Source organism: Pituophis catenifer, unplaced genomic scaffold (assembly GCF_029215685.1).
Source record: "Pituophis catenifer annectens isolate HBS135680 unplaced genomic scaffold, rPitCat1.0.hap2 SCAF_11, whole genome shotgun sequence".
Taxonomy (NCBI): domain Eukaryota; kingdom Metazoa; phylum Chordata; class Lepidosauria; order Squamata; family Colubridae; genus Pituophis; species Pituophis catenifer.
Window position 1 is genome coordinate 13,566,912 of NW_027256891.1, and position 72,089 is coordinate 13,639,000.

At 44.4% G+C, this 72,089-nt stretch overlaps 1 protein-coding gene across 1 annotated transcript; it reads left to right on the top strand.

Moving 5' to 3' along the window:
- The first annotated feature begins 4,832 nt into the window (after positions 1-4,832).
- Positions 4,833-6,035, top strand: POU3F4 (POU class 3 homeobox 4). The gene has a single exon (XM_070951896.1). The coding sequence runs from the start codon at positions 4,833-4,835 to the stop codon at positions 6,033-6,035; it is 1,203 nt and encodes a 400-aa protein (XP_070807997.1).
- The last annotated feature ends 66,054 nt before the right edge of the window (positions 6,036-72,089 follow it).

The window sequence follows — 72,089 nt, forward strand, 5'->3', positions numbered from 1 at the left end:
ATCTCTCTGTATCTCTTTCTCTCTGTATCTCTCTCTCTCTGTGTATCTTTTTCTCTCAACTCTTTCTTTCTCTCCCACTCTCTCTGTATCTCTTTCTCTCAACTCTTTCTTTCTCTCCCTCTCTCTCTCTCTCTAATCTCTCACTGTATCTCTCTCTTTTTCCCTCTCTCTCTTTCCCTCTCCTCTCCCCCCCCCTTCTCTCTTCTCTCGCCTTGAGACGGGGTCGGCCTATTGAATGAGGTCCTTTTATTCCGCATGGGGCAACGCATTCGCGATTCTGGCCTCCCTTTTATGCCCCTCTCTATGGAAACCCGGATCAGGGGGCGAACTATGCGAGGCTGAATAGAAGAGACCCGCAGAAAAGGGCGCCCGAGTACAGCATCTGTTACACTCGGGAAGTTAGACTGACAGGGTAAAGCTAAAGAGACCCACTCGAGCAGCTTTAGATGCAAAGGGGGGAAAAGAAAAAAAAGAAGAAGAAAAAAAAACGGGGAGGGAGAATTCAGCTCCAGGCAGATAGGGTGGGCGTGTGTGCGTGCCTGTGTGTGTGTGTGCGCGCGCGTGTGGGCATGGGTGTGTGTGTGTTGAAATCTGGGGAACTGAAAGTAGGAAAGGGCAAAGAACACACATACAGAGAGACAAATAAATCGCCTAGAGATTTTGCGCCTAGGTTTGAAAAAAGAAGATAGGGTGGCGATTTGGCTTGGGGGGGGGAAATGGGATTATCGGGGGGGGGGGGTGCTTGCCTTTGCTTGAATACTCAAGGCCTCTTCTGGAGAGCAGGGCCCGATTCTTACTATTTGCACCCAAGCCCATCAGCTCGTTCCGAGCGGATTTGAGACTTGGAAGATTAAGGCGGCTTCGGTTGTCGCTGCTTCTTGGGCCGAGAGACAATCTAAAGGGACGAAAGTCCACTCCGAAGTTCTAAGGAAGAGCTTCTCCCTCTCCTCCCCTCTCTCTATTCTCTCTCACCCCTGCGATCCTTCAACCCTTCCAAGCGACCCGTCGGACAGGCCTCGGGGCGCGCGGGCCGTTTGAGCCGAAACGAAGCGCCCAATCCCGGTCGGTCACCGGGGGATCGGGACTCGGGAGGCTGATTTGGGCCAAGCCCGGGTAACTTCGAGCCGGGGAGGGTATAGTGGGGGAAGGATAGCGAGAACGACCCGCGCCGTCTTTGCGCTCGATCCGTGGAGGGCAAGGTCGGCTTTTTAAGACCCTGTAGATTTCTGTTTTTAACAACTTTGCGACTGGAGGAGGAGTGGGGGGGGGACCCTGGGGGCCGAAGGGCTCTCGAGGAGCTACGCTCCTATTTCTAAGCAGGGCGACGGCTTGGTTCCTGCCTGAGCCCGACCTTCGGCGGAAATGGTTGGGAAGAGAGCGGGGCTCCATTGGCAATGCCAGGCCGGATAGGATCCCTTTCAGTCTTCCTGTCGGCTTTCTCACCCACCCCCCAAAAAACCTCCATTCTTGGATAGGCGCGTTTTCCTCCCACCCCAAAGGAAAGGCAGCCCTATTTTGGGAAGGTGGATCCCCACCACCACACGCGCGGACACCAACCACTTCAGCCGGTTTTCTCTGCCCACCTCCCCCTTTTACGGATTCTAGTGGGGCCGTGGGAACGTAGAACAGGATTTTTCCCCACGTCTGCCGTGAAAAAGCCTCGCGTGCAACAGCTGCAGGTGGATCCCGAATGCAAACCCACGACCGCGTTAGTGCGAATTGACCAAAGCAAAAAATCAAGTTTGGCCAAAGCGAAATCTATCTATCTATCTATCTATCTATCTATCTATCTATCTATCTATCTATCTATCTATCTATCTATCGCCCGTCTATCACCCATCTGTCTATCCTTCTATTCGTCTATATCGCCTGTCGGTCTAATGTCCTTTTACTGCAAACTTCGAATCCAAACTAAAATCAACCACCTGCCTTTTTATCTCCAGAAACACCTGTCCGCTGACCTCGTCTCTGAAACGTGGCCAAGAAATTGTATTAGTCTGTTATTTTGCCCCAAGTTTAAAACAATAAACCAATAGGGAACGAAAAGAGAGCGTTCAGATTAAACACATACACAAACACACAAAGGGGGGGGGGGAGAGAAAGGAGGATTGGGGGGGCAAAAGAAGCTCACCTTGTTTAGGGCGATATTTTCATTTTCTCGAATTTTACTCCAGATCTGTCTTCCTGGAGAACTTACTGCCTTAATGACTTTGGGGTAGCTGCTAGCCTTCTTTTATTTCTGCTAAATATATGAAAATGTATGCAAATTTAAATCAAGCTTAACCTGGGAGCTCCTGTAATATATTTAATGGAATTTCAAACCAATAAGAGAACTGTGATGCAGCGTTCTGTAAGTGCAAATATAATTACGCAGCAAGGTTACCTCGGAATTATGCAATGAAAGGTCATTCAAAATAATAATACCAAAAAAAAAAAAAAGTCAGAGATTTCTTTAGCTTCTCTTTCTCCCCCCTCCCCCCCCCTTACCTCCCTCCTCACAAAGCATTAAGGTTTAATTTTTCTCAGCTGGAGCACCGCAACAGATCGCAATTTCTGTTCCTTTGCAGAATGTTTGAATGGGGGGAAAACACAAGGCACAATGTCATTTTTATTATTTTATTATATTTGTTAATCGCACTGTCAGCCAGATGTTTAGACTGTTTTTTTTTTTTTTTTGGCATTTTTATCCACCTACCGAGTCCTTGCCAAGGACCTGGGATAGGCAGACGTTTTTCCGGATGGTAGGTGGAGGATGTAAGCTGTTGCAGGGAAAACTGCCCTTTTGCAATTGACTGGTGGTAATTTTGTCAAGGCCGGTGGTATTCAAGTGATGTTCCAGATGTTTTAGAATTGTACCCAGAGCTGCTGCTATTACTATTACTATTATTATTATTATTATTATTATTATTATTATTATTATTATTATTATTATTATTATTATTATTATTATTATTATACCTTTAGTGAGATTCACAGCCTTTGAGGCTGGTTAATAGATTATTATTATTAGTAGTAGTAGTAGTAGTAGTAGTAGTAGTAGTAGTAGTAGTGTTACTACTAAGATTACTACCGGTAATCTTCTTCTGCCTTTTTTTTTTTTTTTTTTGCAGATTTTGTTCCTGACCTTTCGACTTATGCAAAATTGGACATTTGGTGCAAAGCCACATTTGGAGAGCAGAAAAGAACGGAAGATCGCAGGTTTTTCGGTCGAAGTTGGAAAGGAATCCGGTGAGTGGCTACTTTTCGGACGGTTTCCATTGGCCAGTTCCTCCGTGCGCAGGGCGGGCGGGCGCGCAGGGGGTTGCGCCGTATTTGGAATGACCCCGACAAAACAAAAAGGCGCGATAACCGCTCGCGTGTAATCCTAGACCGGGGGTGAGGGGGGGGGACTCTCGGTGCGCGCAAAGCAATCTTGCGCCGGCCGCTTTTCCCAGATAGGTGGGCTTTTTCTTTGAAAGTTGGAAAAAGGTGTGGGGCGGCGGGGGAGAGGGGTAGGAAAGCTCGCTGCCCCACTTGAAGCGGGGTGGTGGGTGGGTGGAGGCGGGATGGAGAGGACCCAGCTTCCATCGGGAGCAAACTTTTATCTCCCCTTGTCACCCCCACCCCCCCAAAAAATGAAAGAAACGGTTTGTATTTGAAGCAGAGGGAGAAGTTGGCTCCGGATTACTCAGCCAACCCTTCTCAACTACTGTCTTTGGTGCCTTTTCCCTCCCTTGGCAGGAGTGGGCAACGCACTCCGATTCCCACGAGCTAGGAATCTGTGTAAGGCACGCAAGGCTCTCCCACCCCCCCCCTCTCTCCTCCTTCTCTCCTCCTCCTTTCTTGGTAAGGCACAACTTTGCAAACTTCCTGAGTGCCTGGTTATTCGGGGACGCGTTTTTTCTTTTTTTTTAAAAAATCTTTGCTAGACCACCAGCCCACCCACCCCCCATTTTTTCACCCAACCTGTTGGCTTTGCAAGAGTAAATCCCGCCCCGTAGAGTAAACCCACCGGGGGTCTATCCTTTGCTGACACCCCCACCCCTGCCTAGACCTAGACTTCAAGCCATTGAGAAGGGTCTCCCTTTCAGCTTGGCAAAGGAGGCGCTGGCGCTCTCGGGAGCAGGTATTTAACCTCTCCACGCGCCCCCTCCCCACCCAGCCCAGCACGTCCCGGGGAAGGAGAGGCAGGGAGGGGAGAGAAGACCCCCGCGCGCCTTTTTTTTTTTTTTTGCCCTGACTCAATGGCTGCGAATTCAAACCGGGCTCCGAGCCCTCCTCTCCTCTCCTTCCTCCACTCCCACTCCCCTCTTTCCAAGAAGAGCCAGCTGGCCAAGCAAGGGTTAACCCCACCGACGACCCTCGGGCAGCCCTCGGGCGCCAGCCAATGAAGAGGCCGGACGGAGGCACTTCCTGCCGGTCGACTCCCTCGTTTTAACCCTTCGCCCGCCAGTGCTCCTTCGGGTCCCCCCTCCTTTTTTCCCCCTCCTCTTTCTTTCTTTCTTTTTTCTTTTTTTTTTCCCTGGGAGGCGGGCGGAGGAGGAGGGAAGGGGGGGGAGCCTGGCGTGGAGCCAACCTCTTCGGCGCTCCATCATTGGCCACGGCTTCCCTTTCCCGGCGGGAAGAGCCTGTCGGATTGGGCGCCGGTAACGCCGGTCAGAGAGCGCTGGCTGAGTCGGCTTTCTCTTTCGGCTGGGTAAACTGTCAAAGGCTCGAGCGAGCGGCCGCTTCGCCACATCCTAGGCGGGGAGGGGGAGGGGGGGAGAGAGAGACCCGGAGCCAGCCTAGCCTAGCCTAGCCTAGCCAAAGCCTGAAGCCCGAAGCCACGCAAAACGAAGCGCGAGAGCCCAAGGATGGCTACGGCGGCCACCAACCCTTACAGCATCCTCAACTCCGGCGCTTTGGTCCATGCGGATTCGGTGGCGATGCAGCAAGGCGGCCCGTTCCGCAACCCGCAGAAACTTCTGCAAAGTGACTATTTGCAAGGGGTGGCCGGCAACGGGCATCCGCTGGGCCATCACTGGGTCACCAGCTTGAGCGACGCGGGGCCCTGGGCGGCGGCTCTGAGCGGCGGTGGCGGCGGAGGAGGTGGTGGTGGTGGAGGAGGAGGAGGAGGTGGTGGTGGTGGAAGCTCCCTGGACCAGCCCGACGTGAAACCCGGGCGAGAAGACTTGCAGCTGGGCGCCATCCTGCACCACCGCTCGCCCCATCACGTCAGCCATCACTCCCCGCACCATGCCAGCCACCCCAACGCTTGGGGTGCCACCCCGGCTCACGGTTCGGCTTTACCGGTCAGCGGAGGCCAACCCCCGCCGCCTCCGCCGCCGCTCAACGTTTACTCGCAGGCCGGCTTCACCGTCAGCGGCATGCTGGACCACGGCGGGGGTTTAACGCCTCCACCCGCCGCTGCGCCTCCTCCTCCTCCTCCTCCTCTTCCTCCTCCGGGGCTTCACCCGGTGCTGCGGGACTCCCCGGCGGAGCCCACCGAGTTGGCTTCCCATCACTGCCCGGAGCATTCGGACGAAGAGACGCCCACCTCGGACGAGCTGGAGCAGTTCGCCAAGCAGTTTAAGCAACGCCGGATCAAGCTGGGCTTCACCCAGGCCGACGTGGGGCTGGCGCTGGGCACCCTCTACGGCAACGTCTTCTCCCAGACCACCATCTGCCGGTTCGAGGCCCTCCAGCTGAGCTTCAAGAACATGTGCAAGCTGAAGCCGCTGCTGAACAAGTGGCTGGAGGAGGCCGACTCGTCCACCGGCAGCCCCACCAGCATCGACAAGATCGCGGCGCAGGGCCGCAAGCGCAAGAAGCGGACTTCCATCGAGGTCAGCGTCAAGGGGGTCTTGGAGACCCACTTCTTGAAATGCCCCAAGCCGGCCGCTCAGGAGATCTCCTCGCTGGCCGACAGCCTGCAGCTGGAGAAGGAGGTGGTGCGCGTCTGGTTCTGCAACCGGCGGCAGAAAGAGAAGCGCATGACGCCGCCGGGCGAGCCGCCGCAACCCCACGAAGTCTACGCGCACGGCGGCAAAACGGACGCCTCGTGTCACGACCTTTGACTATGACCCACCCGCTCAGGACCCGGGGAACGGCGCACCCAGCCGGACGGGCGCGCGGGCGGGCGGGCGGGGGTTGACCTCACGGCGTTGTCCCTTCCCTTCCCTTCCCTTCCCTTCCCTTCCCTTCCTTCCTTCCTCACTCGCTCACTCCCTTCTATTCTTCCTTCCTTCCTTCCTTCCCTCCTTTCTATTCTTCTTTCCTTCCTTCCTCACTCACTCACTCACTCCCTTCTGTTCTTCCTTCCTTTCCTCCTTTCTATTCTTCCTTCCTTCCCTCATTCACGCTTTCTGTTTTTCCTTTCTGTTTTTCCTTCCTTTCCTCCTTTCTATTTCTTTCTTCCTTCCCTCCTTTCTATTCTTCCTTCCTTCCCTCCTTTCTCTTCTTCTTCCTTCTTTCCCTCCATTCCTCCCTTCTTTCTATTTTTCCTTTCTGTTTTTCCTTCCTTTCCTCCTTGCTATTAATTCCTTCCCTCCTTTCTATTCTTCCTTCCCTCCCTCCTTTCTATTCTTCCTTCCCTCCCTCCTTTCTGTTTTTCCTTCCTTTCCTCCGTTCTGTTTCTTCCTTCCCTCCTTTCTCTTCTTCCTTCCTTCCCTCTTTTCTATTCTTCCTTCCCTCCCTCCTTTCTATTTTTCCTTTCTGTTTTTCCTTCCTTTCCTCATTTCTATTTCTTCCTTCCCTCCTTTCTACAATTCCTTCCTCCTTTCTATTTTTCCTTCTTTCCTTCCTTCCTTCCTTCCTTCCTTCCTTCCTTCCTATTCTTCCGTCCTTCCTTTCTATTCTTCCTTCCCTCCTTTCTATTCTTCCCTCCTTCCCTCCTTTCTATTTTTCTTTCCTTCCTTCCTTCCTTCCTTTCTATTCCTTCCCTCCTTCCCGCCAGGATTTTCAGCAGCATCTTCCACGATATAGACTACACCACCACCTCCTGAAGAAAGGAAGAAAAAAAAAGAGACACTGTTCTTCTTTCTTGCCGTCGCATCTTCACAAGCCCAGCAACAGAAAAGCGGTAGGAAAAGGGGGGGGAGGGCGTGGGAAGCCAGCGAGCTCTCCCCCACCCACCCACCGGTCTTTCCCCCACCCCCACCCCGCTATAATGTAATTTTTTGCCCCTCTCCCAGCGCCGATTATCTGTGCTTAAATGGCAAAGCTTCCCCCCTCGCCCCATCGCCGATAGAAAAGGGGAAATCGTGATCTCTATATCCGAGAAAGAAAGAAAGAAAGAAAGAAAGAAAGAAAGAAAGAAAGAAAGAAAGAAAGAAAGAAAGAAAGAAAGAAAGAGACAAGACAAGACGTGCCTACGAATAACCTTTCAGAGCCTTGGTCCGATCCGGTGTATTTCAGGTGACGAATCTCGTTTTAAGACAGACTTTTTTTTAAGAAAAAAAAAAGCTTGGCTGGACTTTGCTCGTTGCTAAAAAAAAAATGACCCTTCGCTCTGGCGGCCTTCTGAAGGTCCGCGAAGGGTGTCCTCCATCTAGGATCCCGCGTTTGCTTCCCATTGACCGGCCTTTCCTTTCTCCTCCGCCCCGCTTCCCCCCCCACCCCCACAGATCCCTCCCCGTGGAGAAAAAGTGGAGTCCGGAATTTCCCCATTCCTCAGCAGGAGGAAAACCAAACTGGAGCTCTTGTGGATTTTTTTTTTTTAATTATTATAATATATATATTTTTTACCCCAAAGACCGAAACGCGAAGCGACTCCGGCGTGTTTTGTTGCCTTTCCCTTCTGGCTGAGCCACGTTCCGAATTGTACAATGTCAAAACGGACATTTTCTAAAGGGAGGGGGAAACCCTCCTCCTCCTCCCTCGGCTTCGCTCGCAGTCTCCTTTTCTGCTTTTGGCCCTCTCGACACAGATTTATTTAATAATAATAATAATTCCAAAAGGCCAGGATCCTCCTAAGATGGAAAGCCAGCTTTTCTTGGTCTTTTTTTTTTTTTTTTAATGGCTCTTCGACTGGATCCCTCCCTGACCGGCACCTGAAGCTTACGGTCTGTACTTTAAACCCTTTTCCCGTTCTCCAATTCGGATCTTTCGCTTCGGAATAACTCCTTGTTGCCTGCTTTGCATTTCGGGAGCCGGAGGGAATACGGCTGGGGTTGAAAATTATGGAAATAAAGATGAGCCAGAGACGGAAAGTCCAAGAGAATCAGGAAAAAATTGGGGCGTGGGGGAAGGGGGGAAATAGATTCCCCAATCCGGGATCGTTTGATTAACTGTTGGGGAGGGGGGAAATGTCTTATGTGATCCAAAAGGATTTTGTTCAATTGTTAGGGTTAAAATCCTGGGCCTCCCCGAGGAAAGGAATTGAGCAGAGATCGTTTGGCTGAGAAATGTCTTTCTTTAAAGAAAAGAATGAATCTGGGTTCTGCGGGATTGGTCGATATAATTTTATGGGTGCGTTTACAAAAGCGTGGTTAGGAGAGTTTGCATGCACATCCTCAGACCTCTGGTGTATTGTCTGCCGTCTCTACCTACACGGAACCACCAGATGTGTGTGTGTGCAGGTGCGTGTAAGAGATAGACACACACATATCCCTTGTTACCGGCAAAGCAGAACCACACAGAGGTTTGAATCTCCCGTGTATTGTTTTTCCACGTGCATGGCAAAGTAGACGAGAGACGCGCTGCCAGTCTGGGAATCTGGGAGCGATCCTAAAATCCAGAAAATGCTCCCCCCCCCTTCCGCGCCCCTCGGATGGGCCTTTTTAAATTTAATTTTTTTTTAAAAAAAGTTCCCCCGACCTTAATTTCCCTTTTTAGAAATCCATTCCTCACAAGGATGGATTGTCCAAATTCATTTTTCCCACTTTTTCTGTGCGCGAGGCTATTTTATTTTTATTTTCTTTATATTGTGTCTCCTCTCACGACCCACAGAAATGCTCCACGGGAATTCTGAATATGCTTTTAAAGACTCAGCAGGGAAGAAATCCCTGCTATCTTTCTGCCAACTTTATATTAAATAATTATTAAAAAGAACAAAAAAAAAAACCACCCTTGTACAGTTTTGTATATTCTAAACGTTTTTTGGGAAGTTATTAATTTAAAAGGGAAAAAAAATCATTTAGATTATTCATTTAGTAACTGAGGTATAATAAACGCTATTTTCATTAAAGGTTGCTTTTTCAACTATTTTATTCCAAATTGCCTATTGCAATTGCCGACAATTATTTATTTTCAATAAATTCCACATTATGTTTAAAAAAAAGTAATAAAAATCAATAAAAAAAAATAAGAATACCCCGAAGCGATTGTCTGTCGTGGAGGGAAGGAAGGCTTAAAACAAAATAAATTCAACAACAGCAACAACAAAAAGAGAGATTCGCTTGTGATGTTTGATTGTCAACCACTTTTAGTCAAGGGGTTTATATTGATGCAATATTTTATTGTTGTAAAGACATACACACACACAAAAAAAGATACAAATAAAAACATTTTTACAAAGTAACCAAAAAAGTTGCATAATTTTTTTTTGTGCGGAGGCCAAATCCAGCATCTTTCACCATAGTCTTTTATTAGTAGTATTGCAATCTACAATTCCATTCCCAGTCTAAGGCGGGTAGAGGCCTAATAATTCACGTCCTAACCAAGGATCTGAGAATTATTAAGGTAGAATTGTGGTTACAATTAGGGGAAAGCTTGTTTTTGCTTGGTTTTTAAATGGAGGTGTCTGCTGGTATGAAATTTCTCAAACCCTTTGTTTTTTTTTCTTATTATATTCAACCGAATATAATACAAAAGCAAATATGTATGTATGTATGTATGTATGTATATATATATACACACACACACATAAAAGCATATATATATATATATAAAAGCATATATGCCTGTCAAAAAAATCCTCTGTTTCCCCCCCCTCCCCTTTAAATCACCTGTCCAGAGAGAAGAACTGAATCTCTTCAAAGTAAAAAAGATTCCGGTTAAGGAAAACTAAATTTCTGAAGGGGTTTATGGTTTGAAGGTGTTTGTGGTTTATATATATATTTCTTGTTGTTGCTGCTGGAGGAAATCAAATAAAGAAAGGAAGAGAGGACTGTTCTGGGCTGTTCTGGGTTGTTTTCTCGAGTTTTTCCCTAGACAATTTCATAGATAGGAAGGAGAAAATTATATATGAATTATATGTAAATACAAATTGTATACTGTATATGTATTATATGTAAATACAAATTGTATATGTATATGTATTATATGTAAATACATACGATGCACATACATATTCAAAATATGAATCTGCACCATGTGTGTGTGTGTGTGTGTGTGTGTGTGTGTGTGTGTGTGTGTATAAAATCTGTCTTCTTAAGTTTTCGCGGATGTGTATATGCAAAAAATTTAAACACCCGAGATTTTAATTTTTTGCATACATACATATATATATATATATATATGCAAAATACATATACATACATATATACATACATACATACATACACACACACACACATATACCGGTATATCTATATACAGTATATGTATATATAAAATTATACGCATGCAGCAGAATTAGGCTAGGTGAAGAGAGAGGCTGGTTTTAAACACCAACCTGGCCAGAACATCTGCTGGGAAGGCGAATCCGCGCCTCTCTCGCCCAGCTCTGAAGAGTCGCCCCCTCCCCTCGATTTCTTTTTCGACCACCCGTTCGCAGTTGACAAAGCAAGGAGGAACGCGAAAGCTTTACTTTTCTTTCTTTTCTTTTCTTTCTTTCTTTTTTTTTTTATCGTCCGGCTGGCTGGCTGGGTATTTTCTGCGCGCGCTCGGGCGCCCCCCCCCTCCCCAATCTTCTCCTCCCCTCCCCCCCCTTTCTCTCTCATTCTTTTTTCTCTGTCTCCCGCGCGCGCGCGCGCGCTCGTGTGCGGGGAGGCTATTCCCTGCCCCGCACTCTGCCTTGCAAAGAGATATAATTCAAAACAGGGGAGCAGTCTGGAAAGGCAAGGGAGGGGATGGGGGGGGGAGGTGGGAGGTGGGGGTGAAAAGGCTGAAGCCGCGGCGTCGCCTTTGTGAAGGCAGAGAGGCATGCATCGGTTTGGGTTGTGTTAGGTTGCACGTGTATGGTTTGCGGATTGGTGTTTTTTTTATATTATTATTATTATTATTATTATTATTATTATTATTATTATTATTATTATTATTATTATTATTATTATTTAATCTTTAGTGAGATTCACAGCCTTTGAGGCTGGTTAATAGCTCAGCAGCTCAAGTCTAACCAAGGACCTAGGAACTGTTGTTGTTGTTATTATTATTATTATTATTATTATTATTATTATTATTGGTTAATCTTTAGTGAGATTCACAGCCTTTGAGGCTGGTTAATAGCTCAGCAGCTCAAGTCTAACCAAGGACCTAGGAACTGTTGTTGTTATTATTATTATTATTATTATTATTATTATTATTATTGGTTAATCTTTAGTGAGATTCACAGCCTTTGAGGCTGGTTAATAGCTCAGCAGCTCAAGTCTAACCAAGGACCTAGGAACTGTTGTTGTTGTTATTATTATTATTATTATTATTATTATTATTATTATTATTATTATTATTATTATTATTAGGTGGGGGGCGATGGGAAGGTTGCGTAGGATTTGTAAGTGGGGTGATGGAGAAGGAGAAAGGATATTCTGCAAAAAAGCCGGGTCGAGTGAATTGCAAAGGATCCCGGGGACTCTTGGTGTGGTCCTTGTGCTTGGCTGACCTGCAAAGCAGCACATCCCAATGCGCAAAGTAACTCTCTCGGGGCCTTTGTTGTTTTTCTCCTCCATCCAGCCAATGGATCGGTGGGGCAGAGGAGGTGGCCTGGAAGGGAAAGGAGCTGGGCCTAAGGCAGAGAGACAGAGAGGGAGGGAGGGAGAGGGAGAGGGAGAGGGAGGGAGGGAGGGAGGGAGAGGGAGAGAGTGGCGTTGAGTCAGGCCTGGTGTGCAGCAGATCGCTCCCCCTCCTCTTCCCATTGGCTCCCCTTGTTCTAGAAAGTTCACCCCACTCGCTCTGGATCCCTGGAAATCCCTCACCTCTTTTCCCTTACTGTTCCCCAAACTCAAGATCTCTAAGAGATAATGCCCTGGAGATAATTTGGGGAAGGGACCCACCTCCTGTCATCTTCCCATCTCCTTGCCTTCTCAGGTGCTGGCCTTGGCCTCTGGCTGGTGCAAACCTCAACTCTTACCCCTTCCTCTTTTAACTGAAATGCCCACCCCCACCCCCAATAGCTCTTGAATTGCTAGATCGGAAGCTGTAAGGTGTAGTTGTTTGCTTGTTGTTGTTGACTTTGGTGGCAGCCAGGTCTGTCTCTATCCCAGCCCAGCTACATTCCAGAGTGCTTCCTGATTTTGATTTCAGGGAAGCATTAAAATATGGATGGAGGCAGCAGTTCTGAGAGAGAGAGAGAGAGAGAGAGAGAGAGAGAGAGAGAGAGAGAGAGAGAGAGAGGGAGAGAGAGGGAGGGAGAGCGAGAAATACACAGAGAGAAAAAGAGAGAGAGAGAAAGAGAAAAACAGAGAGAGAGAAAAACAGAGAGAGAGAAATAGAAAGAAAAAAACAGAGAGAGAGAAAGAGAGAGAAAAAAAACAGAGAGAAAAACAAAAAGAGAAAAACAGAGAGAGAGAGAGAGAAACAGAAACAGAGAGAGAGAAAAACACACAGAGAGAAATAGAAAGAAAAAAACACAGAGAGAGAAAAACAGAGAGAGAAAAACACAGAGAGAGAAATAGAAAGAAAAAAACAGAGAGAAAAACACACAGAGAAAAACACACAGAGAAATAGAAAGAAAAAAACAGAGAGAAAGAGAGAGAGAGAGAAAAAAACAGAGAGAAAGAGAAAAACAGAGAGAGAGAAAGAGAGAGAGAAAACACACAGAGAGAAATAGAAAGAAAAAAACAGAGAGAGAGAAAGAGAGAGAGAGAAAAACAGAGAGAGAAAAACACACAGAGAAATAGAAAGAAAAAAACGAGAGAGAGAAAGAGAGAGAGAGAAAGAGAGAGAAAAACACAGAGAGAGAAAAACACACAGAGAGAAATAGAAAGAAAAAAAGATAGAGAGAAAGAGAGAGAGAGAGAGAGAGAGAGAGAGAGAGAGAGGGAGAGGGAGAGAGACTGCAGAAAAACAACAGTTAATCATATGTAATGGGATTCAATACAGCCCCAGTTCCTCCTCCTTTTCTTCCTGAGCCAGAGATGTTTGTGCTTGGAGGAGAAAAATAAACCTCACAGACAGCGAACTAAGCCAGAATATAAGATCATCCATCCATGAGCTCAAAAAAATTAATCTAGACAGAAGCGAAGGGGGGAGGGGGCGAGAGGGGAAGCCTTGCTGAATATTTATTTTAATAGCAAGATAAATGATCTGTGGGCATGCATGTGCTCCTTGCTGGCTCCTCAAGGTTCTTTATATATTATTTAAAGAGAGAGATTCCTATAAAAGCATCTTTTTAAAAAAAGGAAAAGAAAGAAGGTGGGGGGGAGAAATATGACAGAGAATTAGAAGGAGAATGTAGATGGTGTACCTGCAGGGAAAGGCTTGTCGTGAATATTAGGCTGAGTGCAATGTTTTGTTTTATTTTTTAATGCTTAATAATCATATTCTTCGGTTATAATGTGAATAAGCTTTAAATAATGAACAAAAGCTAAGAGCATAGTTGCTTTATTGGGCCATCTTGTTATCAAAGCGTGTTTATTTTTCACATAGGCATCCTAAGCTTTGACTGTTGTCTCCAGCCAACTTGGAAGGAAAAAAGGAAGGCTGATGAACCAGAGATGCTTTGCGGCTTCAAAAATTAGGAATATGGCTGGGTTCACCCACATTTTCATGTCGGGTTTGCTGGGTTGGGTAAATCCAGCCATCGTGGTTTGCCAACCTGGTTTCTGGTGGGCATCATGCAAAATCAGCCAAGCAAGCGTGGTTCACTGAGCTAGCCCTGGCTGAGTAAATCTGGCTTAATATAAGGTATGAAACCAACCAAGAGATAATAGATTGGGGAGCTTTCCATACGGCAGGGTGTGGGCCATCTGCGTGGCCAAACTTTTTCGGAAAGTCCCAAATTCTTTCCCTTGCTTGTTCTCCAATTGTCCTCCACTTACGACTAGGGGTGGGCTACTGCCAGTTCGGTGTGCCCAGAACCGAAAATGTGAGCGCACGCATGGCATCGATAAACCGGCGATTATATAGGACATGATAGCACCAGGGCAGGTGGGAGTAGCCAGCCCTGGTTAGAACTACCCGTTTTCCCGAACCGGTCTGAGCCGGCTGTAGCCCACCACTGCTTATGACCACAACTGAACCCAAAATTTTTTTGTTGCTAGGAGAGAAATTTGTTAAGTGAATGTTGGCCTTTCTTGCCACCGTTGTTCAGTGAATCGCTGCGGTTGTTAAGTTAGTAACCCGGTTGTTAAGTGAATCTGGCTTCCCTGTAGACTTGGCTTGTCAGAAGGAGATCAAGATGCTGCAACCATCATAAGCCAGTTGCCAAGCGTCTGAATTTTAATCACGTGACCACGGGGAATGCTGCAGTGGTCGTAAGTGTGGAAAATGGTCATAAGTCACTTTTTTTCAGTGCCATTGTAACTTTGCATGGTCACTAAATGAACTGTTCTATGTTGAGGACTGCTTGTAAAAAATCTCAGGTGAAAGGAAAGATCATTTTCCTCTGACCTGAAGAATCAGCCGGCATCAGTCTGGATGGACACCTCACCTGGCCAAGGTAGGTCAGGATGATAACTATACCAACATGTAAACCACATATGATTCATATTCATATCAAACTGCATATGACTCTGCTTGAGCACCAGGTTGGAAGAGAAGACCTCCAAGGTCCCTTCCAGATCTATTCCGATTGATTGATTGATTGATTGATTGATTGATTGATTGATTGATATCAGATTAAAGATTGAGGGAACCTGTCTGGACAGATTGCTTTAGATACTCCAAAAACTTATTTTCCAATCAGCTCTTCTTGTTTTACTTTGTTGTGTTCAGAATTGGAGGCTGGTATTTGGTAATTGATATTATTGGAGAATGGCTGCATGAATCTATAGTAGCCCAAACAGAGAAAAAAATCTGATAACACCTTTCCAAACTAACACATTTTATTAAAAGGTATAAGATCTCGTGAGCTAAATCTGTAGCTCATGAGAATTTACGTCTTCTAATCAAATGCCTTGGTCAGAAAAAAAAAATCTTACAGGAATCCATTAATATTTTATAGAAAATATAATTCCAAAGCTTTCGTCAAGGTATCCCATGGATTATGAATGTCTGCACTGATGATCTTCAGGAAGTTTTGTATTTCATAATCCTAGAATCATAGTTCTATACCAACATTCTCAACTTTTGTCACTGCTAAGATGTTTGGACTTCAGCTCCCAGAATTCCCCAAACAGCATCCTGGCTGGGGAATTCTGGGAGTAGAAGTCCAAACATCTTAGCATTGTCAAGGCTAAGAAATATTGTTCTATGCCGTGGAAAAGTGGCAGGCAAGGGAAGGATCATTTAATGGGAACTATCTAGTTATAGCAGCCAGCTCATCCTGGCTGCAGAATCTGGCTTGGCAAGTTCAATTTTCAAAAGCTTAAATGGACTATTTAAACTAGCTGATTGGTTTTCTCTTAATATATGCAGATGATATGTATGGAAAATTAATTAATTATACACACACACACACACACACACACACACACACACACACACAGAGGTAACTTGCGCACAATATCAGAGAAAAGTTATCGTGGGGCTTTTATGGATACTCTATTCTTAAAACTTGCATTTTATGAGGGATTCTTTTTTTGCTCTGGGATGACTTCTTAGAGTTTCAGATTATTCTCCCCTTCCCTGAGTTTGTTCTTCTGTATGTCTAGATAAGAAAGATAGAGGGATTTGTTTGTTTGTTTGTTTATTACTTTTTTTTGCCACCCATCTCACTCCGAAGGGATCTCTGGGCAGCTTACAATATTAAAAAGCCTAAAGCAACACAACAATATGTATACAATAAGAGTAAAACTCTGCGGTAAGATGAGTGGCCCATACATCTTATAAATAAAATAAATGTATTTTAAAAAGTATAAATAAATAAATTTTGTACTTAATATTTGTAAATATTTTATATTTGCATTTTATAAATACATTTTATACATAAATTAAAATATGAATTATCAGCGACAACTAAAAGATGGAGAGGGAGGGAATAGGATGAGTAAGGAAGGAAGTGGGCTCTATCTATCTATCTATCTGTCTGTCTGTCTGTCTGTCTGTCTGTCTGTCTGTCTGCCTGCCTGCCTGCCTGCCTACCTACCTACCTACCTACCTACCTACCTACCATGTTTCCCCGAAAATAAGACCTTGTCTTATATTTTTTTGAACGCTTATTTTTTTGAAATAAGCACTTGGCATTATTGCCATGTGCTCAAAAGCACGATTGGGTTTATTATCAGGGGATGTCTTATTTTGAGGGAAACAGGGGATCTATCTATATCTATCTATCTATCTATCTATCTATCTATCTATCTATCTATCTATCTATCTATCCATCCATCCATCCATCTATCATGCAGCAAGTTAAGCCATAATGTACCATAATTGTGTGGCTTTGCCTTAGTGTACTATCTGAATTCAGCCCTTGTGGTTTATAAACCATGGTTTATGGCTTACTGATTCCAACTAACCATGGCCCATTGCTTCATGAAATGTGAAATCCAACATATTTGAGTGGTGCGGTTTGTTAGACTCCGTTTTCAGTGTTTATCTGTTAATTGGACCTATCCTCATAATTGTAGAAGCATTGTTCGCACGAAGGGGTGGTGGGGGAAGCACAATTAGGATCTCTCGCTCCCTCCGTGTGTACATACACACATGCACACACTTAAAGCCATCAGTGTAATTAAAGTATTGTAACATGAGGGAGAAATTAATACCATCTAGATAGGTCACATAGGGGCATTTACTTTCTATCAATTATGCTATTATTGAATCTCTATGTGAAAAATTGAAATTCTCGTTCCCGTTCATTCATATTAACGGCAACTAGAATAGGAGTTCTTTTCATGGATGAAATATTTCCTTTTGGTGTCGTTTTGAGACTCTGCCAGTCCTATTTTTTGCACAACTGTGCAAATTTTCCTTTTGTTCATCCCCAACCACCAGCACCTTGAATTTAATTCAGCTGCAGCAAGATAAGCAATAAAATGCAGATGTAAACAAAAGAGGTTTGAAAGAACTTTTTAAAGGAACAAGAGCGGCTAGGAAATCCCATTTTAAACCCATTTAAAGAAACAAAACAACACAACAACAACAACAAAAAGAAATCTTTTGCATTGTAGATATTAAAATTTGGTCTCGGTCTAACCAACGGAAACTCTTTCCTGCCATCTAATGTTAAATATTGTTCACTGTCAGCTTCTCTGCACCAGTTTTGTTCAGACATGTTCATAACACAGGGACTGGCTTAAGACAATGATTTATGCTTGAAGGAGACAAGGAGAAGTAAAGTAGTCTAGGTGGAAGGTCCAGATTGGTTCTGGTTTTAGTATTTTCTCCCCACCAATTTCCACAGTCCACTTCTCCTTCCCATTAAGAGGGATTGCTTGATAAAAAATGTTCCAATGCTGAATCGTCATCATTATTTATATGACAGATTAACAGAGTTGGAAGGGACCTTGTAGGTCATCTAGTCTGACCCCCCACCCACGCAGGAGACCCTACACCATTTCTGACGGATGGCAGTCTAGTCTCTTCTTGAAAGCTTCCAATGATGAAGCTCCCACAACTTTTGAAGGCAACTTGTGTTCCATGGGTTGATTGTTCCCATTGTCAGAAAGTTCCTCCTTATTTCTAGGTTGAATCTCTCCTCGGTCAATTTCCATCCATTATTCCTTGTCTAGCCTTCGGGTGCCTTGGAGAATAGTTTGACCCCCTCCTCTCTGTGGCAGCCCCTCAAATATTGGAAGACTGCTATCATGTCTCCCCTGGTCCTTGTCCTCATTTGACTAGCCATGCCCAGTTCCTGCAACAGTTCATCGTATGTTTTAGCCTCCAGTCCCCTCATCATCCTGGTTGCTCTTCTCTGCACTTTTTCTAGAGTCTCAACATCTTTTTTATAGTGTGGTGACCAAAACTGGATGCGGTATCATCATCATCATCATTATCATCATCATCATGAGAGAGCCACACCTTGCACGCAGAAAGTGGAAAGAAATGGAAGGATTTTCATTGGTATCGAATGCACCATTGAGCAACAATGAAACCAGAGTTTGAAATCATTGGTTAAAGGGTGGCTGATTTCTGCCCACACAGGCAGCGTCTGAAAATGAGAGGAGCAATGATCTTGCTTCAGAAAGACTTGCGTTCATCTACATTGAAGTTTGGTCAGAAGATTAATTAGTCAAGCTATTAATCTGATTGATCAATTAATGTCTCTTTAATCAGGTGGCAGCCCCAAGGTGTATATATTAAGAGGAAAAGCTCTCTCCGTATGGAATCAGCCAACAAACCAGCTTTGGAACATCTCAGTCTGCATCGGTGGCCCTACATATGTGTGAATTCTACCAACCTGACTTAGGTCATAGTGATACAATGAACAGAGTTTATATTTTAAGGCAATTTTAAGGCAAAGATTTTAAGAGGAGATTAGACAGCCATTTGTCTAGAATTGTACAGGTTCTCCTGCAGGGGGTTGGACTAGAAGACCTCCAAAGTCCCTTCCAACTCTGTTATTCTGTAAGATGCTGAATGTGAAAAGACACAGAAAAAGGTATGGAATACTGGATGTTAAGTGGAATCTGGACAAGGAACTGGGTTCAAATCAGTATTCAGGGCAAGTATGTAGGCATCTACAGCTCTTCTGTTTATTTGTTTAAGTGTATCAGATCTATGCAGATCAAAAACCATAGCGTGTGGGAACCAGGCATCCTAAACCTCCTCCTAGCCTGTTGTTTACAAAAATTCCACCCCTTCTATGGATGTGGATGTTTAAAATAACTCTATGAGTATGTTTATAAAAACTCTACTCACCTCCCGCTGGGCACATGAAATAAGAATAAAAGATCCATTGGTATCAATCAAGGCATAAGAAATGGAGATGAGATTTTAATAAATAGTTCAGCTGGAGGGAGAGGAATTAGGGTGCTCCCTCCTTGACACGATGGTTCCAGTTAGCATAAGCCATGGTCTGCTTAAAGAGTGAGTTACGATACTCGGCTATCCTTGGGTACTAATAGTAGTCATTGGTTACTTTATACGTTTTGTTGTTCAGTGTTGGGCTGAATCCCTCGTTTATAGCAACTCAGATGGGGAATTCTATTGATTGAGTGGGTATGTAAGCATGTATGTATGTATGTATGTATGTATGTATGTATGCAGTGGTGAAATCTAAAATTTGTTATTACTGGTTCTGTGGGCGTGGCTTGGTGTGGGGGGTAATGTGTCTGGGTTGACGTGGCCAATTTTTTTTTTTTTTACTTTTAAAACCATTTTTTCTACAACCTCTTCGCCGAAGAGGTTGTAAAAAATGCTTTCAAAAGGCTCTGATGATCCCAGCTGAGTTGCCTGATTGGCAGAGGCTTTTTTTCTTTTAAAAGCCTCTGACGATCCAAGCTGACTTGCCTGATCGGCAGAGGCTTTTAAAAGAAAAAAAGCCTCTGCCGATCAGGCAACTCAGCTGGGATCATCAGAGCCTTTCTGAAGAGGTTGCAGAAAAAAATGCTTTGAAAAGCCTCTGACCATCCCAGCTGAGCCGCGCGATCATCAGAGGCTTTTAAAAAAACTTTTAAAAGCATTTTTTCAGCCGAAGAGATTGTAGAAATCATGCTTTTAAAAGTAATAAAAAAAGCCTCTGATGATTGTGCGGCTCGGCTGGGCATGGGCGGGGGGGGGGCAGGGATTTTTGCTACCGGTTCTCCGAACCACCCACCTCCATTGCTACCAGATCGGGCGATCCGGTCCGAAACGGGAGCATTTCACCTATGTATGTATGTATGTATGTATGTATGTATGTATGTATGTATGTTGTATGTATTTATTTATTTGTCATCAAGTATAAGGAAACAAGTAACAGCATAGACATAGACATGGACACATGAAAAAAAAATTGGCACAAATAAAAGGATATAAATAGGCAAAACATAGCCATAAAAACATAGAATGATTACATATAAATGGGGACAGTAGGACAGGGACGGAAGGCACGCTGGTGCGCTTATGCACGCCCCCTTAGGGACCTCTGAAGGAACATGAAAGGTCCACGGTAGACAGTTTAAGGTAAAAGGTATGGGGCAGGGGTGAAATCCAGCAGGTTCTGACAGGTTCTGGAGAACCGGGGTAGCGGAAATTTTGAGCAGTTTGGAGAACCGGTAGCGGAAATTTTGAGGCAGTTCAGAGAACTGGCAAATACCACCTCGGGCTGGCCCCAGATTGGGGTGGGAATGGAGAGTTTGCAATATCCTTCCTCCAGGAGTGGGGTGGGAATGGAGAGTTTGCAGTATCCTTCCCTTGGCACGCCCACCAAGCCACACCCACCAAGCCACATCACGCCCACCAAGTGACACCACGTCCACCAAGCCACGCCCACAGAACTGCAGTAAAAAAAATTGGATTTCACCACTGGTATGGGGGTTAGAGAGACTAACAGGATCAGGTAGAGTGTTCCAGACATTTACTACTCTGTTGCAGAAGTCATATTTCCTACAATCAAGATTAGAGCGAATTACATTGAGTTTGAATCTATTGATAGCCCTTGTGTTATTACGGTTGAAATTAAAGTACTCATTTACAGGTAGAACGTTTTGATAAATAGTCTTATGAACTAAGCATAGGTCATATTTGGCTCCTCTCCCCATTTTTTTTTTCACTTTGCCAGAGATATCCTCAACCACACACACACACACACACACAAATATGGCTCTTTAATCATCTTTCTTCAAATAGTTCTTGAAGGACACCTCTACCCTTTATTCTTCAAACTCTGGGTCTGTTTGGGGCACTTGGATCTGAATAAAAAGGAGAGGAAAAAACCACAGATTTTGCCAACTCGCGCATGACCTAATTGTCAATATCAAGATGATCAGGCTTTCTGAAAGTCGATGTCCTCTCTACAACTCTAACTGATGATGGATCTTGCAGTCTGAAATATCTGGAGGCACCAGGATGGGGAAGACGGTTCTAAATCATGACCAGCTTGCAGATTTCAATCTTGCTGGTGTATGTGAACAATTCAGTCGAGGGGCACAAAAATATGTCACATTTGTCATATGAAAAAATGCTACTTTTCTTTTACAGAGTTGCGAGCGCAGAATTTTTACCATGCTGTCCTTCTTGTTTCATTTGGCATTCATACAGGATATGGGAGATTAGAAGATAAAAGGAGAGAGAGAGGAGAGAGAGAGAGAGAGAGAGAGAGAGAGAGAGAGAGAGAGAGAGAGAAAGTGATAGATGATATAGATAGATAGATAGATAGATAGATAGATAGATAGATAGATAGATGATAGATAGATACATAGATAGATACATAGATAGATAGATAGATAGATAGATAGATAGATAGATAGATAAGTAGATAGATAGATGATAGAGATGATAGAGAGAGAAAGAGATACAGATAGAGAGATAGATGATAGGTAGGTAGGTAGGTAGGTAGGTAGGTAGAGAGAGAAAGAGAGAAAGAGAGAGATATAGATAAAGAGAGAGAGAGGGAAAGATAGATGATAGAGATGATAGAAAGAGATATATACAGATAGATGATAGGTAGGTATGTAGGTAGGTAGATAGATAGATAGAGAAAGAGAGAAAGAGAAAGAGAGAGATATAAGAGAGAGAGAGAAAGAGAGAGAGAGAGAGAAGGTAGATAGATGATAGAGATGATAGAGAGAGAGAGATACAGATAGAGAGAGAGGTGATAGGTAGGTAGGTAGGTAGGTAGGTAGGTAGGTAGATGGTTAGATAGAGAAAGAGATAGAGAGCGAGAGCGAGAGAGATAGATAGGGATAGAGAGATAGATACAGATAGAGAGAGATGATAGATAGATAGATAGATAGATAGATAGATAGATAGATAGACAGCAGAGAGAGAGAGAGAGAGATCACACATACATATATACAGTACATACATACATACTTACTTACTTACTTACTTACTTACTTACTTACTTACTTACTTACTTATTTACTTACTTACTGAGTACAAACTGCACCAAAAGCCATCCTGGTTAGGCAGTTTGTAAGAATGCTCTGATAGAATCAATGAGTCCTTGGTGCTCTCTGAGCTTGGTTGTTTTCTTGCAGACATTTCGTTAACCAAACTAGGTAACATCATCAGTGCTAGTAGGAGCTGGGGTTGGCTCTCAGTTTATGATGGCTTGCCCTGTCAGTGTCAGGGCGGGGGGGGGGGGGGGGAGGCAATCTTAGAGGTTCTTTGGTTAAGCTGCTTACTGTTGGCTCCTTTGGCAACTCCTTGATTGGGGTCTTGTTTACTTGATTGTTGGTCTGATGTAATCTTGGAGTTAATCTATGCTCTTCTGGGTGCTGAATGCTGGTAGGGAGACCAAAGACCAAAACACCTTCCCACCAGCAATCAGCACCCAGATGGGCATAGATTAACTCCAAGATTAACATCAGACCAACATCAAGTAAATAATAACCCAATCAAAGTATTGCCAAACAAGTCAACAAGTAGACAACCCAACCAAAGAATCTCCAAAACCACCCCAGCCAACACTGACAGGGCAAGACACTAGAATATAAACTGAGAGCAAAACCCACTCCCTACTATGGTAACACTAATGAAGTTACCTACTTTGGGTAATGAAACATCTGCAAGAAAATAACCAAGCTCAGTAAGCACCAAGGATCCATCCATCTCCTCCTCCTCCTCCTCCTCCTCCTCCTCCTCCTCCTCCTCCTCCTCCTCCTCCTCCTCCTCTCCCATTCCCTTCTAGCACTGATGATGGTTACCTAGCTTGAGTAATGAAACATCTGCAAGAAAACAACCAAGCTCAGGGAGGACCAAGGACCCACAGTCCTCCTCCTCCTCCCTCCTCCTCCTCCTCCTCCTCCTCCTCCTCCTCCTCCTCCTCCTCCTCCTCCTCCTCCTCCTCTTCTTCTTCTTCTTCTTCTTCTTCTTCTTCTTCTTCTTCTTCTTCTTCTTCTTCTTCTTCTTCTTCTTCTTCTTCTTCCTCCTCTTCCTCTTCCTCCTTCCCCCTCCTCCCTCCTCCTCCTCCTCCTCCTCCTCCTCCTCCTCCTCCTCCTCCTCCTCCTCCTCCTCCTCCTCTCCCACTCCCTTCTAGCACTGATGATGTTAGCTAGTTTGGGTAATGAAACATCTGGAAGAAAACAACCAAGTTCAGTGAGCACCAAGGACCCCACAATTCAAACCCTGAGCTACAAATATTGTCCTTTGTTGGTATCAATGAGTCCATCAAGGCATAATCAATTTGATCAGGGAGGTACAATTGGGGCAACGATGCTACACAACATGATAAACTCTGTATCTTAGCACATTATGTCAGCCCAGCGAGTATAGATGTCAAGAGTACAACTAGTTGTAATTTATTCATCAAATTGCAATTAAGCACCCTCCTGCTTAATTTTTAATGGAAACAGTTGCAAGATTCCATAAAATAGTCATCGCAGATACATCCTGGCAATAAATAAAGTCTACAGAGATTCAGCTTTCATGGGTCCAAAATCCCCACTTCTTCTGAAAAAAAAATATGTGTTCCAAAAAGAATGTATGTTTCTAAAATGTTTGTGCAAATAAAGAGCATTTCTGGTTGTTGTTGTTGTTGTTTGAAAAACCAAGGAAGAAAGTCTGTGCAGTGAGAAGTTGTACTTTTAACATTCTTGCATTGGGAAAAATACATGAAAAAATGGCACCTGGGAATTTTGTGTAAATTTTCTCAGGAATTGTTCATCGCAAAATATATATATATATATGTTGGGTGAAGTCAGCAAATAACAAAGTGCTATAAGCAAGGGAACAAAAATGAACATGGCTTTTGAAACAGACTTTATCAAACATTTTCAACTCCCAAAGGATAAGAACGCTGTTGTCCCTAACACACACAACCACTCCAAGTAGGTTTGTAAAAGACTCAGATGTCGTTGATGGTTTTGTCTCCTTCAACAAACATCATCTGATCACTTGTCATGGCCGTAGTTAGAGAGACATGAGAATTACAGCCCCCGAGGCCATTCCAGCTTGGTGACAGAACGTAGCTAAATTTTGCTGATCTCGGAAACAAAACAGATTTGAAACTGGAGTGGAAGCTCATCAGGATATCCCAGAACATAGAAGATAGAATCATAGGGACTGGAAGAGACCTCAGAGATCATCCCAGTCCAACCAGGGTGTGAAATCCAGCAGGTTCTGACAGGTTCTAGAGAAACCGGTAGTGGAAATTTTGAGTAATTTGGAGAACTGGTAGCGGAAATTTTGAGTAGTTTGGAGAACTGGTAGCGGAAATTTTGAGTAGTTTGGAGAACCTGGTAGCGGAAATTTTGAGTAGTTTGGAGAACCGGCAAATACCACCTCTGGCTGGCCCCAGAGTGGGGTGGGAATGGAGATTTTGCAATATTCCTTCCCCTGCCATGCCCACCAAGCCACACCATGCCCACCAAGCCACACCCACAGAACCGATAGTAAAAAAAATTGGATTTCACCGCCGAGTCCAACCCCCTGCTCAAGACATCAGACCTTATATCATCTTGGTCAAATGGTTGTTCACTCCCTTTTTGAAAACATCCAATGATGGAGCATCTACAACACCAAGAGGCAAACTATTTGATTTCTCCTTACTTCTGGGTTGGATCTCCCTCTCGTGAGTCTCTACTCGTTGTTTCTTGTTCTGCCTGAGGTACTCAGAGAAGAAGTCGATCCTTCTTCCTCGTGATAGCCCATCAAAATACTGGAAGACAGCCATCAGATCATCCCTATTCCTTCTCTTCAATAGGTTAGATATATCTAATTCCCTTAACTGTTCATCATATGATTTAGCTTCCAGTCCCTTTATCATCTTTGTTGCTCTTCTCCGCATACTTTCTAGAGGCTCAACATCTTTTTTGAACTTTGGTGACCAAAACTGGATGCAGTATTCCATATCTGGCTTCACTAGGGTGGTATAAAGGCAGTGGTGGGATTCAGCTGGTTCGGGAAAACCGGTAGTTAAATTGCTGTCTGGCCCTGCCCCTCCTTCCAGGAGTCCCCACAAGCCCCATTTATTTATTTTATTTTATTTTATTTTGAATTTGTATACCGCCCTTCTCCCTGAGGACTCGGGGCGGTGAACAGCCAAGTAAAAACATCAAATACAAATATTAAAATACAGTTAAATATATATATATAAATTTCGCCCCATTAATTAAAAACGATAAACAGAACAATTAAAAACACTTAAAAAAAAATTAGGCCAGCCCGGCTTGTTGGAAAAAGAAGGTTTTAAGGGCACGGCGGAAGGCTCCCAGTAAGTGCAGGGAGGCCTACTAGGCCCAAAATGGGGAGTGGGGTGTGTGTACGGTGTACCCCCCCCAGCCTGTTTTAGCTCCCAGGAGGCTTCAGGGAGGCCTCCTACGCCCAAAATGGGGCATGGAGGGTGCGGCAAACCCCCCCCCCATGGCTTGTTTTCGCTCTCAGGGGTTTTGGGGAGGCCTACTAGGCCCAAAATGGAGAATGGGGGGCGCAGTGCATCCCCCATGGCCCATTTTTGCTCCCAGGGGGGGTTCAGGAGGCCAAATGCTGCCTGTCACAGCTCCTGGCCAGGCCCACCCAGCCGGTCATTAGGGCAGAGAATCGGTTGTTAAATGATTTGAATCCCACCACTGTATAATAAAGGTGTATTATGGAAAACAACGTTCATCTTCTTGTTAAGAAAATTACTTGCTGTGTCCGTGAAGTGACCTCCCGATGTATCTTCTGCCCATTTGTACATTTCTGTTAGGCACTCCCTGTTAGGCAGCGTCCCTCTGTTTTTTGTTTTCTTTTGTTTTCCTTTGGGGACATTTCTGCAAAAGCAACATTTGCATTTTCCTATTTGTGGAACGGCGGGGTGGAGGAAAACCCACAAAGGTCTGGAGAACGTAGGGCTGGATCTGAGCCACGGCTTCTAGCTTTGCAGATCTGAAATCCACGCTTTAAAGGGCATAATGATGAGTTTCTGCAAAACTCCCTGAGATTCTCCCAGGACCTTTCTATCTAGGAGTAAATCCATTCTGGAACATAAAGCAATTGATTTTAAAACAGCAGCATGGGACCGGAAAACTTGATTAAAAACTCCCCGTGCCACTCAAGAGCGCACAGAAAACCCCTCGCAATCAATATGCGGTGGTTAACCCCACACTCTAGTTTTACAAGAAGGGCTATACAGAACATGGCCTGGATTGATAAAAACGGGTTTGCCGTTTCACAGTAGCGATTTGGCAGTTTTCTAAGATAGAAATTTGCCAAAAGTTTTTGATAGGCATGCGTGCCATCCAATGGTAGGATCCTTCTGGTTTAACAACCACTTCCGTGATTGCACACCCATGTGCTTCACATGCACCCGTGCCAGATGCACGCTACATGTGTGTGTGCAGTTCAATGAAAAATTTATTTATTTATTTATTGGTTCAATTTATATGCCACCCTTTCTCCGGAGACTCAGGGCGGCTTACAATGCGTTAAGCAATAGCCTTCATACTTTTTGTATATACCTGCTTCGTAGGGCTTTCGCCCCCCCCCCCCCAAGCAGTGTTCTTTTTTATACAAACTCAGCTTATTGCCCCCACAATCTGGGTCCTCATTTTACCTACCTCGGAAGGATGGAAGGCTGAGTCAACCTTGAGCCTGGTGAGATTTGAACTTGCAGTAATTGCAGGCAGCTGGTGTTACTTAACAGTACTTTAGTCTGCTGCGCCACCAAGGCTCACCTTCCGTGTTAGTGCTAGGGCAGTGATGGCGAACCTTTTCGGCACCGAGTGCCCAAACCAGAACGCACGTGCATATGAGTGCATGTGCGCACCAATAGTGGGTTTCAGTTTCGTTTGCTACCGGTTCGCTCGCAGGTGTGTGAGTGCTCGTACATGTGCAGAGATGTCCAGGCGGGTGGGCAGAGCCTCCCTCTGTGGCCGCTACCAGTTTGCCCGATCCGGGGCAAACTAGTAGCAACCCACCACTGGTGTGCACATCGGAGCACTGGAAATCTAAAGACCAGCTGACTGGCGTTGCATCCCTGTTTTTTGGCCTTTTTCAGGCCATTTTCAGGCCCAAAAACGGCCTGAAACTGGCCCGAAAAAGGGCCTGTTTTTTGGCTGGTTTTCAGGCTGTTTTCCAGCGTTCCAGCACCCATGAAGAGCAGCTAGCTGGTATGCATTTGCGCACCAGAAACCAGAAGAGCAGCTGGCAATGGTGCGCATGCCCCCAGAGAGGGCTCTGTGTGTCACCTCTGGCACCCGTCCCATAGGTTCGCCATCATGGTGCTAGGGAATTAAAACAGCTGATTAGCGCTCTGCCGTGCTAATCAGCTCCGAAGATAAAGGTAAGTAAAGGGGAGGGGGGGCAGGCCCAGCTGATTGTCGGAGCAAACCGGTTCGCTCCCAGCTGATCATGGAAGCTATCAATTCGCCCGAACCGGTCTGAGCCAGTAGAATCCCTCCCCTGGTGCCATCACAGACGAGGACGAACTGTTCAGCTTACCTGGACTGTGCGTGCAATTAAAGATATTCATATATATATATATATGTATTGATACCATTTCTCATTTTCTCCTCCCTGTGCCCATCGTAAAGTAGCATATACACGGGAGAATATATTTGCAACTTGTTTTATTTTATTTTATTTTATTTTTTGCAGCACAGATCGCTCTGATTTCTCTCAAGATTTCCACACACAGCTCGGCGATACCAGCCGTGAGAGCAACAGTACTGAAAAAGAAATGAGGCAAACAGGAAGAGGAATCCCCTTTGAGCAGCCTTAAATCCAAGATCGTCCCGAGATGGAAAGAGAAAATGGTAATAGAGTCAGGTGGCAAGCAAATTAGTTCGGTGCCTGAGACAAGAAACCTCACAGGTTATTTCCCTTCCCCCCTACCTGGCTGTCAAAATACAATAAAACAAATCTGGTTTTTGTAACCTCTAAAATCCAAGGACTTAGACAATTAAGTGTTGTATCTTTTTATTCTTGATGAATATATTTTATTTTTTCTTTATGTACACTGACAGCATATGCACCAAAGACAAATTCCTTGTGTGTCCAATCACACTTGGCCAATAAAGAATTCTATTCTATTCTATTCTATTCTATTCTATTCTATTCTATTCTATTCTATTCTATTCTATTCTATTCTATTCTATATTCTATTCCTTATTATACTCTACTCTACTCTACTCTACTCTATTTTCTATTCTATTCTATTCTATTCTATTCTATTCTATTCTATTCTATTCTATTCTATCCTATCCTATCCTATCCTATCCTATCCTATCCTATTCTATATTCTATATTCTATTCCTTATTATACTCTACTCTACTCTATTTTCTATTCTATTCTATTCTATTCTATTCTATTCTATTCTATTCTATTCTATTCTATTCTACTCTACTCTACTCTACTCTATTTTCTATTCTATTCTATTCTATTCTATTCTATTCTATTCTATTCTATTCTATTCTATTCTATTCTATTCTATTCTATCCTATCCTATCCTATTCTATATTCTATATTCTATTCTTTATTATACTCTACTCTACTCTACTCTATTTTCTATTCTATTCTATTCTATTCTATTCTATTCTATTCTATTCTATTCTATTCTATTCTACTCTACTCTACTCTACTCTACTCTACTCTACTCTACTCTACTCTACTCTACTCTATTCTATTTTCTATTCTATTCTACTCTACTCTACTCTACTCTACTCTACTCTACTCTACTCTACTCTACTCTGCAGGACCAGCCCTATCCAGGGGCCATGCCCCTTATCCAAACAGAAGATCAAAAATACAGGTAGACCTTGAGTTACAGCCATTCATTTAGTGCCCGTTTGCAGTTACAACAGCACGGAAAAAGTGACTTCTGACTGGTTTTCAGCAGCAGCCCTATGGATCAGCTTCCCCGTGTGACCATGCATCATGGTCACAGGATCAAAATGTATGTGCTTGACAACTAACGTGTACTTATGACAGTTGTAGTGTCCCAGTGTGATCACCCGGGGCAAGGCACGGAGGCAACACAGTCAGCTGATAGTTCAAAAACTCCCCTTTATTGCTCCAACTTTCCTCCAAACGCTCCCATGTTTATGGCAAGTTCCTGGAGCAAAGTGCTCACACACAGACCTCCAGCAGTGTCTGGCTGCGAGTAGTTTGGCCAAATGCTGTTAGCACAATGGCGCGGCAAGGGAACAAGTTAAGGAGTACCATAAAGCAAAGGAACAAGGCAATGAGTCCACGAAGCAAAGGAACAAGGCAATTATAAGGCAAGAAGTCCAGCAAACTCCAGACGTTGGTAACGGTACACAAAACTCCACAAATTCAAATTGTTCCCGACAAGTGCCCCTCCCCACAGCATCTCCTTAAATCTCAGTCCCCAGGTGTGCCTTGTGAAGAGGGGCGGGACGCTCTCCTCCTGAGTCGTCAGAGGTTGGCCTGTGCTGTTCCCACCTCCTCTCCACTCTCCGTGCACAGGGATCAGGAGAGGGCGGTCCTTGCTCATCACCTGAGCTCCGTCGCTCCTCATCTCCACCACCTGCCCTCTCTTCCCCCCTCTATCAGTCATCCTGCTCCCATTCTTCCCTGCTGGCAAGCTGTCCCAAGCCTGAGGGAACCCTGGGCTGCCTTGTCCTGCTCCTCCTCACGTTCCTCTGAAGCCAACAAGGCTGCTCCCTTGACCTCCGTCAGCCCCAGCTCTGTCCCGTTCTTTGCTGACTCATGGTCCAGAGGGGCCATGACACCCAGGGTCGCATTTATTTATTTATTTATTTATTTATTTATTTATTTATTTATTTATTTATTTATTTATTAAATTTCTATACCGCCCTACTCCCGAAGGACTCAGGGCGGTGAACAGCCAAGAAATAAAACACATACATAGAAAAAACTTAAAATCGAATAAAACGAATTAAATAAATTTGGCTGAATTTAAAATACCCTTAATTTAAAATACCCATATTTTAAAACACGCTAAAATTTAAAATTTGCACTTAAAAGAGAGAAGATTTAGGCCAGGCCAGCTTGATGAAATAAAAGACTCTTAAGCTCGCGGCAGAAGGTACGCAGATCCGGAATCCTCCGTATCTCTGGGGGGAGCTCGTTCCAGATCGTAGGTGCCCCCACAGAGAAGGCTCTCCCCCTAGGGGCTGACAGCCGACATTGTTTGGCTGACGGCACCGGGAGGAGCCCCTCTCTGTGGGAGCGTACTGGTCGGTGGGAGGCTATTGGTGGTAGCAGGCGGTCCCGTAAATAACCAGGTCCTAAGCCATGGAGCGCTTTAAAGGTGGTGACCAGAACCTTGAAGCGCACCTGGAAGACCACCGGGAGCCAGCACAGCTCACGCAGGAGAGGTGTTACATGGGAACTCCACGCCGCTCCCATAACCACCTGCGCGGCCGCACTCTGCGCCAGTTGGAGCCTCCGAGTGCACCTCAAGGGGAGCCCCATGTAGAGAGCGTTACAATAGTCCAGACAAGAAGTGATGAGGGCATGAGTGACTGTGCGTAGGGAGTCCCGATCTAGAAAGGGGTGCAACTGGCGAATCAGTAGAACCTGATGAAAAATCCTCCCGGTCACGGCCGTCAAGTGCTCTTCTAAAGACAGCCGTGAATCCAGGAGGATGCCCAAGTTACGAGCCCTTTCCGTGGGAGCCAATGATTCACCCCCAATAGCCAGCGATGGCACCAGCTGACTATATCGGGACGTCAGAAACCACAGCCACTCGGTCTTGGATGGGTTGAGCCTGAGCCCGTTTCTCCCCATCCAGATCCGTACGGCTTCCAGGCACTGGGACATCACTTCAAGGGCATCGTTAGGGTGGATCCCCATTTGTAAGCCTTCCCAACTGGCTTCTGCCAAATAAAGTCAACGGAGGAAGCCCAGATGTGTTTAACAGATGCCTAATTTACTTTACAACCGGAGTGATTTGCCGAACAACTAGTGGCAAAAAAAAGGTCATAAAACGGAGCACAGCTCACTTAGCAATCGTCTTGCTTAGCAATGGAGATTTTGGGCTCAACTGTGATCGTTAAGTCAATGGCTACCTGTTTAAGGACCTCTTGTTTAAGGACATGGTAAAATATTACCGATTTTAGTCAGGAAAATCAAATTCAAAATCCCCATCCAAACTATGTAATTAACGAGTTTAGGTTAATTGCTTGCTCCTCATCATCTTTTTGACATGAAGGGGAAAGGAGAGACTCTCAGAGGAATGGTAGCACAGAAATGCAATGCCGTTTTATTTATTAGGCACATCTGTGAAATCTTCCAACATGGCTAGACTTAAGATGGCACATGCGAAAGTCCCACAGCAATTTCGTTTCTAGACATTGATCACGCTCCCAGGCAATTAGCTTCAGAAAAATGTCAACATACAGTATGTCTTCACTTCAATTTTTCCGACGAGGAATAAATATTCCCATTTAACAATGCTTAAAGGAATAAATCTAGGCTGCCTTTTAAGGATGTCACAACATCTGCATGTTTATGTTCCTGAAGGTTAGCAAAGAGTCAAGAAATTGTTTTTTTAAAAAAAAAAAAAAAAAAACTAGGGTTCGAATCTACTTCTCCCAGGCCAAATTCTCCACCTCTGTTCTAGCTACCAAATCCACTTCAAGAGTAACCCTAAATAAATCCGTCGTGCTAATCTGAAGGAAGTTTTCCAGAAATATGTTATGGCTAACAATCGAATGAAAGAGAGCAAAAATTAGACTCTGGAAACTATTTGGACTTCTAAATCCATTGAAGACTTAGAAGTTGGACCCCTTCAAAAGTATGCAGGTTCTTTCAGAAGAAGCATGCCTTATTTTCTAGAAAAGCTATTTTGGTCTCTGCTAATCAGCTGCCTGCAATTACTGCAGGTTCGAATCTCGCCAGGCTCAAGGTTGACTCAGCCTTCCATCCTTTCTAAGGTAGGTAAATTGAGGACCCAGTTTGTGGGGGCAATAAGCTGACTTTGTATAAATATACAAAAGGATGAAGGCTATTGCTTAGCGCATTGTAAGCCACCCTGAGTCTCCAGAGAAGGGCGGCATATAAATTAATTAAAAAAAAAAAATAGGAAGCAAAATGGACAGGCTGCAAAGAGAAGGCTCGTCAAGTTAAAGAATCTAGGAGTTGGAGCAGTGGTGAAGTCCAAATTTTTTTACTACCGGTTCTGTGGGCGTAGCTTGGTGGGCGTGGCGGTGTTTTCTTTTTTGTGGGAAACAGGTCCAAATGGCTCTCTGAGTAATGTAAGGTTGCAGACCCCCTGGCTTAGGCAAATAACATGAACCCTGTTTGCATCTAATGTTGGCTTCCCATGTTGGTGGCTTGCTTGAATCATTCCTGATTTTGTTGGGAGCCCATTTTTTTTTTAAACAAAACCCTCTCTTTTATCACATTTGGGATTATTCTGACTTTATGTAAACAGCTTTGGATATGCTTGAACTAACGTGAGATAAGATGCTCGTAGGTCCCATTTCATCCTGTCCTTTAGCTGGATTAGGGCTTTTCTCTTTCTCTCTCTCTCTCTCTTCCCATTCCCAACAGAGCAGAAAGACTCTATTGTAATTATACATTTAGGATATACGATAGCTGCAACAGATCCCTAGAAGCGATTGCACTAGGATGAAATTTATTTCAAATGTTCAACAGCCAATTTGTTTTTATATATATAATATATATATATAAAAACCCTCCCAATAACCATCATCCCTCAGCTGTTTTCAATTTTCCTTTTTTTTTTAAATATCAAAAGCAATTAGAGTTTAAAACAACTTGCTAAATAATGCCTGTATTAAAACCAGGCCCGAAGCTTCTATCTGTTGATTTGTTGAGACCCTCAAGCGGGCAAGAGTTCAGAACGAGAGGGGTTGCATGTTATCAACCAGTGGTGGGTTTCAAATTTTTTTACTACCGGTTCTGTGGGTGTAGCTTGGTGGGCGTGGCATGGCTTGGTGGGCGTGGCAGGGGAAGGATACTGTAAAATCTCCATTCCCTCCCCAAACCAGGGTAAGGTTACTGCAAAATCCACATTTCTTCCCGATCAGATGGGACTCGGGAGGCAGAGAATAGATGGGGGTGGGGCCAGTCAGAATTTTTACTACCGGTTCTCCAAACTACTCAAAATTTCCACTACCGGTTCTCCAGAACTGGTCAGAACCTGCTGAAACCCACCTCTGTTGTCAACTATCAGAAAGGATTTTTTGCCAACAATTTCCATTGTTGGATTTCAGCCTATGAAAGGGAGTTTGAAGGACTGGTTCTAGATTGATTGATCGATTGATTTATATCCCGCCCTTATTATTTTTATGAATAAATCAAGGTGAGGAACATACATAGAGTCAGTTTGGTTTTATGCTTAAAGTGCGGACCTAGAAACCAGGAAGCTGTGAGTTCTAGTCCTGCCTTAGGCGTGAAAGCCACCTGGGTGACTTTGGGCCAATCACCAGGAGATTATGAGTTCTAGTTCCCCTTAGGCATGAAAGAGAGCTGGGCTATTTTGGGACAAACACCAGGAATTGGGGAGTTCTAGTTTGACTTTAGCATGAAAGCCAAGTGGGTGATGTTGGGCCAATCACTAGGAGATAGTGAATTCCAGTTCTGCCTTAGGCCTGAAAGCCAAGTGGGTGACTTTGGGCCAATCACAAGAAAACTGAGTTCTAATCTCACTTTAGCATGAAAGCTGGTTGGGCATGAAAGGCAGCTGGGTGACTTGGGCCAATCACTAGGAGATGGTGAGTTCTAGTTCTGCCTTAGACCTGAAAGGCAGCTGGGTGATTTTGGGCCAATCACTAGGAGATGGTGAGTTCTAGTTCTGCCTTAGACCTGAAAGGCAGCTGGGTGATTTTGGGCCAATCACTAGGAGATGGTGAGTTCTAGTTCTGCCTTAGGCCTGAAAGGCAGCTGGGTGACTTTGTGCCAATCACAAGAAAACTCTGAGTTCTAATCTCACTTTAGCGTGAAAGCTGGTTGGATGACAGAGTTATTGTTGTGGGGAAAGGAAGAGGAGGAAAGAGCTTTAGTATATATGCCACCTTGAGTTATTTATTTGCAAAGATAATAAAGGTGGGATATAAATAAATAACTAAAATAAAAGGAACCTGTACCATCTGATGAAATGTATCTTAAAGAATATGTCCTTCTTGGGATCCCAGCTCTTGCATAATGAGTCCTAATGAATCAAATTTCTATTTTTTCACTATTTCCAGTGTCTCCAAACGAACTAAAATAAAAAATAAGATGTGTATCCGTTTCTCTTTTCGAATTGTTAAAGGCATTCTGCACTTTGCATGATCCCTCACTGGTGTTACCATGGAATGCTACGACCTGCGTTGTTTTTTTTTTTTTTAAACCAGGATTGCAATGGGAGGGAAAGCGTTCCTTCCCATCCTTACTCCCCTCTAATTGCCGGATGTCGATGCTCAATAATTAACCCATTGCTTTTAGGGGCTTTTTCCCCCCCTTTTCTTTAAGGTATAAAGAAATGAATAGTTGTTCTGCAAAAATAATCATTAGCAAGCAAAGGACACAAAGTCAATGCCTGAGTTTTGCCTGTAGCTTGTTTTCTTAATGAGGTAGGAGTTGAACTCCTGCACTCCAAGAGTACAAATAATATTTATCTACTTCACAAATTCAGCTATTTTAGATCTGGCACATTATCCATTTATTTGTCTCTCTGCCCTTTTGGAAAGAAGGAAGGAAGGAATGAAAGAAAATGAAAGAAAGAGGGAGGGAAGGAGGGAGAGAGCGAGAGAGAGCGAAAAGAAGAAGAAGAAGAAGAAGAAGAAGAAGAAGAAGAAGAAGAAGAAGAAGAAGAAGAAGAAGAAGAAGAAGAAGAAGAAGAAGAAGAAGAAGAAGAAGAAGAGAGAGGAGAAAGGAAGGATAGAGGGAAGGAAGGCAGGAAGGAAGGAAGGAAAGAAAGAAAGAAGGAAGGAAGGACTTTCTTTTTAATCTACATCATTAAAAAATAATATTTTTGAGTTTACATCTCCTCTCTGTTTTCTTTATGACTCTACTTCCTTTTTATAATTCCCAACTGCTTCAGAATAGAATAGAATAGAATAGAATAGAATAGAATAGAATAGAATAGAATAGAATAGAATAGAATAGAATAGAATAGAATAGAATAGAACAACACAACAGAACAGAACAGAAAAGAAAAGAACAATGGAATGGAACGGAACGGAAGAGAAGAGAAGAGAAGAGAAGAGAAGAGAAGAGAAGAGAACAGAACAGAACAGAACAGAACAGAACAGAACAGAACAGAACAGAACAGAAGAATGGAATGGAATGGAATGGAATGGAATGGAATGGAATGGAATGGAATGGAACGGAACGGAACGGAACAGAACAGAACAGAACAGAACAGATCAGATCAGATCTTCGAGGTCTGGCAGAAGTTGGGACAAGTAATGGGAGCTCACCCCGTTTTGCAGCACTAGGGATTCGAACTGCTGAACTGCCAACCTTTCGATCAACAAGCTCAGCATCTGAGCCACCACGTCCCTCTACAATACCATAAGTGCCTTATTGAATGAAACAGTGTTTCTTGGTTCAGAAATATGTGCATATTAATGCAAATTAATATATTAACTCATGGCCACCATCGTGTAATGAATGATAGCTGAGAGTATGCCATACTGAACCAAAATCACAGCAGTTAATGGAAATGCCTATACAATAAAATACCTCCTCTATTGTTATTACTTATGAATATTGAACATCTTGCTTCCATTCACTGATATTTTAACCTAATCCCCATTCTAGAACAGGGGTCTGCAACCTTAAATACTCAAAGAGCCATTTGGACCCGTTTCCCACAGAAAAGAAAACACCGGGAGCCACAAAACCTGGGTGGGTGTGGCCAACTCAATGTCACTCATTTCTACCAGTCAAATGACCCCCCCTAGACACGCCTACCCAGCTGGTCATTACAGTAGAGAATCAGTTGTTAAAAAACATCGGGAACCACAAAATCCTTTTAACATATCTCTCTCTCACCTCCCTCCCTCCCTCCCTCTCTCTCTGTATCTCCCTCTCTCTCTCTCTCTCTCTCTCCCTCTCTCTGTATCTCTCTGTCTCTGCCCTGGCCACTTCTCCATCCCCTGCCGTCACCCTTACCTTCTCAGGCCAGGTGAGGAGTGACTGGGAGGGGAGGGCCAGCCAGTGGTGGGATCACCTGACAGGGAGCCACAGCAGAGGGTCCAAAGAGCCATATGCGGCTCCGGAGCCGCAGGTTGCTGACCCCTGTTCTAGCACGTATGGAAGACTAGATCCATACATTAGACTAAGTCATGATTTGATTGTTCAACCCCAACTGCTTCAGTTCATACAATTCACTAGCCCCTCTTCATGGTTTAAATGGGTTGAATGAATCACACCCAGGTGCAATAAGACTACAAGCTTAACAGAATGACAGCCAGAGGTGGGATTCAGCCGGTTCAGACCAGTTCGGGTGAACCGGATGCTAATTTTACATCTGGTTCGGCGAACCGGTAGTTGCAAGGACTGGCTGGCCCCACCCACACATACCTCCCGTCCCAGGAGTCTCCACGTGGCCCATTTTGGGTGTCAGATAAGTGCAGCGCCTGCACAGAGGCTCTGGAAGGGCGAAAAATGGGTCTCCTGGAAGTTCCGGAAATCTGGAGCCCAGGGGAGGCTGTTTTTGTCCTCCCAGAGGCTCAAGGAAAGCCTCCGAATCCTGGGGAGGGTGAAAAAGCCCCCTCCCCCCGGTGCCATGGTGCAGGAGGTCGAGTAGGCCACGCCCACCATGGTCACACCCACACAGCAACCGGGCAGAGAACTGATTGCTAAATTTTTTGAATCCCCCCCCCCCGAATGACACCCTTTTCCTTTCTAGCTTGAACAACAGAAAACTCCCAGGAAAGACTGGCTGGATTAATCTTTAATGCTAAACCACAATTGTAATGTATTTTTGGTTTTAAGCTATTGTGTGAATCCAACCAACTTTTAATGGCTTAACATGTTTTCTAAACCCAGTCTTCTGTGACCTAGTAAGCAACCCACAGTTTAACAATATACACTTAGTGCAATACACTAACTCAACTCTTGTTTGCCTTTTAGACGAACTAGTTTTATCTGCTGTTATGTATTTGAACTGGCACAGGAGTAAGAAGAGTGAAGAGGGTTGCAGTTCGGCTCACCCAGTTCCCAACTGAGCACTTTTCTTGCATTTAGCATTCCCATATCTGTCCCCATCGCCTGTTGTCATTCAGCAAAATCTGCATCTCGCGGCTTGTGCCTGCTTAGTGATCTATTGATTGGGAAGATGCTCTAATTCCCCAATCCCTCAGCCAAAGCCAGAGAAGAGATGAAACCGCTGGGAAATTAGGAGAGCATCCGCCAAAGCAAGACCAATTGACAAAAATTATTTAAAACTGGAAAAGTGATCTACCCCCTTGACAATACAAGCAATTAAATGGATGAAATGAATATTAATTACCAATAATGAATTGTTTGTAGATATAGTAATGAAGATAGAAATACCAGGAAAAACACACTTTGGGCTTGCAATAGAGTTTCTCTTTTTTTAAAAAAAAAAAAGTTCAGCAGATTTTTTTTAAAAAAGCACCAGTTTCGCTGAATGCCCATTTTATTTATTTAATTTATTCATCATTTATTAATTCAACTTGCATCTCAACAAGGGACTCTTGTTTACAGATCAGGTTTCTTGTCCACCTTAAAGAAAGTGGGAGAAAATGACAAGATGCAGTGGATGGAAACTAATCAAGGAGAGAAGCAACTTAGAACTAAGGAGACATTTCCTGACAAATGGGAACAATTAATCAGTGGAACAACTTGCCTCCAGAAGTTGTGACTGCTCCAACACTGGAACTTTTAAAGAAGAGATTGGATAACAATTTGTCTGAAATGGTATAGGGTTTCCTGCCTAAGCAGGGGGTTGGACTAGAAGACCTCCAAGGTCCCTTCCAACTCTGTTATTCTATATTCTGTATATTCTCTAGGTAGAAAAAGGACTGGCAGAATCTGGAGGTGGAGAAAAAAGAGGGATCACATCTGGGTATGATTCTGGAGACTACATTTTCAGAAGGATATCGACAGGATAGAGAAGGTTCAGATGAAGACAACAAGAACGTAGCTGAAGCAACTTGGAATAGTCCATCTGAAGAGGAGGTGACACGGGAGGCATGACAGACATAATCAAGTTCATAAAGTCAATTTTCCATGGCCACAGAAACTGGAACAAGAAATAATGGTATCAATTTCAGCCAGCGTCATTTTTTTTTTTTTTTAAGATAAGGCAAAACTTCCTGATGATACGATCTACACGACAGAAGAATAATGTACTTCTGGAAGTTATAGATTTCCATCTCTAGAGGCTTTTAAGAAGTAGTTGGAGTTCTACTTTTCATGGATGTTTTAAGTAGCTTTTCACACATTGCAGAGGGTTGGGCTTGATGATCCTTGTGACCCCTTCCAACTCTGCAGCCCTATGAATAGTCAGTTGCCCTAGAAAGAGGATGCACAAAATATACCCTGCTGCTTGAACAGAACCAGTTAGTTTAAGCAGGTAAAATGACTTGAAAGCCAGAATGTGAAATGATAACAAAAGTCTGCTTAAATCCTGGGCAGGAAATTAGATAAGGGCAGTGTGTGTGTTCAAGGGGAACATCAGAATTGCTGGCACATAATTGTGGTGCCCATTTAACGTGCAAGGGAGAGAGAGAGACAGAGAGACAGAGACAGAGACAGAGACAGAGACAGAGACAGAGACAGAGATACACAGAGAGAGACACAGACACACACACACACACACAGAGAGAGAGAGAGAGAGAGAGAGACAGACAGACAGACAGACAGACAGAGATAGAGAGACAGAGAGACAGAGAGAGACAGACAGAGAGAGACACACACACAGAGAAAGAGAGACAGAGAGACACACAGAGAGAGAAACAGAGAGAGAGAGAGTGACAGAGAGAGAATGGGAGGGAGGGAGAGAGAGACAGAAAGAGACAGAGAGAGACACACAGAGAGAGAGAGACACACACAGAGAGAGACACAGAGACAGAGAGAGACAGAGACAGAGAGACAGAGAGAGAGAGTGACAGAGAGAGAATGGGAGGGAGGGAGGGAGGGAGGGAGACAGAAAGAGACAGAGAGACAGAGACAGGCAGAGACACACACAGAGAGAAAGAGAGATGGAGAGAGACAGAGAGAGAGACACACACACAAAGAGAGAGACACAGAGACACAGAGAGAGACAGAGACAGAGAGAGAGAGAGTGACAGAGAGAGAATGGGAGGGAGGGAGAGAGAGACAGAAAGAGACAGAGAGAGACACACACAGAGAGACACACACAGAGAGACACACAGAGAGAGAGACACAGAGAGAGAGAGTGACAGAGAGAGAATGGGAGGGAGGGAGAGAGAGACAGAAAGAGACGGAGAGACAGAGACAGGCAGAGACACAGAGAGAGATAGAGAGAGACAGAGAGAGAGAGAGAGAGAGACAGAGACAGAGAGAGAGTGACAGAGAGAGAATGGGAGGGAGGGAGAGAGAGACAGAAAGAGACAGAGAGAGACACACAGAGAGAGACAGAGACAGAGACAGAGACAGAGACAGAGAGACACAGAGAGAGAGAGAGAGACAGAGACAGAGAGACACAGAGAGAGAGAGACAGAGAGAGAGACACACACAGAGAGAGTGACAGAGAGAGAATGGGAGGGAGGGAGGGAGAGAGAGAGACAGAAAGAGACGGAGAGACAGAGACAGGCAGAGACACAGAGAGAGATAGAGAGAGACACAGAGAGAGAGAGAGAGAGACAGAGACAGAGACAGATAGAGAGTGACAGAGAGAGAATGGGAGGGAGGGAGAGAGAGACAGAAAGAGACAGAGAGAGACACACAGAGAGAGACACAGAGAGAGACAGAGACAGAGACAGAGAGACAGAGACACACAGAGAGACACAGAGAGAGAGAGAGTGACAGAGAGAGAATGGGAAGGAGGGAGGGAGGGAGAGAGAGACAGAAAGAGACGGAGAGACAGAGACAGGCAGAGACACAGAGAGAGATAGAGAGAGACAGAGAGAGATAGATAGAGAGAGAGAGAGAGAGAGGGAGGGAGAGGGAGAGAGGGAGAGAGAGAGAGAGAGTGCAGAGGGTTTTCCCTACTCTCAAATCTTCCTTCATTTCCCACCCAGGCGAGGGTCTGTACCCCAAGAGGCTGGACATTTCAGGCATCCGTATTGTGTGAGAATGCAATCAAGCCCAAGAAGACAAATTTTTGCTGGCATTAAATTAACCAGCGCTGCAGCCTCGCCAATGTTTCATTAAAACGTTGCATAAGCATTTGCCATACCATGTACCCGGGAAAACAATTTAATTTCCTGGCCTTATCACAAGCTGCAGAGACAGCTCTTCCCCAGCAAGGGAGGATTAACACAAAAACTGGGAGACTCCAAGTCTGTGATTTATAGAAAGCATGCCTCTAGCACATCGCTAGCTGTGACCCTCCCCGAGACCTGCATGACTGCATACTCAGAAACTGGAGCTCCATCTTCTGATGCCTTTGGTCCCACTCATTCCATTTTTTAAAAAGCAACATGCTATGTAATTAATCAGTTCAAGTGCAGGAAAACCATCGGCAGTGGGGGAAGGAGGTGAGAAAGTTACAATTATATAGCTCACGAGTGTTTTAATCTTTCTACTCTAGTCAAAATAGACAATAGTAAACGAGGTGGATTTTAAAAAAAAAATCATAGCACTTAATGTCCAAATACAAGACATACTTTGGGGGTAGAAGTCTCCCCATCTAGAAGGAAGCGCCCAGAGTAGCTTCGCCAACAGAGGCAACCTAAAACATGATCAAGCATCTCAGTAGCTAGATTCCCCCACCACTGGGCTTAGTGGTGGCTTTCATAGAATCAACTACCGTTGATAGAGTTCACACTTGGTGCTATTCTGTAAAGTGTGATTTATGAGTCACAAGCACTGAATTCACCCAACACATCTTGCTCAAAGCAAACAAACATATTTAGCATAAGGCATGAGCAAAATTAGAACAAGCGAATTGCGTATATTTATCGTAAATCGTAAAATTGATGCTATGGTATATGTCCAAATTTGAGTTTCCGGGCAGAAAATCTAGGTTTCAAATTGTGTTACATCAAGACCTTCCGTTGAAAGGACCTAGTAGTAACACAACAGGAGGAAACACTGGATATTGCTGATATATATAATTCTCAGCATGTAGATATTTGGTTGACAGACAGATCATCTATGGACTCTTCTAGAAATGATGGGAAGGTGGACACATCTATGAGGGTTTAAAAATGGGATGAGACAAAGTCTTGATCAAAAACTAATAAACATGATACTTCCAGGAGAGGGCTTCTGAAGGAGCTTCCAGGAGAAGGCTTCAGTTTTCGGAAGACATCAATGGGAGAGGGGCTACATTCTTCATGTCCTGATTCATTCATTCATTCATTCATTCATTCATTCATTCATTCATTCATTCTTCCCTTCCTCTCTTTCTTAATCTTTTATTAGTCAGAACGGACAGCTCCATAAAATGGAATATGTAGATAACCTTGGGAGATGAGGGAAAGAGATGCTGCCCAAGAAGCTATCAGACAAGAGATTCAGGAGCCCCAATGGCTTAACAGTCAGAGGAAGAAATCCCTCTCCTAAAGGGTGAAAAGCAGTGGTGGGAAGTTTGTACCTTCCAATGTGCAAGATTGAGCAATGTAGCCTTACAATAAAATAGAATTAACTCTTCTAAATGTGTTTCTTCTCTGGTTTAGCTGGGAAAATTGACACAAGATTTTAAAAAACACAGCATGATAGATAAGGCAACATACTCAATCATGATGGATTGAGTAATACAATATAGAAACTTGGACCATTCCTTTCTCCAGGCATTCTCATGTTTAAACTGGGTAGTAGTTAAATCAAATAGCAGAGGAGCTGATAATATTATATATAATAATATTGTATAATAACTGTTTCCACATTGTTTTGGCATCAAAGCAACTATCCAAGGTCCAATTCCTGCCAAACATTACCTAGTCTCCCCAGACACAACCCAATGAGTCTTCCTCAACCAAGGCACTGTCCTGATATGTTGGATACCAATGCCCATAATTCCCAGCTAGGTCCAAAAAGGGAACCAAACGCCAGTGAAACAGAAACAGTCTCTTTCTTTCAAGCAAAGAGAAAACAGCTTAAATCCAATTGGCCTCCACCAGGTTCCGATTCATTTTTCTGAGGCTCAAAACTTTGAAAAACAAAGAAGGCATGCATTATGAATTCAATTTTTCAGGGCAGCTTTCCTCTCCCCTCCTTTCCCTGCCCACTCCCCTCCAAACAGACAAAATTAAATTGTTGATACAAAATTGGATATATTGCAGACTGGAGTTTTAAGGGGAATAATGTAAGACATGCTATTCCAATTGCACCCCCTTCTGGCCAATGAAACAAAGTAAGGATTTATTGAAAAGCATAGTAAAAGCAAGTTTTAAAATCCATCTTAATGCAACTCTAGTAAAACTAACGCCTCCTTTGAGCTGAGTTTCATTGATCAATGACATTATGGAGATGTCCCTAAAAAAGATGCTTTCTATTGTTGTCAACTCTGAAATGAATCTGGCTGGGACCATTTTGGAGGCTTCAGGGCAGGGGTGAAATGCTACTGGTTCACACCGGTTCAAGCAAACCAGTAGTAACAAAAGCTACCGGTTCGTCCAAACTGGTATTTCCCATAATCAGCTGTGCCACGCGATTTATATTCGCTAGAAAGGAGGAAATTCTTCTTTCTAGCAAATCTAAATCACACAGCACAGTTGTTCCCCTCCCTCACTGTTCTACTTACCTTCAAATGGCTCCTTTTTCTGTGTGAAGCATGAGTTTGGTACACACTGTGCATGTGTGCGCACACAGTGTGTGTTTGGTGCATGCACGCGCAGTGTGCAACTGGCACACACTGCCCATGTGCGGGCAGCAAACCGGTGGCAATCCGCAGAGGATTTCACCACTGCTTCAGGGTTGCCACAATGCGAAGAAAGGACAAGGAGGGGGAATATAGTTAGATGGGGGGGCAGTGGAGGGTTGCTACCGGTTCTCCCCAACCGGTAGTGGAAATTTTGAGTAGTTCGGAGAACCGGTAAATACCACCTCTGCCTGACCCCCGCCCTCAATCTATTTGCTGCCTCCCAAGTCCCAGCTGATCAGCCAGAAGGAAAAAATCAGAGCTCACTTGACAAAGAAGAGAAAAATAAAAACAAGACACCGTAGCTTTAAATTGAGAAGCCAAGAAGCCTCCCAACTGATCGGCTAGAACTGATCTGCTCCTTGTAAACCGCTTGGTAATTGAGGCCAAGCTGCCTGAAAGCGGTTTCCGATGCTCTCACTGAAGGCAGAGTGGCAAAAAACTGTTTAAACTCTTGCCGCGGCGCTTCAAAGGGCTGCCCTACAGCTGATCAGTGGTAAAAGGCAGTGTGGTGGTGCGCTCCAAAAACAAATGAGTAGACCGGTACGGCTCTACAAGCAGTTAAAAGCCTGGTAGACCAGTACCTCTGCTAAATCCTAAATAATTGTTTGTCACATGACCATCAAACCACGCCCACAAAATAAGCCACGCTCACAGAAACAGTAGTAAAAATTTTTAGAACCCACCCTGGGGGGAAGAGGTTTGTAGCCAAAACAAAATAGTTTCCTGTGGGAACCAAGGACATTTCAACAGGTGGCTGGAGGAAGGAGGAGCAATGTAACCAGGCAACCAGCCAGCACCTTGATTGGACAATGTGACTGATTGTTTGGGGAAAGGGGCAGTGGTGAAATCTATCTTTTTTTCCTACTGGTTCTCTGGGCGTGGCTTGGTGGGCATGGCTTGGTGGGTCATGTGACTGGGTGGGCATGGCTATGTAGTCATGTGACTGGGGGGGTCAAAAGACAGAAACTCACTTTAACAATGTCCTGCTGGAGCAGGAAGCTGGACTAGATGACCTTCAGGTCCCTTCCAGCCCTGGATTGTTGTGCTCTTTCAAGGTATCCTCTGAAGCTGTGTCTAGTGCCAGGTTTGTGGTCCTTCCTTACTCTCCTTTTTCCCTCCCTCCCTCCCTTTTTTCTTTCTTTTTCTTTCTTTCTCTTTCTTTGTCCTCTCCCTCCCTCCCCCCCTCCCCCCCTCCTCTCTCTCTCTCTCTCTCTCTCAATCTCTTTCTTTCTTTCTTTCTTTCTTTCTTTCTTTCTTTCTTTCTTTCTTTCTTTCTTTCTTTCTTTCTTTCTTTCTTTCTTTCTTTCTTTCTTTTGCATCACCCCCTCCCCCAGTTTTGGCCTAGCAGGCCTCAGGGAAGCCTCCTGGGGGGGGAAAACGGACCCCTTATAGGTATTTTAAAAATGCTTTAAAAAGTAAAAAAAAAAAAAGTTCCAAGGATCATGCAGCACAGCTGATTGTCACAACTTATTGTCGGAACTTTTTTTTTTTTTTTTTTTTACTTTTTAAAGCATTTTTTTACTACCGGTTCGGGAGAACTGCCCTGAACCAGTAGCATTTCACCCCTGGCAAAGGGGAAATTTTCACTTTTAATCAGGTGAAAACCGCAGGAATCGGTTTTCACCTGCTTGTGCCAATATGATCTCTCCAATAAAACTGTTCTTTGAGTCAGTCTGTCTTGGAGTTCTGCTTTCTATGGGGCTGTTACTTGGAACGTTGACATTTGTCGGAAGTTCTGGCCTCCAGAGGGCCTCCGGAGCTTGGGGAGGCCATTTTTACCCTCCCGGAGGCTCAAGGAAAGCCTCTGGAGCCCGGGGAGGGCAAAAACACCCCCCCTGCCTTGGTGCAGGAGGCCAACTAGGCCATGCCCACTGTGGCCAGCAACCGGGCAGAGAACCCCTTGCTAAAATTTTTGAAGCCCACCCCTGCCTGTGACAGCTGGCCAGTAGAACCAAGAACAGCCAGTGATTTCATTACAGCTACCACTCTCCTGGGTGCACCTCAAGGTATTGGTTCTCATCTTCAAAGCGCTCCATGGCTTATGGCCTGGTTATTTACGAGACCACCTTCTGCCACCAATAACCTCCCACCGGCCAATACGCTCTCACAGAGAGGGCCTCCTCAAGGTGCCGTCGGTCAGGCAATGTCGGCTGGCGACCCCCCAGGGAAGAGCCTTCTCTGTGGGGGCACCCGCTCTCTGGAATGAGCTACCCCCAGGGATACGACTGATCCCGGACTTCCGGACCTTTCGCCGGGCTCTGAAGACGTTTTTATTTCAGCAAGCCGGGCTGGATTAAAAATCTTTTAATTGTTGGATTTTATGGGTAAGGGGTTTTAAATTGGGGGAAGCCAATATAAATTTAATTTTGTTTTTATAGTATTTTAATGTTTATATTGTATGTTTTTTTAATTTTGGCTGTTCACCACCCCGAGTCCTTCGGGAGAGGGGGCGATATAAAAATTTAATAAATAAATAAATAAATAAATAAATAAATAAATAAATAAATAAATAAATAAACAAACAAACAAACAAACAAACAAACAAACATCTGGGTTTGTTTAACATCTTCATTTTGCTTATTTGTCCGTTTCATGAAGAAGAACAAAACGAATTTGGAGACATTGCAATCATAGCTCTTTTTTTAACTTTATGAACATGGGAAAACTTTGAAACTTGAACAGATTTGGGTTGGTCTGAATTGGGTCGTTCAAGGAGAATAGATCATGCTTATTCCATAACGGGGATGTTTTAATTCAGCAGAAAAAATTATGATATTAACAAGTTGAAAAAAAATTAGCTAAAGGAAAGAGCTAAATGAACCTCCAATTACTTTTCCTCCCCCTCCCTTTGTCTGCTGTACAGAAAGTGTGACTTCCCGATTCAGCACCAGATAGGTGTGATGACAAAGCCAACATTTTTTTTTAATTCTTTAATTTATTAGGTGTAATTACAGTGCTCAGTTCTGGGAAGCTGAAAGCAGGAAAGAACTTGAACTGTTTATGGGGGATCAGAGGTGTATTTTCAATTCTGTTAGTATATTTCCCTTGTGAATCTCTGAATTTTACAAAGGAAGATGCTTAAGATTCCATCATGCTTTATTTAACTGTTAGTATATCCATAGTTTTCCCTGAAGGATGAAGAACAGAACTTACCAAAAGAATTAGAATAGAAAGATGAAAGGAAAAGGATCAGAGTTGTCACACAGAGGCTGGAGAACAGCATCTGACTAGAGAAAGTTGTTCAAATTAATCCCATATTGATCAGAAAACTATGGTACAGAAAAGTCATGCCCAGCCTGGTGCTCCCACAAAAACATGGGATGAGATGTTCCAGATCCATCAGCCCAAGTCATAGTATTTGATTATAGAAGCTGTATTCCAATATATAACAGAATAACAGAGTTGGGAGGGACCTTGGAGTTGGGAGGTCTTCTAGTCCAGTGGTCACCAACTGGCGGTCCGTGAGAAAATTTTGGTGGTCCGCAGAAAAATTATTTGAATTTTTTATATTGCACTAAATCAGGGGTCCTCAAATTACAGCCCATGGGACAGATACGTGCAATGAACGCTTGTGTTGCTGCAGAGTCTCCCCCTTCGGGGTCTTTTTGTGTGGGTTGGAAGGGGGCAGAAATTTGGACTTGGGGTCTGCTTCAGCCTCCTGGTGCCGGGGTTTGGGCGAAGGCTGGAGGGAAGTGCTGCTGGTGGCGAAGAGCCAGAGGGCCTCGTTCCAGTGGGACTGCCTCATGGCCTGGAACTGGCTGACCATCTCAGCCCGCTGAGCCTCCAGGTGCCGATACCTGGCCTTGCACTCCCGCAGGTCTTCCCTCTGCTTGGAAAGCCTATGCTCCTAGTCCTCAGTGAGGTGTTTCTGCTGAGTTCCCTTCTCAATCAGAACCAATTTGAACTGAGCTGTTTTGCCAACTCTTTCTCATGGTGGCTGCTTAGCTCCAACCACTGCTTCCTATTGGGGCTCTAAGGAGCCTGGGCGGGGAGGCGAGGAGTGGCTGGCGGGGGGGGGGGGGGGGTAGGTAGAGGCTGGCGAGGCATCCCTTGATGTGAATGACATCAAGTTGGCCATGCCCACCCAGTCACATGACCACCTGGGCACGCCCACCCAGCCGGTCATTAGGCAGATCATATTAGTGGTCCGCGGAATTTAAAATTATAAATTTAGTGGTCTCTGAGATCCGAAAGGTTGCTGACCCCTGCTCTAGTCCAACCTCCTGCTCAAACAGGAGACCCTTATATCATTCTGGACAAATGGCTGTCCTATCTCTTCTTAAAAACCTCCAGTGATGGAGCACATCTGGAAGGCAACGGGCTTGAAAAGATGGATTAAAGAGCAAATGTCACTGGTTACAAAGCCCTGAATTTAACTATAATCATAGATATGAAATTACTAAGCGGTGGTTTTCCACAGCTAGAAATGACTTACGAATGCTAACCTTCTTATAATCAGTTTATTGGGTTATTTCTTTTTTAGGATCTTTGTCCTTGGATGATATTTATCATGATGGTCAGTTTTCCCTCCTTTCCCAAATGTTGATCATGGAAAACTTCAAGTTTGGCAAACTCAGGATGCCCGGCTTATTCCCATCTTTGGTTACATGAATAGGAACTGGCAAGGTGGACCACATCTGCTTCGAGAAACTTCAAGAGGCTTTTTGGGAATCCAGCAATTTAATCTGTTGTCAGACACAGTGAGAATTTATCGAACCTCTTCTTTTTAGGTACTACGTCTTCCAACCAGGATCCATTAGATTTCCTTGGATTAGAACCAGTGTTGGGTTTCACTTACCTCTGCTACCAGTTTGCTCTGCATGCAGAGAGCGTATTTGATGATGTCCGGGCAGGTGGGCAGAGCTTCCCGCGGTTGCTGCTACCAGTTTGACCGAACCAGGGCAAACCAGTAGCAACCCACCACTGATTAGAACCTTCTCTGAGCATCAGTGGTATTCTATGCTCCAGACTTCATCCTTAAACTTGGAGTGGTCCAAATGTGTTGGACTTCATCATTTCCAGCCAGCATGATCTTTGGGTACTACTAGGTCAGGAAATACCAGTGTGAACAATGAACTGAGAATGCTTTTTTTGATTTCATACATGTGATTATAGGGATGTGGTGGCTCAGTGGCTAAGACACTGAGCTTGTCGATTGAAAGGTCAGCAGTTCAGCGGTTCAAATCCCTACTGCCGGGTAACGGGGTGAGCTCCCATTACTTGTCCCAGCTTCTGCCAACCTAGCAGTTCGAAAGCCCGTAAAAAATGCAAATAGAAAAATAGGGACCACCTTTGGTGGGAAGGTAACAGCGTTCTGTGCCCCTTCGGCATTTAGTCATGCTGGCCACATGACCACGGAGACGTCTTCGGACAGCACTGGCTCTTTGGCTTTGAAATGGAGATGAGTACCGGCCCCTAGCCTTGGGAATGACCTGCACATATGTGCAAGGGTAACCTTTATCTTTACATGTGATTATGAAAGCTGGGCTTGGAGATAGAGGAAATTGAAGTTGAGACCTTTTGCCAACCTAACATCGATTTCACCATTCAGCTATGGTCCATTCCAACAGATCAGAGTTTAACAATGGTCTCTTCTGTGAATGTATGATCAAAATAAAGTCCCAAAACTGGAAATGCAGTCCTTAAACTTAGATGACTTTTTGCAAAGCATCTGAAAGGCCTTCCTTATATGTACATGAGAAGCATATTCAGGTAGTCCTTGACTTACGACCAACAATTGAGCCCAACATTTCTGTTGCTAAGTGAATTTTGCCCCATTTTGCGACCCTTTCTTGTCACAGTTGTTAAGCGAATCACCGCAGTTGTTAAATCAGTAACACGGTTGTTGAGTGAATCTGGATCCCCTATTGACTTTGCTTGTCAGAAGGACGCAAAAGGGGATTATATGACCCCCGGGAGATGCTGCAACCATCTTCAATATGAGTCAGTTTTCAAGAGACTGGATTTTAATCACGTGACCAGAGGTGGTATTCAGCCAGTTCACACCAGTTCAGGCAAACTGGTAGCAGCGATCGCAGGTGGGCCCGTAAACCCGCCCAGGCTCCAAGTCATGCTATTTAGGCACATTTTCAAGGCCAGACGCATGCACAGAAGGTACGTGAGTGAGCAAACCCACTCCTGCACGTGACCATGGGGATGTTGCAATGGTCGTAAGTGTGAAAAATGGCCATAGCTCACTTTTTCCAGTGCCGTTGCAACTTCGAACGGTCGATAAATGTACTCTTGTAAGTCAAGGACTTACCTGTATTTCCTCTTCTGCCTGTTCTCCTTCTTTCAATTTTTTTTTTAAAAAAAATAAAATAGAGAAGCTACTTCTGACATCTTCATTTTAAGAATACCGTTGATCAGGTCTCCCTTTTCTAAAGTGTACGTTCCACATTAAGTCATTATCTATGCTGTTCACTCCATTAATTCTGCTAGTTTTATTAGCAAAGTTCTGCTGCCTAGTCCTGTAACAGTGACAAGCATTACGAAAAGCTAATCTGACAGATAATGACTCCATTAAGGGTTGAATACTAATTGGTTTACATCAGGGGCCTGGAATTAATTGGTGTAAATAAATTAGCACCTGAGCAAAGCATCACTCTAGCTTTGGGTTTCGTAAATACCTCCCTTAAAACAACAACAACAAGAACCAAACCCTCAGCACCCTGGATCTTCAGCAAGATGCAGCTGTATAAAAATAGACAGGGCAAGCAATTAAAATGAGGTGAGAAAAACCTATCAAGAAAGGTTGAAGATCGTTGTCCAAGAGTTCTGAGATGGGGAAAAAGCTCTGCTTGAACCTTTTTGGTTTGGTTTTGATGAGTTTGTCTAATGGAGATTCTCCGTCATCCAGGTGATGGTTGTCCCAAAGGGGCTTTTTTTTCAAGAGGCAACTGGACTTTCTGGTTTTTCTTTGAAGATGTTTCGCTTCTCAACCAAGAAGCTTCTTCAGCTCTGAGTTGGATGGTGGGGAATGGAAGGATTGATATTCCTTGCAGACAGCTAGTCATTTGCAATTTTTTAGCGGGTCGTTAAGACCACCTGGAGGTTCATCTGTGTCTTCAGGGCAGGGGTGAGTTCTACTTACCTCTACTACTGGTTCACAACGGGAGCAGGTGTATGCACAGATCATTCATGACGACTGTCAGCACTTCAACCTGCATTTACTCTAGTGCTGACATAAGGAGAAGAGGGGGCAGCTGGCAAGAGGACGCTTGACTTCTCACCTACTTATTTTCCTTGAAGATAATATCCCCTAGGAGATGAGATGGGAGGGGGGACATTCCTGGGAGTTGAAGTAATAGATATGGGGAGAGTGATTTGGAAGAGGGCCAATGAGACGCAGAGAATTGGGGAACAGAAAGGGAAGGTTTGGGGTCAGGAAGTCAGAGTTGGCTACACCACGATGGGGGACAGATTGTCATGCTTAATAAAATGAAAGATTTTACTGAAGACTATTCATTTGGAAATGCAATTTATTTCATTTGAGATGACATCGAAACCTGACAATGACATCCAGGCAGGTGGGCGGAGCCTCCCGCCACTGTTACTACCGGTTCGCAAGAAACAGACCGAACTGGGAGCAACCCACCACTGCTTCAGGGTCACCTGAGTGGTGCAAATGGGTGTGGAGCCTTCTTGGAATTGTTGAAAGGACTGTGTTGTAGACTGGAGATAGTTGATGTCATATCCCTCTGTTGAGAGAGGGCTGTTCAATTTTGACTCTATCTCCATTCTACAACACAGTCCTTTCAACAGTTCCAAGAAGGCTCCACACCAATTTGCACTACTCAGGTGACCCTGATGACATAGTCATAGATAAACCTCCAAGTGGCCTCAATGACTCTCTAAAAGGATGCAAATCGGCCAAAGAGGTTGTAGAAAAAATGTTCTTAAAAGAAAAAAAGCCTCTGACGATCCCAGCTGAGCCGCGCAATCATCGGAGGTTTTTTTTTTAACTTTTAAAGCATTTTTTCTGCCAAAGAGGTTGTAGAAAAAATGCTTTTAGAAATAATTAAAAAAAGCCTCTGATGATCGCGTGGCTCAGCTAGGCATGTGGGGGCAGGGATTTTTGCTACCGGTTCTCCGAACCACCTGCCACCATCGCTACCGGATCGGGCGATCCGATCCAAACCGGAAGCATTTCACCCCTGATGTGGGGACTCCTGGGAGGGGCAGGGTGGGGTGGGTGGGACCAGCCAGGAGTGGGATTTGGGGGTTCTCCAAACTGCACAGAATCTTAGCTAGAGGTTCTCCCGAACCTCTGGAAATCCCCAGCAGCCCACCCCTGGTTAGAAAGGAGAAAGAAAAAGTGGAGGGGTAAGTTGAAAGAGGAGGAAATAATCAGAAATTGAATGTGTGTGTGTGAGTGTGAGTGTTAAATTCACAGGATAATTTTAGTGTGCTCAGTGACTTCCTTCCAGGCACAATTGCTTAATAATAAAAAAAGACTCGCCTCTCCCTCTACAAACTCCTGCACCACAAGTCCCAAAAGTGTGATCATTCCCTAGGAACAAAACCCCAGCAAAGGGTGTCACCATTTTCTCTTGATTATTATCTGTTAAAAAAACAACAACAACGCACACAACAACTACTGAAACAACCTCATTGAAAAAACAGTGTTAGAGATAGAAGCAGTAGCAGTTTCCTCCTGGAAGCTGGAGAGGGGGCTTCTAAAGATCTCAGGATGAAGAGAATTCAGTGCTTCGGGCCACGATGAAGTTCCTCCGGTGGGAGGAGGTTGAGAAAGTCTAGTTTAGTGAAGAGAAGGACCAGGGGAGGCAGGATAGCAGTCTTCCAATATTTGATAGCAGTCTTCCCCAATATTTGAGGGGCTGCCACAGAGAGGAGGGGGTCAAGCTATTTTCCAAGGCACCTGAAGGCCAGACAAGGAATAATGGATGGAAACCGATCAAGGAGAGATTCAACCTAGAAATAAGGAGAAATTTTCTGACAGTGAGAGCAAATAACCCATGGAACAGACGTTGCCTTCAGAAGTTGTGGGAGCTCCATCACTGGAAGCTTTCAAGAAGAGACTGGACTGCCATCTGTCAGAAATAGTGCAGGATCTCCTGGTTGGGTGGGAGACTGAACTTGATGACCTACACAGTCCCTTCCAACTCTGTTAATCTGTTAAAAGGAGGGAAGACAGTACAGAGATTAACAGACAAGAAACTGAATCAGTTGTGTTGACATCTTAAAGCCTACATGGCATCTCCAGTCAACTAGACAGAAATCTGGAAGGAAGCATTTCAGATCAGTGTTGGCCTCCTAGAGAAGCTCTGGAGGCTGGGGACAGCAAAAAACGTCACTTCCTGTCCCACCAGGAGTTGGGAAATGGGCAGTTTCAGGCCTCCGGAGGGCCTCCGAGAGAGTGGGGAAGGCTGTTTTCGCCCTCCCCAGATGCATAGAGAGGATTTGGAGCCAGGTGAGAAAGAAAAATGGGCCTACCTGGCCATTGTGTGCCAGGAGTAGGGGGGAGGGTAGTTGTGTGCACATGCTCAGGGCGGGACGCATAGAATTATGGATGTGGACACGCATGCGTGCAAACCTCCCCCACCTCCCGGCACGGGATGGCAAAAAGGTTAGCCATCACTGGTCTAGAGGCTGTAATTTTGACCGTCTAATTTTGGTTTCCAAAGCCATCAGTTTCATGCAAGCATTTAGAGACAAACATAGACATTTACAATCTTTTCCCAGTCCCATGACCCAAATTGTCTGGATTTCAGTGAGAAAAACCTGGTAACTTTGGTGAGCTGCCAAACAAGGCTACAGTTGCTGCTCCACAAATGTGCCCCTCCCTCCCATATATATATACATGTGTGTGTATATATATATTTATATATATATATAAAATCAGGATTTGCATATAGAATTTGCATATGGAATCCATGTAAAGAACAGAGGTCCGCAGGTTAACTTATTTTAAAAATGTAAATCTACATAGAGCGCATTGTTAAACTCCGCAGCATCCTTTTTTAAAGAATTATTCAGAGTTTAAGAATCATACTATTTTTCCTTCTTTTATGATGGCCAACATTTGTTAGGGGTTTTTAAAAAGAAGATTATGTAAATAACCTAGGAAATGCAATTCCAGAATGTTTACTGCTGATTTTTAAAATATGGGAGGTTATTTGTATATTTGCCAACTATCCCTTTTCTTCTCTTTGATTTTCCTTTCATTAAGAAAAAAGAACATTTATTGAAGACTCCTTTGATGCATCTACAGTTAAACATAACCCCAATTGTGGCTGCAAAAGATGCTCTAGTTAATTCCTGGAAAATGCACTTTTCAACAAGCGTACTTTTAAAGAAGAGCGCAGCTCATCTACAAATTAAGTTTTTAAAATGTTATCAGAATTCTGCCTCAACCCTTCCCCTTTCTGTTACTCGGCCTTTTAAGTCGACCTGCTTTCAAAATCCTAATTGTAAAGAAAGCCGTAATAAGAACTCATTTTATTATTTATTTAATTTTATGGATGCTGAACTTACAAGAATTGTGTTTTGGGGTGGCATGCCATCAACAAACAGACACATCAACAAAATAACAGACCCATGGAGTTAAAAATTAAACAAATGAATAGGTAGTTGGGAACCTGAATTTATATTTCATCCTTGCAGGGAATTTCAATCATCTTGGCCCCAATAGCTTAGTAAAGAGCTGGGCATTTTAAAGTTTTTCTGTAGGAGAATGTGGCAGAATGTGGGGGTGGGGTCAAGAGCTTTAGAGTCGGGGTTTCCCCAGATGTGGGGAAATATGACATGTCGAATAAATCTGTGCTTTGAGGAATGTGCCTGCCTCGGAGTTTTGATTCAGTTGGGGGTGTTACTAGGAACCCTGACAGTTTATACAACCCATTGCTAACACACAAACGAAACAGCTCTAAAGCAACTGTAGCAGTGGTGGGTTTCTACTGGTTCACCCCGGTTTGAGCGAACCGGTAGTGGTGGAGGCAGGAGGCTCCGCCCACCCACCCACCCAGACATCATCACAGACGCTCTGCATGTGAGCGAAGCAAGCACGCACACGAGCACGCTCCCGGGTCTCGAACCGGTAGCAAAGGTAAGAGGAATCCACTACTGAACTGCAGGCGATGAGGTACACACTCGTACCCAGTGGTGAAATGTAAAATTTGTTACTACCGGTTCTGTGGGCGTGGCTTGGTGGTGGGGGTAATGTGACTGGGTGGGAGTGGCCAACTTTTTTTTTTTTTTTTACTTTTAAAAGCATTTTTTCTACAACCTCTTTGGCCGAAGAGGTTGTAAAAAATACTTTAAAAAGCCTCTGAAGATCAGGCAACTCAGCTGGGATCGTCAGAGACTTTTAAAAGCATTTTTTCTACAACCTCTTCGGCCAAACAGGTTGTAAAAAAAATACTTTAAAAAGCCTCTGACGATCCCAGCTGAGCCGCACAATCATCAGAGGCTTTTTTTGTTTTACTTTTAAAAGCATTTTTTCGGCTGAAGAGGTTGTAGAAAAAAATGCTTTTAAAAGTTTTAAAAAAGCCTCTGATGATCGCGCAGCTCAGCTGGGCAATCGGGGGAAGGGGGAGTGCAGGGATTTTTGCTACCAGTTCTCCGAACCACCCACCATTGCTACCGGATCGGGCGATCCGGTCCAAACCGGGAGCCTTTCACCCCTGCTCGTGCCTCTCTTAGAAGGTACACTTGCTTTTTCAGTCTGTCTCACTCTTTATTATTCGCTTTCTGCTTTTAATAAAACCAAATGGAAATCTTCCAAGCCAATACAGATCTCCAGTCTCTGGCATCTTTATTTCCAAATATGTCTCTTGAGCTCTAGGATGGTCACAACAGTAAAAAAAAAAAAAAAAAAAACAATTAACGGATCCAGAGCTGCAGCTTAAACCTTTGATCAGAAGTTGGATTACTTTCCCAGATGGAAAAGAACATTCTGGAAGATGGAAGGGATATGGGAAGTCAATCAGTGGCTGGCCATATGCATTAAAGATGCATGTAGGGCATGTACCTCTATTTTCTTGCAAGACGTCTAATAAAAATACTCCCACTACCACTGATGATGTTACCTAGTTTGCAACAAAACAAGCAAGCTGAGACAGCACCCAGGTCGTGTCATTTTAACCCTGAGCTTCAGATATTTTTTGTTGGTAAAAATGCTCATAGCCTGCTATCAAAAGCATGTTCATCAGCCAACAATGTGGCCATCCCAGTTTGATTCAAAGGGTAACATAACGTAACGTAACGTAACGTAACGTAACGTAACGTAACGTAACATAACATAACATAACATAACATAACATAACATAACATAACATAACATAACATAACATAACATAACATAACATAACATAACATAACATAACATAACATAACATAACATAACAAGTAACAACCAAAATACTCAGCATTTTATATTCTACTTACTTATTTATACAAATTCAGGCAGGAGGTTCGAGAGTGACAAAACTTTCTGTTCACTGTAGAATCTCTATTGTAGAAGGAATCAAGAAACCAAACTCCTTCACTGGGGAAACTAGGATGTAAATGCCAGGCTGGGGAAAAAAAATGAACTCATTGCATCATAATGTCTTTCCCAATGATGCAGCTGTTTCATACCCCATATCTACTAATTTGCAAGGGGCAAATTCAGCTTCCTGACCAAACATCCAGCAAAGGAAGTTGGGGGAGAAAAAAAAAAAGGAACCATGGAGGAACTAGATGGGCAAGTATAGACCAAGGAAAGTAGCACTAACCAACTAGTGACCAAGTGTCAAGCTATCCTAATGAACTATAGACTTTCTAAGGAAAAACTATTTCAAAAGTAAAGGCAGGGACACACAATCTCTTCAACGCTATGAGATCTTATGCAAAATGCAAGAGGCTTTCAGTTGTACAATACATCCATTTTTCTCCATCACACATCTTTTTTGTGTGCGTCTGTGGAGTAATCCTGGCCTCTAACTTTTGCCTTTGATCATTAGCAAAGGTGGGCTACAGGGGTTCGGGAGAACCTCTAGCTAAGATTCTGTGCAGTTCGGGGAACCTACCAAATCCCACTCCTGGCTGGCCCCGCCCACCCCATCCCTCCCCTCCCAGGAGTCCCCACGCGGCCCATTTTGGATGCAGGTAAGTGCAGGGCACACACAAATGCTTGGGAATGGCAAAAAACAGGCCTACTGGAAGTTCAAGGGTCTCCGGAGCCTGGGGAGCAGGGGTGGGTTCTAAATTTTTTTACTACCGGTTCTGTGGGCATGGCTTATTTTGTGGGTGTGGCTTGGAGGTCATGTGACTAGGTGGGCGTGGCTAGCTGGTCAGAGTCATTTCTGGAAGGTCCTCACACTTACGACCAGTCCTCGCACTTACGACCCAACTCATTTGTTTGCTTTTAAACTAATCAGCTGTAGGGCAGCCCTTTGAAGCCCCGCAGCAAGAGTTTAAACAGTTTTTTTCCCTCTAGTCATCAGCTGGGACTCAGGAGGCAGCAATAGATTTGGGGGTGGGACCAAATAAAAGGTAAGAATAACGTGGGGGGGTGGGGGGGTGGGAGGGCGGGGGGAGAACTGGTTCGGTGACGTCATATCGTCACCGTTACCGGCTTGGCCGAACCGGACCGAACCGGGAGGAACCCACCAGTGCTGGGGAGGCCATTTCTACCCTCCCGGAGGCTTGAAGGAAGCCTCCAGAGACTGGGGAGGGCAAAAACGTCCCCACCCCCGTGGTACAGGAGGCCGACTAGGCCACACCCACTATGCCCATGCCCACGCCCACCCAGTACCCAGTCAGAGAACCCCTTGCTAAAATTTTTGAAGCCCACCCCTGATCATTAGCATGACAAAGTTCAGCATTTCCCTATGTGGGTGGGACAGGGGTGGGTTCTACTTACCTTTACTACTGGTTCACAACGGGAGCGCACGCACTTCTGCACATGCGCAGATCACCAAATGTGATGTCAGGGCGGAGCCTCCCGCCATTTTTACTACCGGTTCTCAAGAACCGGACAGAACCGGGAGCAACCCACCACTGGAGTGGAAGGAAAAATCCATGGCGGTGTACTAATTAACCGAGGGCTTGTGCAAAAGGTACGTTTTCACTCTTAGTCAAGAAAAACTAAATTCCCAGATACAGAACCGATGGTACATGGCTCAATGGTAGTAACTGTGAGAGGCATCTAGAATGTTCTAGTGGACATTTTTTTTTTATTTGATTTATATGCCACCCTTCTCCGAAGTCTCAGGGCAGCTTACAATGCGCTAAGCAATAGCCTTCATACTTTTGTATATTTATACAAAGTCAGCTTATTGCCCCCACAAACTGGGTCCTCATTTTACCTACTTTAGAAAGGATGGAAGGCTGAGTCAGCCTTGAGCCTGGTGAGATTTGAAGTTGCAGTAATTGCAGGCAGTTGATGTCAATAACAGTGCTTTAGTCTGCTGCGCTACCAGGATTCCTTAAATATGAGCCAGCAATGTATTGCAGCTGCCAAAAAAAGCCAAGGCAGTCCTAGCCTATATCAACAAAGGAATAGTATCAAGATCATGTGAAGAGTTAGTACCACTTCATACTCCTTTAGTTAGACCACAGTTAACAGATTAACAGAGTTGGAAGGGACCTTGTAGGTCATCTAGTCCAACCCCCCTACATCATTGCTGACAAATGGCAGTTCAGTCTCTTCTTGAAAGCTTCCAGTGATGAAGCTCCCACAACATCCGAAGGCAACTTCTGTTCCATCAGTTGATTGCTCTCACTGTCAGAACATTTCTCCTTATTTCCAGGTTGAATCTCTCCTTGTTCAGTTTCCATCCGTTATTCCTTCTCTGGCCTTCAGGTGCTTTGGAGAATAGCTTGACCCCCTCCTCTCTGTGGCAGCCCCTCAAATATTGGAAGACCGCTATCATGCCTCCCTTGGTCCTTCTCCTCACTAGACTAGCTATGCCCAGTTCCTGTAACCGTTCTTCATATGTTTTAGCCTCCAGTCCCCTAATCATCCTGGTTGCTCTCCTCTGCACTTTTTCTAGAGTCTCAACATCTTTTTTATGGTTGGAATGCTGGATCCAGTTTTGATACATAAAAGATGTTGAGAAAGAGTGGAGAGAAGAGTGATAAAGATGATTAGGGCAGTGGTGAAATCCAATTTTTTTTACTACCGGTTCTGTGGGCGTGGCTTGGTGGGTGTGGTGTGGTGTGGCTTGGTGGGCGTGGCAGGGGAAGGATACTGCAAAATCTCCATTTCCACCCCACTCCAGGGGAAGAATATTGCAAAATCTACATTCCCTCCCCACTCTGGGGCCAGCCAGAGGTGGTATTTGCCGGTTCTCCAAACTACTCAAAATTTCCGCTACCGGTTCTCCAGAACCTGTCAGAACCTGCTGGATTTCACCCTTGGATTTAGGCGGCTGGAAAGCTAAAACATAAAGAACAGTTGCAGGAACTGGGTGTGTCTAGTGTAATGAAGAGAAGGGCTAGAGATGACATGACAGTAGTCTTCCAATATTAGAGGGGCTGTCTCAGAGAAGAGAGGGTCAACCTACTCTCCCAAGGCACTTGAGGGCAGGTCAAGAAGTAATGGATGGAAAATTAGAAATTAAAATCTAGAACTCAGGAGAAATTTCCTGATAGTGAGAACAACTAATCAGTGGAACTGCTTGCCTTCAGAAGTTGTGGGTGCTCCATCACTGGAAGTTTTAAAGGAGAGCTTGGACAGACATTTTTCTGGAATGTTATACAGTTTCCTTCTTAAGCAGTGGGGTTGGACTAGCAGGGGGTTGGTCTGCAATCTTAAATACTCAAAGAGCCATTTGGACCCGTTTCCCACAGAAAAGAAAACACCGGGAGCCACAAAACCTGGGTGGGCGTGGCCAACTCGATGTCGCTCACTTCCACCAGTCACATGACTCCCCTCCTAGCCACGCCTACCCAGCTGGTCATTAGGGCAGAGAACCAGTTGTTAAAAAACACCAGGAACCACAAAATCCTTTTGACATATCTCTCTCTCCCTCCCTCTCTCCCCCTCTCTCTGTCTCTCTCTCTCTCTCTCTCCCCCTCTCTCTGTATCTCTCTGTCTCTGCCCTGGCCGCTTCTCCATCTCCCGCCATCACCCTTACCTTCTCAGGCCAAGTGAGGAGTAACTGGCAGGGGAGGGCGAGGGGCGGGGCCAGCCAATGGTGGGATCACCTGACAGGGAGCCATAGCAGAGAGCCCAACCAGCTCCGGAGACGCAGGTTGCTGACCCCTGGTCAAAGCAATCTCCAAAATCCCTTTATAGACTTTAAAGTCTCTGTTATAGACTTATTTGGATTTTGCTTCCTCTCCCTGTTTCAGCAATGTTGATGAACTGTATGAAACCGAAGTGGAAGAATTTTTGCAAGCTGCTGCAAAATATGACCTCAGTGAAGAGGCTGTAAAAGAAGAGTACAACGACGATGAAGTGGACTCCAACACAGAAATGTCCAATGGAAGTGATCCTGAACCGCCCACCAGGGAATTGTTCTGCTCCGATGAAGCTGCTAGTCCATCACAAGACCCTGAGAAAAGACGTGAGTTTCATTTCTGTCTTGTTTAACAATAGGGAAGAAATCAGATAGATACGATGGAAAGCAACGATTAGAAAATAATTGAACACTGATGATGTTACCTAGTTTGGATAGTGAAACATCTACAAGAAAACAACCAAGCTCAGAGACCAACAGGGATCTCTCATTCCTCCAGTTTTCACCACATTGTAGGTCTTCTCCATTATCCTAATGTTCCTATGGCTGGATCAAGGGAAGAAGTACATTCAGAGGTTGGTAGTGGTAGCAGGATCAATATTCTGGAAGATGGTTTGGTCCACAACTTGACTTTGAAATTCTTTTCAGAATTTTTTTCTCTCCATTCATTCATCAGAAAAATCCCAACACACTTTATGGAGACGACGGGAAAGTTCTCCTTTCACAGTACTTGTATTCTTAACTGCTCTATTTCAACTTCTTAGTTCTAGATTCCATTTTTGGTGAGCTGCCTCCAAAATCATTGATCAAGATCCAACTTCTGTTTCCAAAGCCACCCCTACCTCTACAAAGACCCAAAACAAAGCAATCTTTATTTTTCACTGAAGTAAGTGTGTTCTACTTTAATAGATGTGTGACAAATTGTCGGATCTGGAATTCAAGAGAGGATACATGAATTGGCATCTCTCCAGATTTTCCGCAATTTCCATAACGTGGTCTTTACGCCTAACGTGATCTGTTTTTTTTTCCAAGAACAGAGGGGGGGCGGGGGGGGGGGGAGGTCACCATAACCTTAATGCTCAGATATGAATCAACTAAAACAGAAATCTCTCATGGGATATTTGTGGTCCAGAAAGCTCATCAGATGACCAGTTTGAGTGGGAGGAAATGCTTGGAAGATATTTTATTGAGATGTTTCCACTTGTTTTTGAATAACTTATTTTCAGTAGAGAGATAGATACAGGGGTGGAAAATACAGATACAGGGTTGAAAAATTTTAGCAACCAGTTCTCTGCCCGATTGTTGGGTGGGTGTGGCCATGGGGGTGTGGCTTACTCAGCCTCCTGCACCATGGCCGGGGGGGGGCATTTTCACCCTCCCCAGGTTCCGGAGGCTTTCCTTGAGCCTCCCCTGGGCTCCGGAGGCCATCTGGAGGCCGGAAATGGGCCCGTTTCTGGACTTCTGATACTTCCGGTAGGCCCATTTTTCACCTTCCCCAGGCTCTGGAGGCTTTTCTTGAGCCTCCGGGAGGGTGAAAATGGCCTTCCCCAGGCTCCGGAGGCCCTCCAGAGGCCAGAAACAAGCCCACTCCTGGACTTCCGGAACTTCCGGGAGGCCTGTTTTTTGCTCTCCCAGAGCCTCCGTGCAAGTGCTGCACTTGCCTGGCATCCAAAACATGGGGAGGGGAGGGGCAGGATGGGGGGGATCAGCCAGTCCTTGCAACTACCGGTTCAACGAACCAGATGTAAAATTAGCACCTGGTTCTCCCGAACCTGTCTGAACCGGCTGAATCCCACCCCTGGATAGATAGCTCCCAGCAACCACAGACAATCTGAGAAGCATATCTTTTCAGCTCTGGTATCACAGGTTTGAAATATGTCCAGTCTGGTTTAGTATTATAGCATTCTTCTTCCAGACCTTCCAAAGACGGTTGAGCTGGCTCTAATTATATAAGCTGATCTAGTGCATATCAGTTTTATTGCATTGGTTCAGAGATGCTTATTTGTTTTACACGGCTTAATATTTTTACTTTATTTATTTTATTTTTTTATTTGTCAGATTTCTGTGCCATCCAGCTCCCAATATCTGCAGGTGGCTTTAACCGCTTTGCACGCTTGATCAGCATTAAAATGGTCAAACTTGTTCTAAATAAAATAAGTGGCAGTAGTCATTACCTGGGCAAGAACAATACCTGGACTGGTAATGAGATGATCTTTGGTCAGACTCACCTAGATAACTTTTATGTTCTAGGGGGCTTTCTTATCATAAAAACATGGGACTAGATGAATGATGAATCTATGACCTGATCTAAGCCAGCAAGTACAGAAAGGCCTCAACTGATGAATTAAAACAGGGGGAAAATATATTAAGAGAGTTTGAAGATACTTTTGAAAGGGAGATAGGGGCCTGGGCAGAAATTTTGAAAACTAGGCAGTGGAAGAAGGAAGAGGTGGGAGAAATACCTAGATTGAAGAGCCAAGAAACAGATAAAGACAGAGATAAGGATCCAAGAGAGGAATATGAGAGGCAAGCCAAAAAAAGCATAGCCATTAAAATATTGAAGCGGGCAAGAGATGATGGATAGATGATTTCTCTTTTTAGTTGTTGTTCTGATTTGCTTTTCCTTTTCTCTCTCTTTCTTTTCTTTTTTAGGTAGGTGACATGACTAGAAGTTAGGTAGGATAGATAGAAAACATCTTTTAATAAAGGGTGATGTGATTAAAAGTTAGAATAAGAGATAGAAATAAGAGAAGGGGGAATATTAGTGTATACACTTTTATATAATAAAGTAAAAGCAATAACAAGAGAAAACATGGAATAATTGAATAATGCCAGACTGCAACTTAATGTAAATGTATATCATTATTAGAAATACATAGTTGATTGAATGTAATAACTATTATTAATTTTACTAGTTTCATTTGTATTAGAATGTATGACATCCAGTTGCCACACATTGATTTGATTGTAAAAAAATTAAAATAAATAAAAGACTTGTAAAAAAAAAGAGAAAGAAAGGCCTCGACTCACAACTACAATTGAGGGCAAAATTTCCATTGCTAAGTGAGACCATTTTTGTGAGTTTTGCCCCATTTTACGACTTTTCTTGCCAGAGTTGTTAAGTGAATCACTGCAGTTGTTCAGTTAGTAACATAGTTGGTAAGTGAATCTGGCTTCCCCATTGACTTTGCTTGTCACCTGAACATGGGACGCTGCAACCGTCATAAATATGAGTCAGTTGCCAAGCATCTGAATTTTGATCAGGTAATCATGGAGATGCTGCAATGGTCGTAAGTGTGAAATACAGTCATAAGTCACTTTTTTTCGTGCAGCACAGATTCATTTCACAGATTTTGCTGTAACTTCGAACAATCACTAAACGAGCTGTTGTAAGTCAAGGACTATATTATCATCATTTTCTTTTAATGACCTCATAATCCCTTAAGGGATGGAATCTGGGCAACTGCATGGAGCTGAGTATTTACTGGCCAGATGCCCTTCCTGTCGCCAATACAGAGTTCGCAGCTGATATTTACTCATTGTGCCCAGAGAGAGAAATATCTGCCTCTACCTAGGATTGAACTCACAGCCTCCTGATTGTGAGGCGAGAGCTCCACCTCTAGACTACTGCACCACTGAGTCAAGGACTACTAAGAGCCTCCGTGGTGCAGCGGACTAAAGTGCTGTTAAGTGCTAGCACTTAACTGCCAGCTGCCTGCAATTAGTGCGCATTCAAATCTCACCAGGCTCAAGGTTGACTCAGCCTTCCATCCTTTCGAGGTAGGTAAATTGAGGACCCGGATTGTGGGGGCAATACGCCAGCTTTGTATAGAACAACACCGCTTGGGGGGGTCGAAAGCCCTAATAAGCAGGTATATACAAAAAAGTATGCAGGCTATTGCTATAATGCATTGTAAGCCGCCCTGAGTCTACGGAGAAGGGCAACATATAAACTGGACTAATAAATAAATAAATAAATAAATAAATAAATAAATAAATAAATAAATAAATAAATAAATAAATAAATAAATAAATAAATACATGTAGTTAGTAAATCAGATTTTTCTTTAAAGGCTTCATGGAAAAATGCCTTATACTTGCTGTGATTGTTATTTTAAGACTTGCGTAGATATGGGAGAACGGAGTCAGGAATCTATCGCAGATGCCCTGGAAAAGGACAAAAAGCAAGAATTCCTGAATAAAAATTTCCTTCGTGTTGGAGGCATGTTGGTCATGCCAGTCCCTGTAAAGAGTCGACTTTTCACAGATGAGGATAAGTAAAAGAAAATATCTGAGACCTCCAGAAGAGCAAGGAGCTGGTAAATTCAAAGGCACGTTTTACATTTTGGATAATAAAGATACGAAAGGTTGGCCTTTATAAAAAAGCATGGCAGTTACTGAATGATTTGCATAAAACGTTAACATGCACACAGAATATAAAGCAGAAATCCTGGTTTCCTGCTACAAAAGCCATGTGTCATAAAATCGTAAGATTGGAAAGTACCTTAAAGGTCTTTTAGACCAACCCCTTTTCCAAGGGGTTCTAGGTTGGATCTTTCTTTGACAGCTGCCGGGGCGCAGTAGTTAAAGTGCAGTACTGCAGGCTACTTCTGCTGACTGCCGGCTGCCTGCAATTTGGCAGATCGAATCTCATCAGGCTCAAAGTTGACTCGGCTTTCCATCCTTCCGAGGTCGGTAAAATGAGGACCCAGATTGTTGGGGGCAATAGGCTGACTCTGTAAACCGCTTAGAGAGGGCTGTAAAAGCACTGTAAAGCGGTATATAAGTCTTAAGTGCTATTGCTATTCTCTCCATTGCTTCTTATTCTGCCCTCAAGTGCTATGGAGAATAAATCAATATCCTCTTCCTTGTGTTCTGTCCCCGTCCCACACGCGCACACACCAACAGACGTTCAAGAGTTAAAGACTAAACCAGCCAACAAAATCCTTTTCCTTATGATAACAGAACTTGGCAACAACCTGGTGGCTGCCTGCCAAGAGTTTATTACTTACGAAGAGGAGAGATAATTTCTCCCCACTTCTGGTACATCAAAAGAAACAGCTCAATAATTACAGAGTCAATCAAGTCCAGAGATAATCCAGCAAAGTCTATAGCAAAAGTCCGGCAATGCAGAATGGCGTGGAAGCTTTCAGCTTTGTTTGTCACAAGGTTTGACTGGCCACCACGCTCCCTTTTATACCCTGTGGGGTGTGGTCCAGGGACTCAGCCTAATCTTGGGCACGCCTTTTCTTCTGTTGCGCGCGCTTATCTCTGCGATGCTAGCGTGGATCCAGCCAAGACTCATTACCCTCATCACTGTCCATCTGTAGCTGCGTGGACGTGCTTGGCCCTGGCCCTATCTCTTGCCCTTTGGCGGACACCGAAGGCATTGCCAGAGAGGAGGGTCCTGGAGAGGAAGGCCTTGCCAACTCCTCTCCTTCACTCTTGGAGTCCTCTCCTGCCGATGACACAGACTCAGGTAATGGAGCTACAACACCTTGTTACAGAATTGGAAGACTGCTATCATATCACCCCTATGCCTTCTCTTCATTAGATTAAACTACCTAATTCAATCATTCATTGTAAGGTTTAGCCTCCAAGACTCCTGATCTTCTTTGTTGCACTTCTCCACACTCCTTCTGGGATTCAGCGCTTTTTTGCTTGTTTGTATCATGGTGACTGAACTGGATGCGGTTTTCCAGGTGTGGTCTTACTAGTGCAGTACAGAGCGATATGGGATTCAGCCGGTTCGGGCTGGTTTGGGCAAACCAGTAGTTAAATTGCTGGCTGGTCCCTCCCCACCTGTTCCAGGAATCCCCACATGCCCCATTTTGGCTCCCAGATAAGTGCAGGGAGGCCTACCAGGCCCAAAACGGGGCACAGGGTGGGTGAGGCAACACACGGTGAAGTGGTATATAAATCTACATGCTATTATTGCTACTGCCCATCCTGTAGTTGTGCATTGGGGTTTTTACTGCCTAAGTTCAGATCCATATGTTTCTTACTAGTGCACTACAACTTGTTGGATAGAACAGCAAGAGATTTTTTTTAATTTCCTTGCTCCCTTTTCCTATTTTTGACCACAAATTCTACAAAAAAGAAAAGGATAAAATAACCAAAAATTAAGAGCTCTCCCTGTGAGAAAAGACTGTTTTATATAGGCTTTTAAAAAAAAAAATAGGAGGAAAAAAAGCCACAAAGGGAAAGCAAGTGGAAAATATAAAAACATTATGCATCTAATGAAAAGTGTTGGATAAAGTGTTTCTCCTCTTTCTTTCTTTCTCTCTCTTTTTTTTTTAAATTTTATTACATATAAACAATTCCATTTCTAAACAAACAGTGTTGTCTACGTACAAATAATTTTGAGAAATAATCATAATATTTACAATAGTCTTCATCACATTGGTATTGGTCTCATAATAATAATAATATTTGCTTATCCATTTTAATAAACCTTCCTTATGAAATTAATCCTTCTCTGATTTTTCCATATTTCTAACTTCTGTTTTTATTGGCTAGCCATCGATAAAATGAATGTGCAGCAAGGGACAGATTAATACCAGTGGTGCCATTCACTTACCTTCGCTACCAGTTCGCAAATATGAACGCATCCTTGCGCGCCATCTCCACACATGCGCAAGACCTGCGCATTTGCAGAACATAAAAAACGGGATGTAATGATGTCCAGGTGTGTGGGCGGAGCCTTCTGCCACCACCGCTACTGGTTTACCCGAACCGGATAGAACCGGCTAAATATCACCACTGATTAACCCTTAAAATCAAGGAAAAGGAAGAAACTGAATACTTTTTAACATGGCTCTCCTCTTTCTCATAATGCTTGAGACACTATTTCTTTTTTTTTTCTTTTTTTTTTAATTTGATTTATATGCCGCCCTTCTCCGAAGACTCAGGGCGGCTTACAATGTGCTCAGCAATAGCCTTCATCCTTTTGTATATTTTATACAAAGTCAGCTTATTGCCCCCACAAACTGGGTCCTCAATTTACCTACCTTAGAAAGGATGGAAGGCTGAGTCAACCTTGAGCCTTGGCGAGATTCGAACCCTGCAGTAATTGCAGGCAGCTGGTCTTAATAACCAGCTTAATAACAGGGTGCCTTAAACCCCTGTACTACCAAGGCTCTTCATATATAGACTGTGTGAAACTCACTTTTGAGTAATGCTGCACCGATGAGGCACTGCCTACCTTGAAAAGAGGATTAGCAGATTTATGGAAGACAAGGCCGCCAGATCAGCTAATGACTATATGGATCCTTCAACATCAAAGGCAGGATGCCATGTAGCAACAGCTGCTGGAGGGCAATTTCTTTCATGCTTAGCTTCCCAGAGGCATCTGCTTGGCCCTGGCATACGCCAGAGGATGCTTTGAACTGATCCATCAATAGCATTTAGCATCCTTAGGACTGTCACCCAGCCAGAGACAGAGCCTCCTCACAGCCTTCAGCGATACCATTGGTAGTAAGCTACCAAAACAATCCATCTATGCCAGGGGTGGGTTCTACTTATCTTTACCACCGGTTCACAATGGGATCACGCGCCTAGATTGCTGATGACGACATCCAGGATGGTGGGCGTGGCCTCCTGCCGGTTTTTACTACCGGTTCTTGCGAACCGGTCTGAACCGGGGGCAACCCACCACTGATCTATGCAGTCTAAAGCTCTACAACAGGGGTGTCAAACTCAAGGCCCGGGGGCTGGATTCAGCCAGTGGGGTGCTTAGATCTGGCCTGTAGGGCCGCCCTGAAAACAGTGAATGACCGGCTCCCAGTGCCTCTGCCAGTGAAAATGGAGCTTGTGAGGGCCGCATGCAGCTCTCCCGAGCTCCGTTTTCACTGGCAGCGGGTTGCAGGAGGCTGTCTTAACCGAAAACAGAGCTTGGGAGCCTGTTTTTGCTGGCGAAGTGCTCGGACCATCACAGGCGCACACACCCCTGACATGAGTGATGTCATGCTGGCCACGCCCACCCTGGCCACGCCCACCTTGCCCCCCCATGAGGTCAAACACAACCCTGATGCAGCCCTCAATGAAATCGAGTTTGACACCCTTGCTCTACAATTTACATAATCTGGATAGTCAACAATTGAGCTGAGTAGGTGACATGAACCAAGTCACTCCCTTATGCTTTTGTAGAGTTTTTTTTTTGTTTTGGAGGGGAAGGATAAAATGCTGTGGGAAAATAGCTGGTTTTTAATCTTGAGTGATGGGTGAATATCTTATGTGAACCCGTCCCTTTAATGACAAGATGGCTAGGTGATTCTTTGTATCATCATCCTGCTGTCATAACATGAGTTCTCCATGGCTTCTCAAGCTTCCATGACATCCCAGAGAAAAACATCATGTCTCATGTTGATGTTTCCACAAACATTTCCAGATGTTTGTGGAAACATCAACATGAAACATCCAGAAGCTGACCAGGAGACGGCAGGAGGAGACAGAAATGGTTGTAAGAAAAAGGAGAGAAAAGGGTGATACTATCCACTGACTCAAGACAACTAGGTAACGTTGTGGCCTGTCGGCCACCAGCCCCTCCAGCAGCTGAATCAGAGGAGGGGGTGTGTGGGAGAAGGGGTGAAATCCAGCAGGTTCTGACAGGTTCTAGAAAACCGGTAACAGAAAGTTTGAGCAGTTCGGAGAACCGGTAGCGGAAATTTTGAGTAGTTCGGAGAACCGGCAAATAGCACCTCTGGCTGGCCCCAGAGCGGGGTGGGAATGGAGATTTTGCAGTATCCTTCCCACAGGGGTGGGGAGGGAATGGGGATTTTGCAGTATCCTTCCCCTGGAGTGGGGAGGGAATGGGGATTTTGCAGTATCCTTCCCCTGGAGTGGGGTGGGAATGGAGATTTTGCAGCATCCTTCCCTTGCCATGCCCACAAAACCACGCCCACAAACCACACCATGCCCACAAAACCACACCCACAGAACTGGTAGTAAAAAAAAATTGGATTTCGCCACTGCGTGGGAGTCAAGGTCAGCATCAAGGCAACCTGAGAGCTCCGAGGGGGAAGAGGGAATGGAGCTGGCAGAGAGAGAGAGAGAGAGAGAGAGAGAGAGAGAGAGAGAGAGAGAGAGAGAGAGAGAGAGAGAGAGAGAGAGGCAGAGCCTGGGCCACCAATCAGCCCTCAGATGGAGAGTCAACAACCCCAAAGTCTGGAGGTGGCTGATGAAGAAGAGGAGGAATAGCTGGGTCCAGTGCCTGATGCATGGATGCGCAGAAGGCAGAGGAGAGGAGAGCAGTGGAAATCTGTGGGCTGATCCTTGGGAAGGAAGTGCCACTGCTGCCAGTGAAGCTCCACCCTAGTTCTGGGGATAAAAGGTAGGGGGCAGAGATGACTCGATGTGGCAGACAACTATTCATCTTCCTGCCGGACAGACTTGTTAGCCTAAGGTGAGAGAGACTTTTTGCCGGGGCTGCTGGTGCTCCTAATAAAGGAATCTTTGAGTTAACTTCAGAGGGTTTGTCGTGTTTGGGGAGCTGGGTCAAAACAGGTAAGTTCAAAACCATCCACAAAGGACTTGGCAAAGAACCCCACAACAAAACAGAAGCTTCTTTTGCAGGCAAGGAGAAGACATTTCGGAAACTGGAAGACAGATTTCATCTGAGAATTAGGGAACAGGTCACAAAACTCCGCCTGCCTTTCTCTTCATTTCCCCTTCTTTCTTCTTTTATGACATCATCGTTCTCACTCCAAGGATCCTATTCCGTGACATCACAATATAAATTCTCAACAGGAAGAGAAAAAGAAATGGCTTCTGGAAGAAAACACTTTCCCCCCATGAAGAATGAAGAAGCAGGAGAGGTGACTGACTTTTTCCACTTACATGTATCTTTTAGGTTGGTGGGTACTCTTCTGCGCAGAGCGGTTTCTGAGATTGAAGCAGAAGGAGAGTTCAAATTGGGATCTCTTTGGTGATTTCTGTACAGGGGGCCCATTCAGATATTTAAGACGGTGGCCGGTTTAATGGAGACCAACTATATCTGCCTTTTTTCCAACCAAGAGCTGAGCCTAGAAATATCATATCACCTGACCACTGGTGGTATTTAGCCAGTTCTATCTGGTTCTAGCGAACCGGTAGCGGCAGCTGCAGGAGGCTCCGCCCACCAGCCCGGATGTCATCATGTCCCATTTTTGACGCTCTGTGCATGCGTGGAGGTGGGTCACATTTGCAAACCGGTAGCGAAGGAAAGTGAATGCCACCTGTGCACCTGACCTACATCATAAGTGGAGTTCTACCTATGGTAACACAAGCTGTCCACTTGTTCAGAGTATACCTTTACCTGGACAGATTTCCCATTTTGTCTTTCTTTTTCTTCTCCCAGTAGGAATCAGTAAATGGTCATTGCAGACATGACAAAATATATACATGCATTCAACTTTTCCTTGCAACAGGATAATTCTTCATCGTTTTCAAAGCAGCTCTCTGGACTTGTGTGTGAGCACACAAGATCAACAGCTTTTTGAGAGCTGAATCAATGTCTTTCGACATCAACCATAATACACTGAAACTGCATCAGTGGTGGGTTGCCCCCCGGTTCGCACCGGTTCTATAGAACTGGTAGTAAAACTGGCGGGAGGCTCCTCCCACTGACCCCGACGTCATCAAAATGCTTCTGCGCATGTGCAGAAGCTTCTACACTTGTGCAGAAGAGCACACGTGTGGCCCCGCTGCGAACCGGTAGTAAAGGTAAGTAGAACTCACCCCTGAACATGGAAAAAAGCAGGCATGGGGCTCTGTTTTGAGCAATGATTCCCATTTTAAGAGACACTGGCTTAACATTATCATCATTTCCTTTTTATGATCCCATAATCCCTTGTGGGGTGGAGTCTGAATGGAATTGAGTGTTTACTGGCTGGATGCCTTTCCTGTCGCCAATGCGGAATTTTATTCAGCAAATAAATTCTCATTGTGCCCAGAGAGATAAATATCTGCCTCTACCTAGGATCGAACTCACAGCCTCCTGATTGTGGTGGCGAGAGCTCTGCCTCTAGGCCAAGCACCACTCTAGAGACTGGTCTAACGCCATCTCCTAATTCTTAGAATTCCGGTTCTCAAAGGGGAAAGGTGACTTGGCCTTTTAGATGGGATGCTTTTGCTGTTAGGACTGGGCAGATACATCCAACATGAATTATGGACAGTGGTCCAAGAGATCCTCCCTGTCCTTCTGCATGGAATGCAAGATCATCATTGTCCCTTCTCAAGCGAGGACCTGTATTCTTTTCCTTCTCAGGGTTTTCAGGACAACAGAAGGGAGGATGAGCTGAGGCTGCTTTTGAGGGACGGTGGAGTAGAAATGATGATGATGGGAAAGGGCTTTAAAACCAAGATAGATCATTGTTCTATCTACCTCAATATCTGCACTAAGATAAGGATGAAGGTTTTCCCTTGCCCAGCCTTGTCTGACTCTAGGGGGCAGTGCTCATCTCTGTTTCTTAACCAAAGGAGCCAACGTTGTCCGAATACATTTTCTGTGGTCATGTGGCCAACATGACTATATGTCGAGATGCACGGAATAGTGTTATCTTCCCATCAAAGTGGTACCTGTTTATCTATTTGCCTTTGCATGGTTTTGAACTGTTAGGTGGGCAGGAGCTGAGGCAAGTAATGGGAGCTCATCCTGTTGTGCTGTGCTAGGGTCTCAAACCCCAGGCTGTTAGCTTTCCAGCTGACAAGCTCAGCTTTTTTAACCACTGAGTCATTGTGCCCGCTGTATCTATACTAAAGGAGTAATTCCCCAGGACATGAGACCAGAATTTTCCTGGTTCTCTTTGGTGATGCTGAAGGTCAAACTTGGGCAAGTTTGGCGTCTAACACAAGTTCTTTACCGCCATGTCTGAGCATTTCTCCCAAATCTTACATTCTTTTTTGTCTTTGATAGATTTTCATCCAAACTTTTTTTAAAAAAAAAAAAGGTGGGGAGAGGAAATCCCCACCCTGTGCATGGAATTCTTGAATTTCATTTTAAGACAGAGTTTGTAGACAGGAAACAATCTGGAATCTGCTCATCCACGCTATGACTGTTTTGTGTCATTCCAGGAAGAGACTGGCTGCAGAGCTAGCCTAAATAAGGGCATCTGGTAGCCATATTTACCGGGTAAATCCAACCCAAACATTCCAACAATCTCTTTTATTTTTAATTCGGTTTCATTTAGTTCTTGGCATGAATTCCACGTCTGCGGAGGCTCTCTCTATTGTTGGTTGCTAAAGAATGTAGCGCTAAACTAGAAGATAGGGAATGCATCTGCTCTTCTTCCATCCTTTAAGGACAGGGTTGGGTTTTCTGCGTCCTTAGGATCTTCTGAGAACGCCCAGTATATTTGCTGCCCAGTGTGGGTTTCAAAAATTTTTTACTACCTATTCTGTGGGTGTGGCTTGGTGGGTGTGGCATGGCTTGGTGGGCATGGCAGGGGAAAGATACTGTAAAATCTCCATTCCCACCCCACTCCAAGGGAAGGATACTATAAAATCTCCATTCCCACCCCACTCCAAGGGAAGGATACTATAAAATCTCCATTCCCTCCCCATTCCAGGGGAAGGATACTGCAAAAGAGTATCCTACCAGGAAAGAGCCTGGTAGTACAGTGGTCTAAAGCACCTTGTTATTAAGACCAGCTGCCTGCAATTACTGCAGGTTCGAATCTCGCCAGGCTCAAGGTTGACTCAGCCTTCCATCCTTTCTAAAGTAGGTAAATTGAGGACCCAGTTGTGGGGGCAATAAGCTGACTTTGTATAAATATACAAAAGGATGAAGGTTATT

What these genes read in the sequence shown, in the direction of transcription:
- POU3F4 (XM_070951896.1), top strand. Translation starts at nt 4,833, where the DNA reads ATGGCTACGGCGGCCACCAACCCTTACAGCATCCTCAACTCCGGCGCT.